Raw genomic sequence first — 72,089 nt, forward strand, 5'->3', positions numbered from 1 at the left:
ATGTCTCCAATATATTGCCAAATGTCCTCTGGGGAACAAAATCATTTCTGTCAGTGTGACACCTTTTTGATTTATCAGCATCTCCCATGTACAATTGAAACAGGAAGTGAAGTGAAAGTAGTTTATGTGGGCGGTGACCTCAGTACAGCAGTTTGAGGGAGTGGGGAAGTATGTTTTTATTTTTCTTGTTCTTGTAATAATAATAATATAAAAAAAACACCAAGAAGAAACTTAAGGAGGGAGAGGTTATTTTGGCTTACAGTTGGTGGGAATACAGTCCATCATGGGGGTGAGGAACCACAGTGACAGGAGGGGGAGGGTGCCGGGCACATTGTATCCATACTCAGGAGGCAGAAAAGAATAAGCAACAGGAGAAGCCAGGCTAACAAACCTCAAGGCAATCCCCAATGTACCCACTTCCTCCTCCAAGCCACCACCCTCAGAAGATTTCACAACCTTCCTTAGAGAGCCTCTGCCTGAAGACCCATTGTTCAAACACAAGGGTCTGTGCTGTACATTTTGCATTTGAATAAAACAGGAAGGGAATCAGAAGGAGAAAGCAAGCTAATAAATAAGCAGGTTGCTGTTGTGCAGTGTACAGCATGAGGGCCACCTCCTTGGGGACTGCTAGCTGGAGGAACACGATGATTTTGTTTTTGTTTTTTTTTTTTTAATTCCTGCAGGCCAGCATAAGATCACAACCACAAATTTTGAGTCAATTTTGAAGCAAGCTTTATTAAATACTGGCCAGGACAATGGACACTGATCAGGTCCATACTCAGGATCCCAGAGTATGCCAGAACTACTTTATTCAGAGGCTCATAGAGGCAAAAACCACAAGGCTATGTACTTCCTGTCTTTGTCCAATCAGGGGCAAGCATGCATCCTGGGGTACCTCCTGCCTACTTGTGATCAAGCACATCCCGTGCAGTTGAAACAACCAAACCTGTTTACAGAAGCAAAGACTTGTGGTTTGTTATCTTACATGACCAACAGCCCCCAGCATTCCAGGCACAAAGAAGGAGAAAGAAATCTGAACATTTCTCAATTTTCATATACCTTAAATAATTTTCTCCTCATACCTTCATAACTTAAGCTTTCATATCCCCAGAAATTACTTTCTTTGACCCTCATAGCTCAACATAAACTTATAAACCCCCCCAACCCCAATTTAATCATTTTTCATAAGACACAAGTGGCTGATTACTGAAAGCAGTCCTTTACTGTTGGGATAATCTCCAGTGCACTGTGTCAACGTTGTCTTTGTATTATTCAAATGTTGATTTCTGTACCAGCTGAGTGCTAAGTACTGTCTGGACTTTGGTATTGTTATTTTTATGAAGCATCATTTGTCTCACTGTTTGCTTTATAAAAGAGTTGACAGCCTATGGCTGGGCAAGAGAGGAAAGGGGGAACATCTGGACAGAGAGGGGGAATGCTGGGAAGAATTGCAGGTGTGTGTGTGTGTGTGTGTGTGTGTGTGTGTGTGTGTGTGTGTGTGTTATTGCCAGCCAGACATGGAGGAAGAAACAAGATAATGGGCCACGTGGCAGAATGTAGATTAGAATAAATGGGTTAATTAGGTTATATGAGCTAGTTGGGAATGAGCCTAAACTATAAGGCTAGCCTTAATGAATAATAAGTTTCTGTGTCATTATTGGAAGCTGGCCGGTTAAGACAGTCTGGCAATAATTCACTATTTCTTTAAATAAAGGAATAGTAAAGAGTTACATCTGAAACCTGTTTATCTTTTAGTATGAAGCCCATTAGAAAGGCAACCCTGTCTACTTTTTCTGAATAAGAGATCTAGTTGCTCTAGAGAAAACAAGGCCTGGTTTTTGTATATGAAATTATAAGGCCCCAACTCAATGTCTTTCTTAGATCCCTAGAAACAAAGCCCAGCATGGAGTTCTTTGTTCTTTTGCCTTAGGCCTGAGAGAACGATGACCACTGGGTGACCCACCCAGGCACCTGACCCATAGTGTAAAGGACCAAGAATGTTTGCCAAAGATAACCTGTAACCTTTCCATGAGAGATGAGCTGTAATTCACCATCCCCATTTTTACGATGTTTACTCAGCTTCCCCATTCTTTGTGGTCTTATCCTCCCCTCACTTTGCAGTTTATTCTTTAAAAACCCTCGACTGCAACTGCTGGGGGTTGATCTCCTCTGCCCCTGTGTGGGTTATGAGCTCGGCCTCAGCATGCTGATTCCCGAATAAACCTCATGAGAATAAACCTCAAGAACGGTTTCTCTCGTGTTATGGGGGCATCGGCTCATTCCAGGACTTGAGTGAGGGTCTCCCCGAAATGGGGGTCTTTCAGTTGGGGGCTCGTCACGGGATTTTGTGGCCACCCCATTTCTTGGAGACCCCTCTTGGAGGTAAGATTCTGTCTTTGTCTGCCAGCTGTGTCTAAATTCGGTACTTTTGGTTTTGATTTGCAGTCGTCTGTGCTTATGAGAGCAATGAACTCCTTGTCCTTGACGGAAGGGAGATGTGTCAGGGGATAACTGGCTGCCACCCTGGGAGATGTCCCAGGAGGTTGGAGGGAGCTCCAGGGACGCCTGGAGATTTTCCATCTGGGTGCCACATTGGAGCCTGAATCCCTCCTAAAGAGGAGAGATTTTGTGCCCACTCCGCCATTTAATTCTGTTTCTTGGTGTTGGAAGTCCCGCAGGAGGCGGGTCCTGGTTTCAGTCTTTGTAATCTTTTTGTGTGTTTTGTTTGTCTCCCTGTACATGACTCAGACAATGGGACAGACCATTAGCACTCCCCTTGGACTGACTCTTGACCATTGGACTGAAATTAAGACTAGGGCTCACAATCTATCTGTAGATATCAAAAAGGAATTCTGCCACTGATGCATTGGCCAAAAATTGCGACCACCCCTCACACCCAAGAACCGACTTGGAGGTATGGGGATGCTCTCTGGAATGTGTGCTTGCCGACTGGAGTCTCTGTTCTGAGTGTCTGTTTTCTGTAACGAACGAGCACTTCTTGTGTAGGTTGGTTTGTCTGTGTCTCATCCTTTGCTTCTGAAGCATGCCACAGCCTGAGTTTGGATCCGTCTGAGTTTATTCTGATCACCTGAGTTTTGGATTCTGATCCACCTGAGTTTATACTGATCAGCCTGAATCCCGTTTAAAAAATGCCCTTGGGGATGCTCTGTCTGTAGGGACCTTCGTCTCATTCGTAGGGACCTTTGTCCCGTCTTTGGGGACCTTTGTCACATCTGTGAGGACCTTTGTCCCATCTGTGGGGACCTCTGTCTCCTCTGTAGGGACCTCTGTTCCATCTGGGGGGACCTCCATTCCATCTGTATGTCGGTAGTGGTACTGTAACCTTTTGTTGAGAACCGGCCGTCTGATTCAGGGACCTTCTGGGTCATTTCTCTGGTTTTGGTCTTTGTGTTTGTTGACAATTTGTGTGCTGTTTGTATTCTTTGTGACTAAGACGATGAGACAGACTATGACGATGACACCACCCCTCCCCCCCCCCCCCCCCCAGTTTGACTCTTAACCATTGGACTGAAGTTAGGACTAGAGCCCATAACCTCTCTGTGGAGATTAAGAAAGGACCTTGGCAGACTTTTTGTGCCTCTGAGTGGCCAACTTTTGACGTTGACTGGCCACCAGAGGGAGCTTTTGACTTGACTAAGCCATTATCTTTCAGGAAGGACCAGGACCTCACCCTCACCAACAGCCATACATTACAGTAATGGCAAGACCTGGTCCAGAATCCTCCACCTTGGGTCAAGCCTCAGGTGTGCCAGCAGAAGCCAGGCTCCCAAGTCCTGGCCTTCTGAAAACCCATGAAAGAGAAAAAGAAAAAATAAATAGGCAGTGTCACTTGGTCTTTGGAGCCCTGCACCTGTAGTTAGGAGTCTAGTGTGGCTGGAGAAGCCCTGCTAGGAGCTGATTGTGAACGCTGCTCTTAAAGGGACCAGCAGCTTCTCAAGTTCTTTGGTAAGGGAACTGATGGCTGTTTTTCCTACAAAAATCTCTGTGCTTGTGATTATTGGATTCATCAGGTAACAAAGAGCTCCTCTCTTGAAACTACAGCTAGAAAAATTAAGAATTTTGTTTGGTTTAAATAAGCAAATGCATGCAGCCATTTCATTTTTGTTTCTGAATAGTTTTAAAGGTATAAATATGTTTTATATGTCTTGGTTATAGATTATTGGCTCATAAGTTATTGGTTATGATTAAAAATTTGTACCATTGGTAACAGAAAGTTGGCTTAAAACTGATAACTCTGGGTTGGAGTAATTTAGAACTACAACATGTGGCATGAGACAACCCTAGGAAACAGGTCTCTAAAGATATGCCTAAATTGGGTAATACTCTATGTAATTCTTATCCTAGAAACCAGACTTATAAAAGATAAGACTTAGGGCAGTGTCTATTTGAAGTATTGGGGGCTGCACCTTCTTGTGGTTGTGTGCAGGAACAGGCAGTCAAGCTTTGTAGCAAGTAATATTTTTGGTGTTGATTTTTACAGAGAATAGATTGTTTACACTGTTAAAACTGGGTTTTGCTTCCCAAAATTGTGGTTGTGCTCTGGTGTTACAAGAGAAATCGAAAGTGAAGGCTTCTCCTGAATCAGAGCCACCAGCTAATCCATTGGCTCCTCCAAAAATCTATGAAGCCTCCTGCGTGGCCTAGTCCACTACCTCCCTCTTATCCACAGCCTCAACACCCACCTCAGGCCTTTGCGATGCTTTGTTTTAACTAAACAGTAGGATTCCCCTGGTCCGCACCAGTTCTAAGTCAGCTGCTAGGTGCCTGCTGAGGCGCTCGGAACCACGGCCCGGAGGGGGGCAGACCCCACGGGGGGGGGGGGACACTGACACAGAGGTCCCGGGATACCTCCCCCCCCACCACACACACACACACACACACACACACACACACACACACACACACACGCACCTCATGGCCGCAGGACAGGCAGAGGGGAGGGGAGAGGACAAGGCCAGGGGGCCCACACAGGCACCCTCCGAGCTCCCCGAGAGTGGCCATGGCAGCAGACTCCCTGCGGGTACACTGAGCTGGAGACTGCAGAGTCTGGATGGACTCCAGTGGACCCGTCCAATCTTCAACCCCTTCAGTACTGGCCATTTTCCTCTGCTGACCTTTATAACTAGAGAACTAACCACCCCCTTTTCTCAGAGGATCCCCAATGCCTCACAATGTTGGTGGAGTCCCTTATGTTCTCTCATCAGCCTACTTGGGATAATTGTCAGCAGGTGTTGCAGTCACTCTTCACAACCAAAGAGCAAGAGAATTCTGTTAGAGGCTAGAAAAATATCCCGGGAGCCGAAGGGCGGCCTACACAGCTACAAAATGAGATCGACATAGGATTCCCTTTGACTCGCCCTGGTTGGGACTACAACATGGTTAAAGGTAGGGAGAGCTTGAAATCTATTGCCAGGCTCTGGTCTCCAAGGTTCCTCAAAACAGCCCACTAATTTGGCTAAGATAAGAGAAGGTATATTACGAGAGAGAGAGAGAGAGAGAGAGAGAGAGAGAGAGAGAGAGAGAGAGAAGAAAGAGAACAAGAGGGATTGTAGACAAGAGAGAAATTTGACTAGAATCTTGGCCACAGTGGTAAGAGGGAAAAAAAGAGACAGGACCTAGACAGATAGGGAACCTGGGCAACAGAAGATCAATGTGCTTAACAGAATTAAGTGAGTTGGGTTCCAAGCCTCAGCTAAAAATGCTCAGCTGTGTCAGATTGAAGTTACTTATTTGGGATACACCCTTTGAAACTGGAAGCGGTGGCTAAAGGAATCCAGAAAAAACAAAGACTGCAACTCAGATCCCCACCCTAACTACACCAAGGCAAGTAAGAGAATTCTTGGACACCGCTGGCTTCTGCAGGCTCTGGATACCTGGGTTTTGTGACCTTAGCTGCCCCATTGTACCCACTAACCAAGGAAGGGGAGATGTTTGTGTGGACTCCAGATCACCAGAAAGCCTTTGAAGAAGTTAGAACCTGTTGCCAGCAGGTGTTTTTTGTTTTTTTTGTTTTGTTTTGTTTTTGTTTTTGTTTTGTTTTGTTTTTTGCCTAAAAGCTATTGCTGTCATAGCTCTACTTGTCAAGGATGCTGTAGTGGCACCCCACGCTCTTGAAAGCATTACCCAATAGTCCCCTGACCGATGGATGACCAACGGTCGTATGACACATTATCAGAGCCTTTTGTTGACCAAATGAGTGACTTTCATTCCCCTGCTGTCCTCAATCCCTTTACCCTACTGTCTGAGACTGATGACTCTTCACCTACTCATCACTGCGCTGACATTCTGGCAGAAGAAGCTGATACTCGAAATGATCTGAAGGATCAGCCTTGGCCTGGGAGTCGGAGCTGGTCCAAGAATGGCAGTAGCTTCATAGTTGAAGGTAAGCGGAAGGCGGGGGCAGCAGTGGTGGACAGAAAGCAAGTGATCTAGGCCAGCAGCCTCCCTGAAGAGACTTCGGCCCAGAAAGCCAAACTTGTGGCTTTGATACAAACTCTACGAATGGCAAACAGGAAGTCTATCAACATTTACACTGACAGCAGGTATACTTTTGCCACGGCACAGAGCAATATACAGACAAAGGGGGCTGTTGACATCCGCAGAGAAAGACCTAAGATGCTATGGCTAAAGGGAATCAGATGACAGACCTAACCACCAAGCAGGCAGCCCAGAGTGTTAACCTTCTGCCTGTAGCAGAAAAGTCCAAAACCCCTGTGGAAGTACACCCTGGAAGACTGGCAAGAAATAAAAAGATAGACCAGTTCTCTAGGATCCCAGAGAGGACTTGCTAAACCTCAGAAGGTAAGGAGATCCTACCCTTCAAAAAGGACTAGAATATGTCCAACAGATACATCACCCAACCCACCTAAGAGCTAAACATCTGCAGAGACTGGTTAGAACATCCCTTTATCATGTTCTGAGATTATCAGGAGTGGCTGACTCGGTCGTCAAACTTTGTGTGTCTTGCCAGCTGGTTAATGCTCATCCTTCCAGAATGCCTCCTGAAAAAAGACTGAGGTGAAGCCAGCCAAGTATGGTAACAAGTACTTATTAGTGTTTCTATCCACCTTTTCAAGCTGGGTAGAAGCTTTTCCTACCAGGACTGAGATGGCCAATGTGATGGCCAAAAAGATCCTAGAAGAAATCTTCCCAAGATTGGAGATACCCAAAGGTAATCGGGTCTGATAATGGACCTGCCTTTGTTGGCCAGGTAAGTCAGGGACTGGCCAAGATACTGGGGATTGATTAGAAGTTACATTGTGCATACAGGCTCCAAAGCTCAGGACAGGTAGAAAGGATGAATAAAACCATTAAAGAGACCCTTACCAAATTGACAGTGGAAACTGGCGCTAATGATTGGATATCCCTCCTACCCCTTGTGCTCTTCAGGGTTAGAAACACCCTTGGACAGTTTGGACTGACCCCCCTATAAATTACTCTAAGGGGGGGGGGCGCTCACTAGTAAAAATAGCCTCTGTACATAGTGCTGACATGCTGTTTTCCCAGCCTTTGTTCTCTAGGCTCAAGGTGCTCAAGTGGGTGAGACAGCGAGCATGGAAGCAGCTCCAGAAGGCCTATTCAAGAGAAGGAGACCTGCAAGCCCCACATCACTTCCAAGTTAGAGATTCAGTCTACATTAGACACCACCGTGCAGAAAACCTTGAGATTCGGTGGAAAGGCCCTTATCTTGTACTCTTGACCACCGTAATTTCTACTTTTATGGGACCCCTTTTGATTCTGATTCTGCTTTTAATTATAGGTCCATCTGTGTTGAAGAGCATGAATTAGTGCAGGACAGCTTTTAGTTTTGAGACAATAGTACCATGCCCTAAAGGATCAACTGAGTCAGGGAGAAGATAGTGTCTAGTTCTAAGATTAGAACTACTAACAAGTAGAAGTGGGGAATGAAAAAAAAATTCTAGGCCTTTAGGCCCAGGCTTGAGAATGTGACCTTTGTGACTCAATGCTCCAAGTTATGCTAATCATAAAACAGATAGCGACATTTCCCTACCTGCCTGCTTCCTGGGTTCAGAGAGTGTTCATTCAAAGAAAGTCACCCTGACCCACCCTGACCATTGCTGGAATCTGCTATGCAAATGTGCTATTGTTAGAGACTCTATGGCCAACATCAGAGAAAGGTTAGAAAAATGAAAATGAGAGCAAGAAGCTAATGAAGGATGGTTTGAAGGTTGGTTCACAAAATCCCCATGTATGACTACTTTACTATCTGCCCTCACGGGCCCCTTATTAGTTTTACTTCTTTTATTTACTAAAGGCCCCTGCATAATTAACAAGATAATGGCTTTTGTCAGACAGCAGGTCAGTGCTGTACAGGTTCTTATACTAAGCCAACAATATCAAAAAGTAGAACAGGCTGATGCGGGCTGTACTGAGTTAGAGGTTTAATTTTTCTAGTTCTATGATTAGAACTATTTACTACAAGGAGTGGGGAATGTAAGACCCCAATTCAATGTGTTTTTAGACCCCTAAAAACAAAGCCCAGCATGGAGTTCTTTGTTCTTTCGCCTTCAGCCTGAGAGAATGATGACCACTGGGTGACCCACCCAGGCACCTGACCCATAGTGTAAGGGACCAAGAATGTTTGCCAAAGATAACCTGTAACCTTTCCATGAGAGATGAGCTGTAATTCACCATCCCCATTTTTACGATGTTTACTCAGCTTCCCCATTCTTTGTGGTCTTATCCTCCCCTCACTTTGCAGTTTATTCTTTAAAAACCCTCGACTGCAACTGCTGGGGGATCGATCTCCTCTGCCCCTGTGTGGGTTATGAGCTCGGCCTCAGCATGCTGATTCCTAAATAAACCTCATGAGAATAAACCTCAATAACGGTTTCTCTCGAGTTGTTGGGGCGTCAGCTCATCCTGTGACTTGAGCAAGGGCCTCCCCGAAATGGCGGCCTTTCAAAATGAACCAAGAAAGTAGCTGCAGGCTTGGGGAAAGAGCTGGTTGTCTGCTGCTGTGAAACTTACAAAGCTACAGATAGCCTAGTCACCAAAGCCATTGGAGATCTGCGAAGGAGAAATTATAGAAAGATATATAGTCCAAATGGTCTACAGATCAAGTAAACAACAAAGCCTAGTCCACTACCTAGATGGTTCCCCTGGGCTTCCATGGTCTCTATGGCTTAGTTAGGGGCAGAGGTAGCATCAGTCTTTGGCCACCAGACACAAAGATCTGAGAGACTTTCCTGTGGAGGAGGAACTTGGAGGACTGGCATGCCTTGTCTAGACAAAGTGCGGCTATCAACTCTCCAGTGTCCTGCTTGTCCACAGTTTGGGCAGGGTCCTGGTGACAGGTGAGACATGGAACAGTTTTGTCCAGTAGCCAGGGTTGTCACAATCCAGGGAGCCTCATCTGCCCCATATTCTTCTTTAGAAACTTTAGAGTCACCACAAGGAGCTGACATTTCTTTCTTCCATGGGAAACTGTTTCCATTAAACATTTTAAATGCCATATTCAGGAGATCTCTGGAGAGTTTGAGAACTGTAATGTTAAGGATATCTGAGCTAAACAAACTTCATCTTTAGTTACTAGCTTTTGGTTTAACCTTGAAAACCTATACAGTAGGCTAAAAAGGCTTTTCATTGAGAATAAGTTACATTTCAACTTACTGTGGCACAAGTTATATTTTATTATGCTGAGGGTCATCACATAATGTTCACACTCTAAATGCTTAACGACAGTCCTAAGCTTATCTCCTCAAGGTCCAGTCTATAGAAAAAGTCCCTGATTCAAGGGTCAGGATCCTGGGGAACACTCTTCAGTCACTGGGCAGATCAAGCTGGCTTCTCTCCAGAGCTTTGCTCTTGGTCTCTGCTGATATACTGTGCAGTGGGTCTCACCGGGTTCTAGGGCTGCATCTGGTTATCTTGAGCGAGTAATATCACTGAAAGCTCATTATCAGGTGCAGCCTTGGGTGTAGTGGGGATCCTGACTAAGCTATTTTTACATGTCTAAAAGGCATTTTTTTCTTTTCCTTTCTTTTCCCTTCTTTCTTTCTTTTTTTTTTTTTTTTACTATGCATGGCCCTTCAGTTCCAGAGTCCCAGAGTGAAGTTTCAGTTTTAGAACTTGAGTGGGTGGTCTGATCTCACTGGACCTTCAGAAAATATTAATTCTACCAGGTGAGAATAAGACCTCTACTACAATTTCAAAGCCAAATTTGAAACTGGTCGGGTTCATACCCAGGATTCAGAGTGTGTCCTAAACTACTTTAGTCATAGGCTAAAGGCGAAAACAAGGCTATGTACTTCCTGTCTTTGTCCAATCAGAGTCAAGCATACATCCTGATATCCTTCCTGCCTATGTGTAATCAAAGGCGTCCTGGGCAGTTGGGGCAACCAAGCTTGTTACTTCACACCAACAGCAGCCCCCAGCATTTCGGAAAGTCATTTGTCCTTGGGCAAGTGCAGCTTTCTGGTTAGAGGCATGTTTGTTTTATTGATCTCTTAAGTACAATAATTTAAACTTAAAAAATAACTTTAGCCATCATAGTTTCTCTTCTGTCTTCCCACGGGACAATGTGTCCAGTCCCATGCTTGTCCCATCTTGAACTCTTCCCTTTAATTTCACGTGTAGCACTGGTAGCAACATTTGTTCTATCTCGCTTTAAAAATCCTGGTTAATATAAACGTTCATTTGAATAGCCCTATCTCTTGGGTGGATGGATTCTCTAGGGTAGGAGATCTCGAAAGTCCTTGCCCAGAACCCACATTCAACTGATCCTTTGTTAGGATCCAAGGACGATTCTGAAGATGCCTCTGAGTAAACAGGAAGATTACAGAGTACAGAGTAGGTGGAAAGGTGCTCAGCTTTTATCTTGCAAATCGAAGACAGAAATAACTGCAAGAATAGGTAAGAGACTTCCCACGTAGTCACTTTGCTTTTTTTTTTTTTTAGGACACTTGTAACTATGACTTCACTGCTGAATTGCCATCACACCGGTTCCTCTGACAGCCTCAAAAAGATATCATCAAATCTTTGTCACATAAAACAGTAGAAAGAGCTGCAGCTGGAGCGCGGTGAGGTAGAGGCACACACCCCTCATTACCTCTGTGCCTGCCTGACCTTCTTGGCTCTACCTCTCATAGCTTACCGCATGCCTGTTGGAGACATGTGGGCCAGTTTGGAGCACAAGGAAGAAATGTTGGGGAAGGTGAACTTTAGCAAAAGAAGCTAGAGTCAGTCACCTCAGTCAATGGCAGACCTGTGAGCCTTCTTTTGTTAATTTATGCAAATGGTGCTTATTCTTATTACATAAAAACCACCTAAGGTAATCTGAGAATCAAAAGATTGTGTTGTTTTCTAGTAGTGAAGGCTTTGATATACAGCTCCGGATTTGGCCACAGCTCTGTTTTTTTTTTTTTTGCCTCCAGAAATTCAAAGACCTTTCATTTAAGAGAGGAAGAGTGATGCACACAAGTCAATTTGACCAGTAGGAGTGCAGAATATTAAAACATTTGTTGAATGTGAAGGTGCTAATGTAATGGCCAATGACTTGCCCAAAGGATACTTACCTAGGGTCCTAGAACTGTGGCAGGGGTCCCCTAAACCCTATGTAGTACACGGTCCATGGAACATAGTCATGCCCACAATAGGGTTATTGCTTAGGGGTCTTGATCTGGTACATTTTCTCTGCCAATTAAAGAACTAAAAGGCAGGAGAAACCTCAGGCTGCAACAGACTTAATTATAAAGAGAGAGACAGACAGACAGAGAGACAGACAGAGAGACAGACAGAGAGACAGACAGAGACAGACAGAGACAGAGAGAGAGAAGAGATAGAGAACAAAACACATTGTACATTGAGAGAAAAGAGTCCCAAAGAGCAGAGAAGAGATTAAAATCCAATCAGAGGGCCTGGGTTTTTAAACGGTTTTTGTGGTATAGGTCAGACTCTCCTCCAATGATTTTGGGTTGGTCAACTTAGTCCAAGAAGAAGAAAGCTGATTGGCCCACAGCTCGGGTAAACATGGTTGGAATGAACCTTGAATACCTCTGAACAGCAGGGACCAGTCAGCCAGAAGAGGATCCCTTCTGGTGGGTGACAAAGCCCACAAGACTGTTGTCTTAAGTCAGGAGGGTGACAGGGGTCTGACTCCTCAGTAGTGTCTAAGGACACAGGAAACCCGAGGGACAGAGATGCAGGCAGGAGTTGTAAGCCAGAACTCTGCCCAGCCGCCGCAGCATGGCGTCTCTAGGTCAGGTTGGAGAGCAGGATCCTTAGCCCGACTAGAACAAAAAGAAAAGATTTCACACTGGCAGAGCTTCTTTCCTTTTTTAATATTTAGAAACAAAATAATCACCTTTGCTGCCAGGCAGTGCAAAGACTAGTCCAGCCCACCTTTCTTGAAAACCCATGATCTGCTTTTCAAGGGGAAGATGAAAGTGCCAGGCACAGACAATGGATCTGAAACACCGCTGACTCTTGAATATTCATGACTATTCTAATGCAAATGAACGCTTCCAATTGAGCTGGGTTTGCCTGCCGAGGTGGCTTGGAAGTGCTTTAAGCTTGCAATATTGCTTCTCTGTTCTTTAGATCCCCCCCCCCCCCCCAGAACAACGTCCTCTGCTTATTTAGAATTCTCCTAGAAGATTTTCCAGGTGTCCTCCTTTGGTTGAAGTTTCTGCCCCTTAAACACATGGGCTGTGGATCAACCTAACCCACAGGACAGCCTGCCCTTGTTTAATTGGAGTCCAGGTCTGAGAGGCCCTCCTTTTTCTGCCCAGGGCCAGAGAGGCTTATCACACACCAGATTGCTTTTCCTTTGAGGTTACCTCAAACCAAAGCTCACTGTTCCCTGAAGGGCAGAGGGCGAAGAGGCTTCTGCCAGCGTTAGGAGCACTTGTTCCAGCCCTCTGGCTCAGGTAGTCAGGAGGGCTGTTTGAACTTCCTTGACTCTTGCACCCCAGGGCTCATACCTATAAGTGGCCTTGGCCTGTAAGCTGGGGCTTTGCCAGGTAGAAAGACTCTGCAAGACAAAACCCTGCGGGCTGATGGTGGTGACCTTTAGAGGAACACAGTGAATCTTCAGTCCAGGAGCACGGTGCATCTTCAGTCCCTGTGTGTGCTAAGGGAGGCTTTCCCTTCATAACGGGATTTGTTGTGAGGATTTCTGGCCAAATCCTAGGAGGAGGAGGGGACAAGGATGAGAAAGGAAAGTCATTGTGCAGCCAAGGACCCTTCTGGAGAAGAATACGGACACTGGCCCCGACCCAGGTCAGTGAAGAAAGTTTCTATAACTTCCACCATCTCCCAGGAGTTGGGTGGTCCTCAGGATCCATTGGAGTGGATGATGACACATCTAGGCTTATATTGGCCCAGGATCCTTATACCATCTAAGGACTCCTCCTGAAGGGTCTTAGGCATGGCTCTGATTCCACTCTTTGATTAGCCCTTGAAATAGATTCGTACCTCCTAGGCTTTCCAGCAGAAGTTTCTACCCTCAAATACTCTATGGAAAAAGACACTCTCTATGCCTGACACACATTTATTCAATGAGCATTTACCTATGTTCTAAGCAGGTGACACAGGTGACAGAGACATAGTCTCTGATCAATGTGTCTTGGTCTATGGATTCAGACTACTCTACACCCATAGTCCCCCTCTGCACCATGGTCACTATCAATGCCATAGCTTTCTCTGGGGTGACCTCACCTTCAGTGCCCTCGTCTGGGTCCTAAAGCTACCCGAGCTATACACACCGCCATCATAGAGTTCTACTTTCCACTCAGCCTCTCACGCGTGCCTGTTGTTTGCTTTCTCCTGGCATTGCTAACACCTTTACCTGTGATGATTTTGTGGCTGTGAACTAGTTTGGACTTCACAAGAAGCACATTGATTCTCGAGGACTGGAACTACGTGGCATGTTCCCTCCATGTTTCATTTCCAGGGGTGCGTAGTGTTGGCCTAGGCCTGGTGATGTCAGTCAGACAGGCTTTAATGAAGATGGTACTCTAGTCGTGGCAGCTACTGAAAGACGTAGGAGGTGGGTGTCTGTAGCCCAAGCTTCTGTTCAAATCGAGTGGCCCTGACCCTGAAATAGACCCTGACTATGAGCACAGAAGCCAGCAGCTCAGCTCTGTAAACATTTATATACAAAGAACGTCCATTTAGTTGCTTTTAAACGAAGGAAGTTTCTCTTCAGTGCCTTTTAGAAGGATACTGTTAAGAGGATGACAAGCAAGGGCGATGCACAAAGGGAGGCAAGGGAAGTGCATTGAGAAATAAAGAAGCATCTCCTGTAGCCAGAGTGGAGACGTGGCAACGTGAGGATGAGTGATCAAGTAGCATGCTGAAACAGTTTTTATATCTCAGGAATGAACCGGATTGGTCCCATATGTAAATTAGGCATCATACTCAGATGAGTCTGATTGGTTGTTTTGAGTGCATGTGGGAAAGTCTGCTTTGTTGAAGGGTCCTGTAAAGAGCAGCACCTTGGAAAGCGAAAGCTGGTAGTCAGCTGACATCTTGGAGGGTCCAGGTCTTTTGGATTTTAACTCTTTAGTTCACCAACTGTGCTGGATGTTTTGATGTCGATGGCATACGTTCCAGGGATTTGTTTTAGAAGAGGGAAACTCAATTGAGAAAATGCCCTCATCATACTGGACTGTATGCAAACTTTTTTTTTTTACTGTATGCAAACTTATGTTACATTTTCTTGATTGATGACTGGTGTGGGAGGGTCCAATTCACTGTGTTCAATGTCACCCCTGGGCTGGTAGTTCTGGGTGCTATAAGAAAGTGGGGGTGGGCAAACCCTAAAGAACAAGCCGGTAAGAAGTATTCCTTCATGACCTCTGCTTCATTTCCTGCCCTGAGGTCCTGCCATGACTTCCTGGATGATGAACTACAAGCTGTAAACTGAAATAAAACTTCATCCCCAAGTTGCTTTTGGTCTTGGGGTTTTATTAGAATAGACACTGAGTGTGTAGAGCCCATTGAAAAACCTCACAGCACTAAGGTTACAGGTTTGGCATGGACATATTGATAGTCTTGTTCTCCTGGAGACTGTAACCCCAACTGTGGATAGAATGGTGCAGCCTTACTTTTGATTTGTATTAATATTCATATCCCATTGGCTGAAGCAAGCAACAGTAACGTAAGATATAGGATGTACACACACACACACACACACACACACACACACACACACACACACAGAGAGAGAGAGAGAGAGAGAGAGAGAGAGAGAGAGAGAGACCCCAGGCTAGTCCTGAACTTGATATATATCCAACGATGACCTTGAGTTTCTGACTCCCTTGCCTCCACAGGCATCTCCATCACTCCTGATTTATATGGTGCTGGAGAGGGATCTGATCAGAATATCCATGCTAGACAAGTGCTTCATTGACTATATCCTCAGCTTTTATTTATTTTAGAGAGGTTTTAGGTTCATGGTCATAATGAGAGAGAAACATGGAGATATCCCATATCTCTCCTGTCCCCACTCATTTCATGACCTCCTCCCATTAGTAACATCTCCCGCCAGCATGGTGCACCTCTTATAATTCATGAGCTGACCCAAATCTACACATCATTATTACTCAAAGGAAAGATTTTACATCAGGGCTCCTTGTTGAGAATTGTGCACTGCATGGGGTTGCAAAAGACTGTAGAGTTGTATGATTGCACATAAGTGGAAGGATACCAATATATATATATATATATGAGTGTGTGTGTGTGTATACATATATGTGTGTATGTGTGTGTGTATTTTTCTCCATGGCTTTCCCTAACTGGATCGTTTTTACAGTAGAGTGGTATCCCATTGTCTGGATACACCTCACAAAGTGCATGTGGGAAATGAAGCAAATAGCTGACAGACATATCACTGTTCAGGGTTTGATGGACATATGTTTTCAGCTCCTGTGGATAAATATCCAAAGGGACAGTTGCCAACTCAAATTTCAGGTTTGAAAGATATTCAAGCTGAAGAAAAAGTAATATTTAAGTAGAGCCACATACAATTTTGTATTTTATAGATTATGTCCAAAAACCGGAGTTCATCTACTAGTTTTAGAGTATATGAGAGATGGTGGTGGTGAGATATAACAGAAGTTTGGGACACATGTTTGATTTACAATGCTGATACTGCTTAATTTACAAGTCACATCTCAGTCAACGCAACATAGACTGAAAAGACATCAAAGCGCACCTACCACCCTAGCCCCGATCTCCCTAGCTTAGCCTACATGAATGCACAGCAGACAGGGAGCCGTGGCTTGCTACAGCTGCCCAGCCTTTTGAGAAAGTTTCCCTTTGCATATCACATGCTTTGAAAAAGATGAACCATCCTAAGTTGGGGACCATCTGTGTTATATTTTCCAGCAACTCTTGTTGCCTCGTGCATCTTTTTTTTTTTATAACTGTGTAGAAGACACTTTTCTGAAAAGTTTGTTTCATTGTTTGAAAGAGAATCAGCACGTACCACATTTCAGGAACCTACTGAATGTATCCACTCATCAGAGCATCCTTCGCCCATGGGACACAAGCTGCTATAGAATGTCTGCAATTCACCCAAAGCTGGTGAAAGAAGTTAGGGAATGAAATCAGATGAGCATTTGTTTATGAGACGTTTGTCTCCGAGAACAGGACTTCAGAATGCCTAACTGTGAAAGCAGCTCTAGACAATTCTTACACTGGGCCTTCGTGTGAATGTGTGTTTGAGACAGGATCTCATGCAGTCTTGAACTCAAGCTAAGGATAACAGTGACCCCTTGATTCTTCTGCCTTCACCTTCCAAGTGTTCAGTTTCTAGGTATCCATACGCACCTAACCCCATCTCTGGTTTCTTAGATGGCTTCTTGTAGTGAGTCTGAACTTGAGCAATTATGAAAGTCTGTGGGACCGTGAAAGGCAGCTTGGTCCCTGGTTGAGCTAAGGCTTGAAACCCCGGAGACCTTGAAGGGATGGTAGGCGTTTCACCTGTTCCTGGGCACCAGGCCCCTGTCACAAGCCACTGCCCTCAAAAGATTTGTGGTCATCAGTCACATACAGGTAATGCCCCAAGCCCCTCCACAGGTAGAGGACGTGACCCTTGGGTAGGCTCAAGACAGACCTCCATTTTAATGAGTTAGCTAAAGGCCTGAAGTGCTTAGCCAATAAGCTTTCCTTCCCAGACACTCCTCCCTATAAAAGACACTCCTCCCTGAGAAGTGGGGTATGGTTTTACTCATCCTCTTTCTGCCATGACAATAAATGCCTTAAAACCATGGACTTTCTCGGACTTCACCTATAAAGCAGCTGTCTAGTCTCCTGTAGAACACCTCTCTGTGCTCCCAGCCATGACTGCCACCAAGCCAAGCCCAAGCCAACTGGCACCAAGCCAAGGACTCTCCCGAGGGACAAGCTGGACAAGCTGGAGCTCCCCCCACCCCCACCCCGCCCCACCCTGGCCAGATCCAGCCCTAGGGGTCCCCACTCTGTTCTGACCTCCTCCTCGGCATCCAGTGGTGCCTAGATGTCCAAGATCCTGATGTCCGAGGGTGTCGAAGACCAAGAGATGCCCCCCAGCCACCTCTGTCTGTTCTGCACCACAGACTGTGCTTACCCACCCCTGGAGTGGTGTCCTGGGGCTTCCCTACAGGATAAGCACGTTCTACTTCCAGCATCCTGCCTCCCCAAGCAGCCAAGCCCTGTGGTGAAACAGACATGGGACCTATAACCCTACAAAAGTTTACTTGTGACACTTTGTAGACTTTATTTTTCATTTAGTCTATACCCTATTACACACACACACACAAACACACACACCATATACACACATACCATACATACATACCACACATACACATAAACACACACATACCACACACACATCACATATAAGCACACCCATACCATACACTCACAAACACACACCACACATATCACACACACACACACACACAAATACACACTCATACCACACACACATAAACACACCTGTACCCCACCCCCACACGCCTGTTCTTGTTTGTTTTTCAGTCTAACAGCCCTGTATAGCGAAGAGAAGAATTGTGATCAAACTTTGTAATGTTGCTATGTAGATTTCCAATATTTCAATGACATTTGAAGGTTTGACATTAATAAAAATTCATCTTTGGGCTCCTTTAATTTTAATTCTCAGAGACATTTGTAAGAGAAATTTTTGGCTCAAACACATCATCCAAAAAAATTTAAATATTTCAACTGGAGTTTGTACTGTGCCTAAAAACAAAAGGCCCCAAACCATTTCCTAGATAGGATTCACTTAAGGAAGCCCTCAAAAGCCCTAAACATAGCCAAGGCGGCTTAAGTCACATGCTTCTCTGAAGCCTCAACAATGTACTTGCTTTGCCTTCTCAGTAGCTTCTGAAATTCTGTTAATGGTGATAGAGGAGGGTCATTATGACATGGATGTATTTTCTTCAGCTAATCAGTGGTGGGAAGGCAGACCTAGAATTATTCACAGGCCTGAATAGTACTGCCAAAGCAAACTCCACTCTCACAGGCTATGTCTGTGACCACCCTGCTGCCCTTCTTCAGACAGACAGGTACGTAGCATCCCCATAAACAACTGTTGGACACACAGAATCATGTCTTACGTCAAACATGGCCATCTGTTTCTCTTGATCCCTGGGCTCTTTCTCTGGGGAGCATCCCTGGAGGGGCTGCCCATCCCTGGCCAATGGCTCTGCCACCCTCTCCAGCAGCATTTCAACATGTCAGCATCATGCTTTGTCATGTGCTTAATGCTCAAGCAAAATGTTGTATTTAAATAACGTTTGTTTTCTTGTTACGTAGATGTCCTAAAATATAAGTGAGTTCATTTAAGAATAATCATTTCAGGAACAGAAATTTTGTTTGGACTCAGCCAATATTGTGTGTGTGTGTGTGTGTGTGTGTGTGTGTGTGTGTGTGTGTGTGTGTGTGTAGCGTGCATACGTGTTCATATGTGTGTGTTCACGTTCGCGTGTGTGTGCCAGAAATGTCTGTTTTTCCTCAGGAGCTGTCTATCTTGTTTTTCAAGCAAGGTTTCAATGAAGCCTAGAGCTTGCTGATTAGGTTGGCTGGCCAGCAAGCCTCTCCATCTATCTGCCTACTTCAGTGCTGGGATGGCAAGTGTGCACCATGACACCCAGTTTTATTTACATGATTTCTGGGGAACCAAACTCAGGTTCTCATGCTTGTTTGGAAAGTGCTTTACCCGTTGAGTGATCTTCCCAGCCTCTGGGTCCAGCAATTCCTGATTCTCTCTTCTATAATTGTTATTGTTGTTGTCAAAACAGATCCTCTTGTCTAGCCCTCCGACTCACTCTCCTCCTGCTTCAGGCTCCTGAGTGTAAAGACTATAGGCATTTGCCACCATAGCCAGCTTAATTTTTCTCATACAACTTATAGACAGATGACAGATTTTTTTTAAATGATTACCTGTCAAAGTGGCCTATGATTTAATAATTTCCTTATTCAGATGTTGTCTAAACATATTTATTTAATAACTAAAGTGATAGTGTGCGGAATAATACTAACACTCCTTAGACATTACATGCATGGCTAGTTTTTCCCCAGGTAGAGCTGAAATTATCTGGCAAACAATGGATTTCCCGTGCTGTCAGGTTAATTGCCAAATCTCAGAAACCCAGCAGAGGAAAACGATACCTGCAGTTTCTAAGCATAAACATACAAGGTTGGGGTGACCTGGAATGCCAAACTTTTAATGAAGAAATATAAATAAGTGGTCACATAATGTTTCACAACTGGCAGTCATTCCATAAGCTTGGGGGGGGGGTTCCCCTTCCCTGAAAGAAGCAGATAAAATGAAAGAGAGTCAAAGATAGGCATGTTGCACTAGAAGTAGTCACACAACATCTATTTTAATGCTTGTAATTTTCTTGTAAGAAAATGTAATTGCTTCTGAAAAAAAAAGTTGCAAAGTTTTCTTTGTTTACTATTTAGAAGTGTGCAAAGCAGGAAGTGAGAGTATGCTATAATTTCTTAGCAGTAACCACTATAGACATTAGTATATATGTATGCATGTGGCTTTAATATACACCTCACATTTATCATGTGACATTCTTTTTCATGTCCTATGCTTGTTTGAAAAGATGAATTATACCTTTCCTTATTAATTTCTAAGAGCTCTTTGTACGTGATATTTAGCTGCATTGGATTTGTAAGTAAGGGTGAGAGTCGATGCTGTGGTCAATAAGCAAGTCTTATCTGCACAGGAATAGGAGTAAGCCCTCTACTGAGCCTTGTCATTTCTGCACACTGCTTCATAGAGAAGCTTGGCATGATGGTGCTATGAGGAAACGGCCCGTTCAAAGGCTGGATATGGAAGCCAGTTCCTTGATTCAGCTCCTTTTGGGGCAGTTGAGTCTACAGCTGAAACCTGTTTCCCAGCTGGCATTGCTTGCACAGTTGTGCTTTCTACAACTGAATGTGATCCATCGAAGAGGAAGGATAAAACCCTATCTTTGGTACCCAGGACTACCTTTCCAAAGGACATGCAGAAGTGGAGGAAAATGTAACCTCCCTATGGAGAGGGCTGGTCTTAACAGTTAGGTCGTTGGTGATGTGTGCTCCCAGCCATGTGAGGAGGATGGTCCCTTTCTTCAGACTTCTTCCTCCCTGAGCTAATGACCATGGTCTAACTGTGAGAAAAACTCTATCAACAAATATATGACTAATGCTCCTCAAAATTGTCACAGCCTGGAAAAGCCTAAAACAGCATGACTACTAAATGCTAATGTGGTGCCCCAGATGAACTCATGGGACACCACAAAGGAGGTAAAAACGAAGGAAGTAAACTAAGTTCATGGTTTAGCATAAAATGTGTCCGTATTGAATTATTAGTTGAGGCAAATACTTCCTGGTAATAAGACGCGAATGGAAGAATCTGGGTGTGGGGTGTTTGAGGGCTATCCACACCTTGCAAGATTTCTTGAAATCATTTGTCATGGCTCCCTTCCTAGAGCTGTGATAAACACCATAACCAAAAAGCAACCTGGGGACAAAAGGGTTTGCTCCATCTTATAACTCACAGTCCATCATGAAGAGAAGTCAGGACAGGAGCTTAAGACAGGAGTCTGGAGGCAGAAACGGAAGCAGAAGCCATAGAGGACTGCTGCTCACTGGTTTCCTCCCTGTGGCTTGCTCAGCTGCTTTCTTATACAACACAAGACTACACTCCCAGGTAGCACCGTACACAGGGAGTTTGATCCTCCCACATCAATCATCAGTCCTCCTCAGAGATGACCCTTATGTGTGTCAAATTGATAAATAACTGACCAGCACACAGTTCTAAAGTAAATTTGTTGGAGGAGGAGGAGGAGGAGGAGGAGGAGGAGGAGGAGGAGGAGGAGGAGGAGGAGAAGAAGAAGAAGAAGAAGAAGAAGAAGAAGAAGAAGAAGAAGAAGAAGAAGAAGAAGAAGAAGAAGAAGAAGAAGAAGAAACTGACTGACTGACAGAAAAAGAGAGAGGGAGGGTGGGAGGGAGGGAGAGAGGGAGAGAAAGAAAGAAAGACAAATATTTGATTGGAGCGTTTCCCCAGGCAGGTTGCATATCTGATTTAGACCAGTTCTGACAATAGTGTCCCCTGCTCTGTCCAGACCTGGAGGTGATTTTCCAAAAAGGTAGAGGCAAGAATAGCGGCCTTGGTGGTCTATGTCTAGTCCAGGAACAGTACTGGGCTGCTTGGGTAGATCCCATTAAACCATTCCATTTTATAGATGCTGAGGCTGAGCTGAGGCCTGGGAACATCCCACTTTTTGCCTCCTAAGCCAGCGCTCATTACCCTCCTTCATGTTTCTCCCCAAACCATTTTGTTTAAAGGAGAAGTCTCATAGTTTGATGTTCTTCCTGTGTTGTCCGGAGAGCTATGGAGGTGACACAGATAGAGGAAGAACACACGCAGTTTGTGCCCATCAGAGTTAGATCTGGAAGCTTCATGGTCTCTGGATCCAGCGGTCTCTGGGTCTCGGTTTGTTTCAGCTACAAAAATGCCTCTAAAGATCTCTATCTCTTGAGCTGAGATTCTGCACTTAAAATCCATGTGCATGGTGGAGATATACCTCTGTTCCCAGGACTTGGAAAGCTGAGGCAGAAGGATCATGGGTTTGAGGCCAGCATGGTTGCACAGTAGGAACCTAGCTCCACCAACAAAAGAACAACAACAGCAAAGCACATCACGAGAACACCATGCAGTTGTGGTCCAACTGGCCCTCAGCGACTGACAGCTTCAGTTCATGAGAACGGATCTTTGGATATTCTAACAGAGCACCAGGATGTTCTGTACCCCTACAGAGAACAATGAATTACACAGTAGCTGTGTTCTTCTCTGCTTTGTCTGACTAGGCTCTCCCCTGGAGCTGGCATTTCTGCAGGCCTTCCTCTTCATCCAAAACTGATCTCCAGGAGAGCCAAAACTAAGGAGGAGGGGAGAGAGTAATCTTACACAGCAAATTAGGTCATGGGAGTCAAGAGCTAGTCCCCCTCCTCTGGGAGCCTGTGAGGTAGAGGCTTGAATGAGAGCCACGGCACCACTGGAATAGTTTACAATCATAGACAGCAATACGACGTGGAGCCTTGGAGAATTCAGCTTGCTCTCAGAATATGACATAGAGATAACTGTATTTTTTTCCTAAAGCTGATAGAAACTGAGGCCTATGCTTAATGGCATTTAATAAGGATAATGTCCGTCTTTTGTTTACATTTTTTAAAACAAAAACAAAGGCAGGGTATGAATGATTGTGTAGCTTACCTTTGATAGCCAGCCCCTGTCCCTCTAGCCTGTTACAGAGGTAAACACGCAAACAAAAAGTGAAGAAATACAAGCCATTATTACAGAGTTGGACAAAATGTAAAAGAGTTCTGAAATGTGATGAATCGGTAGCTTTCATTATGGTATTCCTTAGAGCATTTACATGTTCACAGGAAGTTCTGTTGGGCTGCCCTAGAGAATGGCTTTCTGGAGCCCTCCCATTCTGTAGGCTCAGGTGATTATGAGTCAGGACAGGTTATATTAGTAGTGTCCAACAAAGTTTGACTCTTTGCTTACATAAAATGTTCAGTATAGGAGGCAGACTGAGACGGGACTCTCCAGTTAGAAAAGAACCAACAACCCTGAGAGAGGACCAGAAAACTGTGGCTCTTGTACCCACAGCTAACGCACTAGACCATAAATTATGTCATTTCCACCCATGGCTTATTGGCCAAAACAAGTCATAAAGTTCCAGTAAAAGAACTAAAACATTTCTGGAAACAGAACATCCAAGAGGCTGCTGACACGATAACTTATGTACTTCCTCAAGCATTCATGCAACAGATACTTGAATATATTGCAAGGCATAGCAGCAAACCCTGGGCCTACGAGGATGACCAAGTAGCCAAGGTTCATTGCAAGGCATAGCAGCAAACCCTGGGCCTACGAGGATGACCAAGTAGCCAAGGTTCATTGCAAGGCATAGCAGCAAACCCTGGGCATACGAGGATGACCAAGTAGCCAATGTTCTTAGGGAGCTTTCTGACCATTTGCCAGGACGTTGGAAGAGCAATTAAAGCAAAGGCCGACCGACAAGTTCTCTGATAAGGAGAGAACAAGATGCTCCTCTGTATCAGCCGTGTTTGTGCTCAGTAGAGAGAGCTAGGGCTGTGAGCGTTTGTCCTCATGATGGGGACTGGGACAAGCACTGTGAGGGAGGGTCTGGGACAGGCACAGAGTAGGGAGAGGGTATGGGACAAGCAGGAGGAAGGGTCTGGGACAGGCAATGAGTAGGGAGAGGGTGTGGGACAAACATTCAGTGGGGTGGGTGTGGGACAGGCACTGAGTAGGGGGGTCTGGAACAAGCACTAGGCTGGGGGCTCTCTTCATGCCTCTTGTTCTCCTCACTGCATATATGCTCTATTTCTTAAGACAGCCATAGCAAAATCTGTAGGTAGTTGCCAGGAAGCGGGCATCCTGACTGTGGAGTTATTTGTAGGTCATCGGGGAGTGTATCCATCTTTGTGGACTCACTGGTTCATGCTCCCAGAATTCAGCATAAAACTTGGCACTAGTGTTTCTGATCCAGAGAGCAAGTTGACAGCAGGCTGGAAGCCAGCAGACCTCTGGATTCTATCCTAAAGAGATCACACCAGGGCAGCCAAGAGTCCAGAGCCACCTCCACAGGCCTCTGTGGCACTGAGAGTGGACGCTGCAGGGATCCAGACAGGAAGGTATCACTCAGCTTCCCACTGCTTGCTTCCAGGCCCTCTGTGGGAGCTGCCACTAACCTCTTACCCTCTGACCGGCTCATGCTCAGAGCAGGACATGTGACTGAGTGTCACAGATCAGTTGCTGCCATCTGGCACAAATGTATTAAATTCCCATTCCAGGGATGTGATTATTTTCTTCTCACTAAAATTCATTCGAAATGATACGCTGTGTGGCAGGCCAAGGTTAGGAGCATGCATTGGGAGACAGGCTTCTGTATGTGGACTGTGGAGCTAGGCTTTCTGGGGTTGTTTCCCAGTGCTGCAATTTCCACTCAGGCATCTGGGCCAGTGGCTTGGCCAGCTTTCTCATTGGTGAAGGGGTGATGGTTGTTGTGCCTGATACCACCTCCGAAGTCAGCAGGGTCCCTGCTGTGCTATCATCTGTCATCATTGCCACTTCTGCACCCCTGATGAGGTGTTCAGAGCACACTTCTTTGTGCTAGCTCAAGGGAGAACACAGTCATTCATGCAGATGTATGGCATGACGCTTAAGGCAGGAGTTCAGTGGAATGCCAGACCCTACTTCAGATGTCAGCCTGGTCTTTCCTAAATGTATGGCTTTAGGTGACTTATGAAGCTCCAGGCTTCATCTGCAAGGAGTGAATAGTGGTCCAGGGGTTCGAGTGGAGATTCGGAATGCAAGACACACACACACACACACACACACACACACACACACACACACACACACACACACGGAATTAGAGTGTTTGATATCATTTAGTAGCAACGGCAAATTGGAACTGAGGGCCCAGGAGCCCATGAATCTGGCAGAGTGGCTGTGTTTTGACGGGGCTGGAAAAGTAGGAGCAGAATATTCTGAGGAACTATCTACCATAGAGGATTTCTTTTAGGAGATGCTATGGAACCTACACCCTGAAAAGGGGGCTCACCAATTTACCTCTCTGTCTTGCTTTCTTAATTTAAATAAATAAATAAATAAATAAATAAATAAGGCGCTAACAACCTGCCTCAAAGGGTTCTTGTGTGCAACCTAGCACTGCTAGTATAACTGTTGTTCTTAATTCTCCTGCAATGGCAGAGGTATTTTTTTAAACAACTTTACTGAGTCACAGTTGATGTACAAAGAACTTATATTTCTTATATACAATTTGAGACTGAACATAGGCAGTTATTTATGAAACTATCATTGTGCTCAAAATCGAGATAATAAGTGCATCTAATCCGATTTCTCTCACAGTATTCTTGTGTCTCTGAGTGGTGTTTTGTTGTAGTTGTGTGTTGGGAGTTTGACTCTGGAACCTTATGCACAAACGGAGACCAGCATCCAACTAATAAGCTACAGTCTAGTAGTTTATTTTCTTCATGTGGTAAGAGCACTTCATAGGAGACCTAGCCTACCTGTGATGGTTCGTATATGCTTGGTCCAGGGAGTGGCACTATTAGGAGGTGTGGCCTTGTTGGAGTAGGTGTGGCCTTGTTGGAGTAGGTGTGTCATCGTGGGTGTGGGCTTTAAGACCCTGTCCTAGCTATCTGGAAGCCAGTCTTGTCCTAGTTGCCTTTAGAACAAGAGGTGGATCTCTCAGTTCCTCTAACCCCACATCTGCCTGGACACTTCCATGTTCCTTCCTTGATGATAATCGACTGAACCTCTGAACCTGTAAGCCAACCCCAATTAAATGTTGTCCTTTATAAGAGTTGCCTTGGTCATGATGTCTGTTCATAGCAGTAGAACCCTAGCTAAGACACTAGCCCATTGATAGCTTTGAAGTGCACAAAGCTGTATTGTCAACGACAAACACTCTATTGCAATGCACTTTGAAACTTTACATGTGGTGAGCTTCCTTTCCCCCACCTTGGGACCATATTTTCATTGTGTTCTCTGCTTCTGGGTTGACAGATAGCTCATACAGTCTCAATGACCCAGAATAAAAACCACATTGGCTAGTGGTCTGGACCTTTTTAGGACAGTACTGCAACCTGGTGACTGGAGTCTAGAAGAAGGTGCAATGCTTCAGATGGGCATGTGGGAAAAAGAAATCTACTTTTTGTCCCTTTCTAGTGGCAAATTCCACACAGTTGCTAAGGGTGTCCTGGGACTCAGATTTCTACCATGAGAACAGAAGTATTAGTTGCCCAGAATGCTTGGGAACATACACACCCAGGGAATGCTCAAAGGCTAATGAGAAAGCAGCAGATACACTGCTGTAAATGCCTCTTGAGAGGCTTCGGTTGGCTTAAAAGCCTTTCCTCACAACTTCCCATTTCAGGGCAGATCTTCTATCACTCGGACTCCTTACCTACCCTACCTGCCTGTTACTCATCACCTTACCTCCAGTGATACTAGCATTTCTGATCATCAACAGAGACATTTGGACAGGACACTTGAGATCACAGCTATCACAACAGAGTAAAATCCAAACGCCAGCACACTGAGTTGTATTCACATAGACAGCACCATTAATACCTTTGTAGGAAGTAATTCAGTTCATAATGGCTCCCCATCAGCGGCCTTTAAAATGTAATCTGCCAGCATTTTAGAGGAGATGTTTTCAGAGGGACCATTTTTTGATGCCGGGGAGAACCACACAGGAAGCTCCTGTTTCCCAATCCTGGAGTTTTAAAGGGGGTGGGGCCAGGGGTAGAGTCAAGGGACAGAGCCATGGGTGGAGCCATGGGTGGAGCCAGAGGTGGAGTGGTTACACAGACCTACACAAGCTCATTCCACTATCTGAAGAGATGTGGATTGAAAAATGCCACGTCACCGCATGGTAATTCTTGCCTTTTGCCAACCACCATCCAGCTGAATCCGAGTCTCTAGGGACCACCTACATATCTTAACAACGCAGAGACAAATGTGTGAGAAGACTGCAAGAAGACTAGGAATGTTAATGGAAGCATCTCATCACTTTTGCAAATTTGTTCAGGACCCAGAAACCCTCTGCGAAACTACCGATAGATGACCATTGCGGGGGAGGGTGTCATGAAAACATACTGAGGACAGCATTTTTAGTTTCTTTAAAAACCAATCATTCTGAGAACAGTTGTTTATTACCAAGCTCCTTTCTCGGAGGCTTGTGCCTCCGAGCCATGTGCACTTGAAGTCACCAGAGTGGATGCAAAGAACTCCGGTGTTGGGACACACATGAGATCTGTTGAACCTGATCTCTGGTGATGGGACCCGAGAATTGATAGTACTGAGATACAGAATGCTCTCAAGATGGCTGCAAAGTGCAGCTGACATACACACTGCCCTCCAGGGGCCTTACGGACAGAAACTCACTGGGCCCTTACAATAGTCTCATAAGACAGGTGCTAACATCGTTCCTTGTCACTGAACAGTTGAAGAGGCAGCGGTGGCACAGTGAATTACCGACTTCTATCTGAGATCACTTGCTGACAGGTTTCACGAAGCTACTGTGAACCCCGGCCATTTGGCTCCAGAGCCTACACACTTAGCCAGCAAGCTAATTTCCTCCTGAATCATGGGAAACATGAATTTGTGGCAAAGGCCCAGCCTATAAAGCAGTGGTGGGGGCCTCTACATGGAGACCTGTGATGCTTCCTGGGAAACCAAAGACGCAGCCTTCCCAGGCAAAAGCTTACAAAAAATTTCCCCTGGAAAGTGAAGACTTTCCCATTCCTCCCATGGACTCCCCAAGGGTAAAAATTCCCACCTTTCCTCTCTTTCCCATACCCATCCAAATGAAGCGGAGCCCTTGGCTGTAGCTGAGATGCAGGGTAGCCAGTGGATCTTGGAAGCTGAGCCTTCTATTTGTAGCCGAGGCTCAGGTGTTCCTTACAGCCTGATTGACATGTGTGTTTATCCCATGTCAGAAGCAAGCTGCTGCTGTGTCAAATGTCTGCTATCCAGCTGAGAAAAGAGGGCAAGCTCAAAGGGGAACTGGGTCTTGCCCAAGATATTCTCTTGACCCTGGCCCTGGGACCTATGCAAAGTGATTCTACTACTCTCTGGGCCTTGGCCTAGGTCTCTGTAAAAATCAAGAAAGTTGGATTCCACTCGAGGCCCCGTCTCAGTTCAGCCAAGAGACATGTTGTGTTTGGCTCCCATAATGCTTTCAAAATTTTTTGTACATTAATTGCCAGCATGTAAAAATTGGAAGCATTTGCGTACAGATGTATATGTGGAGGTTTTGGACAGCTTGTTAAGAGTTGCTCTCGTTGTACTGTTCCTGTAATCTACCAGCTGGAGCTGAGAGCAGATGGTCTTCATAGGTGGGGTGGGCTCTCTGGGCCCTCCCCAGGTCTCTCACTTGTCCAAGGTCACCACTTCCATCTTCTGTCAGGCAGACATTGGGAATCGGGTGAGCTCCAAAATCTCTTCCAAAAGTTGAGATTCCTTTCTTTCTCAATCTCTGAATCCAGGAGCAAGTCTTAGAGATTCAGGCTCAGTCTGTGTGTTCATATAAAGAAAGGTAGGCTGTAAGTAAACAGAAAATGGTGATGTTTTCTCTTCACTATTTGCCTAGGTTTTATCTTTAACCTTGAGGCATACAATTTATAGCCTTTGGCATAGACTCTGTGCATTTTTATATTCTGGCTCACATTTTGAAGTCATGAGCAGAGACAAAGTCCATAAAAGAGGATGAAGACCTTGCTTTATCAAGGGGAGAGAGGGAGGGGCCTAGGATAATGTGTTCTCTGCTGTCTAACCCGAAATGACACAAGAACTACCTGTTCATCAAAACAAGATGATTTGAAATAAATTCCAGGAAAGGAAAATGTGTCAGATGATGTCTGAAACAGGCAGTTCATGGGCCATGTTCAATAAAGCGCCCTCTCTGTCTCTTTGTCTCTGGGTCTCTGTCTCTGTCTTTCTCTTTCTGTCTCTCTGGGTGGGATATAATTTTCTGGGATCTGGGTTACTTACTGAGAACCTTTCTAGTGGCATAAGGAAAGCATTATTGACCCCCCAGGGTTCCTTGAATAGGCCATTCATAAACATCCATCTGAGTGCCAATCTACCCAGTTTTAGGCATTTGTTTTACTGTATTGAGCTAGATGCAAAAGCAAACCTTCACTATGTTCAAGCATCAAATAGCACAGGGAGTTAAGGAATGAGAAGTCACTGTCTTTATCTTTTCAGTTAAAACTTTTATTTTAATTTCTAAATTTTTGGAGGGTGGAGGGTATATGCACACATGTGCACATGTATGTATATGTGCACAAGTGTGTGTGTGCCCCGAAGACAGAGGAAGGCATAGAGTGTCTTCCTCCTTTAATGCTTTTTCTCTTATTCCCTAGTGGCAGCATTTCCCATGGAGCCTGAAGCTCACCATTTCTGTGAGGCTGCCTGGCCAGTGCGCACAGGGTCTGCCTGTCTCTGCTTCTGATACTGGTGTTACAGGCACAAGGGGCTCCACCCAGCTTTTCCTTGAGTGCTGGGGATTCAAGCTCTGGTCCTCTTGCTTATAAAGCAAATGATCTGCCTCACTGAACCACCTCCCCAGCTCTGCTTTCACCCTTTCTTCACTGTGGGGAACTACAAGCAGCATAAAATGTCCTGTCTCAATCATTTTGAGCATACGGTGCATGTTGGTATTGAACATGAGTCACATGACGGTTCACATGATTGTTTTTGTCTTGACCCCAGTATTAACCAGAGTTACAGTCCTTTTTGTCCTTTCTCGAGTTATAAGTGCACTATTGGTTATTTTTACAGCTGTAGTTTTCCATGTCCTCCAAAGCTTCTACAGCATCATATACCAGTGGTTCTCAACCTGCGAGTCATGACCCCTTGGCGGACTGAATGACCCTTTTACAGGGGTAAACTAAGACCAGCAAAAAACACAGGTATTTACATTGCTGTCCATAACAACAGAAATTACAGTTATGAAGTAGCAGTGGAAATAACTTTATAGCTGGGAGGTCACTACAACATGAGGAACTGTATTAAAGGGTCACAGCTTTAGGAAGATTGAGAAACGCTGCCATAGATTGATCTTGCTAATTCTTTTCAGTGTCTGGCATACACGCCACCTTCATCTAAAAATCATAATTTATTTAACCAATTTTTTTTATACTGGATACTCGAACAGCTTTAAGATTTTGACATTATGGAAAAGCAAAAAACCCATTTTTGATGGACACATCTGGGACGTATACCTTGGGCCGCGTATGGACATACCAGGTGGATAATCTTTCAACACCTTGTAGCCGGAGACACTGATTGTAACTTTTCTGCCTGATGATGGATACAGCCCCATGACAGAAGTTTTCAGATAGAATAGAATCACAAACTGGAGATGACAGAGAAAATAAAACGAAATGGTAATTCTTAGTCAGATGACCTAAGTCCTGGCTTTGTCAGACTAGTCTTTGTGCAGTCTGCTTATAGCATTGCTTGTCTCAAAATGTCCCCATCTAAAAGGCGGTTGGTAGCCCTGCCTGAGAAACACAGGAAGAGTTAGGGAATAAGGGGCAGGTACTGCGCATGTGCTGAGCACTGCTGTTACTTGTGTCTCTTCGGTGGACCATAAAACTTGAGGCGGATGTTTTGAGTGTAAGAACATTCCAGATAGTTTCAATGAAAGAATATTAATCTCACAGCATCTTTAGTCTGCTGCCAAAGCATGCGCAAAGCAGACAGCCTGTTGCCACTGGGAATTACCCACTAAAGACTTAACTCACTCACCCACTGGGTTCCTGTCCTCCTAGCCTTCTCTGGAAATCCTTGGGCTTCCCTTCCTTTTTCTCCTTATAGATGGCATTGGAGATTCCCCTAACTTCCCAACCTTCCTCTGTGTCAAAGGAAGCCTGAGTCCCAGATAGGTTTCTGAATCTTCTTTACCATACCCTACATCTCTGGAAACCCCTCTTGGACTTTACCAAATAATCTTGACTTTGCTTTGTTGGGTGATTTGAGACTACCTTTTTTATCTTAATAAATGGGAGTAGAGTCAAAGGGGCATCCCTTAATATCTTTTCTTTTTCTTTGTGTGTCCCAGTTGGCTGGATGAGGGAAGGGGATGAGATTTTATGACTAGCTCATTCATTTCCCTGGTGAATAGCCTGTTTGCATTCCCTAGATCTTAATTGTATTGAGGAGCCCAAACCACTCCTTCCTTGTGCCAGACTGGCTTGTCTCTGGTTCTTCTTGCCTGACAGAGGCCCCTCCCCCAATATCTCTTCATTGTCCCAACCATTAATATTTTTACAGTGACAAAAGATGGCCCTGATGAGCAGCAGGGCTGGACAGGGAGAAGTTGTTGACAGAACAGAGGCCAGGTGGAATGTGGCTTTGGGCAGGGGGAATCTATGCAGTGCTTTAGCCATGGCAACTCTAGGTGCTCTCATCCTGGAGATCATTGTCTGTTAAAGCCCCTTAGTGTCTTGTGACCACGAGGTAGGATGCAGTCACCAGGGTTAGAGGGACAGTTCAGGGTCTTGGAGGTTCTCCTAGAGCCTGGGCTGCAGTGGGAGTTGCTGTGGGTAGTTGGAACTCATCAACGAATTTGACAGCAAGTGTTGGAAAGCCTGTGGAGAGAGAGAAAAACCCTTATTTACTATTGGAGGAGTGCAAATTAATATAGCCATTACGGAAGTCAGTTTGGAAATTTCTCCAAAAACTAAAACTACCATGTGACTCAAGGTATTTCATTCCTGGGTGTATACCCAGAGAACCCCGTACCCCACTACAGAGATGTTTGCACATTCATATTTATTGTTGCTTCATTCACTGTAGCAAAGAATTGTAATCTACCTAGTTGTCTATCAACAGATGAATGGATAACAAAAAGTTTGGCGCGTGTGTATGTGTGTGTGTGCGTGCGTGCGTGCGTGCGTGTTTGTGTTTGTGTTTGTGTGTATGGATATATTTCTCAGCTCTAAAGAAAAGTTAAGTTTAAAAACTTACAGAAAATGCAAAGACTTAGAATATATATAATTCTAAGAAAGAAACATTTTTTCTCTCATTTGTGGAATCTAGATAGTAAAATATACATCTAGGCAAACAAATGTACATGTGGGGACAGGGTAGCATGACAAGAAGAGGGCAGGAGATGAGCAAGGACTGAATGCAGGTAATGGACCCACGACGTGAAAGAGGAAATAAAAGCCAAGGGATTTTCTAGTTCTAATTATGTCACAGATTTGGTTTGGTTTTGGTTTGGATGGTGGATAAGTTCATAAAAATATATTTGATTCTGAAAGTTTAACGTTTAATATAACACTTGATTTACAAATGCCAATTCTAACTGTGTGTAAATCCATTAAGTTGTATAGATTTTGATTCTGGTTAATGTTGGCATGTGATGCATTTATTTATTTGTATTTTTAAAAATAAAGTTATTTTTAAAAAAAATTAAAAAGAAACAGAGAAGAGTTTCTTGTTACCTGTATTCATGGTGTCCTGTGCTGACTTCTGAAAAAATCAGCACCCCACCCCCACCCCCAGTGGCTCTGGATGCCAGGTTCTGTGGTCATTCCAGCCAGGTCTAGGTGTCGACAGAATGCTAGAACCAGGACCACGTCCTTTTGAAAGGCTCATCCTAAACATTGACAGAGAGGCTAGAGATTCATGGAACAGTGATGTGTGCCAAGCTTCTTCTAAAACCGGGAAAGACAGTGACCAGAGTGGAAAAGGGACCAGGCTTCAGGGATTATGTGTCAGTGCGGTTAGTTTCACACAGGTTATTTTTAATAGGATTATTATTAGTAGAGCTATAAAGAAAAAGAAAATGTAATTACAAAGGTCAGGAACCAGGAATCATATGCACAAGAAAAGAAAAAAAGGATCAGGTTGGAAAGAAATTGCAGAAATTCCTCAACCCAATACAAGATACTGTATACAGGAAATTCTGAAGAGTCTTTTCAGGCACCACATAAATAAACTGCCCAGCAATGTTGAGGGCAGAAAATCTGCATACAAACCTCAGCTCTGCCTCTGGATACTTGCAATGATAAGTAAGTACAAGGAACTAAAAGATTCCCATCTTCGACATCACCAAATGGAATAAAATACTTGACAGTGAATTTAACAAGACAACCACAAGATATATACTATGAAAATTACAAGGTATTATTTTTAAAACTTACAGAAGATCCAAATAAAATTAAAACTGAGCCCTCTCCCTACTCATGGCTTAGAAAACGTATTGTTCAGACGACCATAGTCCCAAAGCCAGCCTCAACGTAATCTTTGTCAGAATCCCAGAGGATTCCTTTGTCCAAATATGCAAGAATTCACATGGAATTGCAAAGGGACACCAAACAGATAAAAATAATTTTGGCAAAACAAGAAACAAAGCTGGAGGACTCACAGCTGGCTGGCTAGTAGCGCTGTCCAGGGGTAAATTTGTCAACTGGACAGTTAGAGAGCAAATGTGTACTGTCACCGCTCATCTGATGCGAATATTAACTCATAATGAGTCAGAAGTGCAAATGTTTTTAGAAGAGCACACTGAAGTCTTCTTGGCCTAGGCTTTGGAGGGTTCAGACAATGATTAGATGTTATCATATTTTGGTTTTGAAGAACACCGTGGAGGAAGGGCAAGGCTGTGGTGGGAATAGTACAGATTGTAGGTCTGGGGGCTTTACTCAGGATGCAGATGCTGTCTGACTCATGACAGCTCAAACTAAAGGTTTTGGATTTTATGATGCTGCAAAGATGACATGTTCAGTAGAAACCCTGCTTCAGATTTTGAATTTTGATCTCTTCTTGGGGTAGTGGTAGTAAGAGACAGCATCAAGCTGGCCATGCAACCATGGGAACTGAGTTGCTAAGTGACAGTATTTGATGTATAGTAGGGAAGGTCTGTTAATTATCCCTTTAATTTTGATAATTGGGACTGTAATCACAATTAAGAACTCCTATAGCAGATAAGACAAGCACTTTTGGTCAAAAGTTAGCAATGGATCTAAATGAATGTTTCTCTAAAGACAAAAAAACTTAGCCATCAAAGAACCAAACCAAACCACAATGTTATACAATTTCACACTTTCCAGGTATTTAAAATAGAAAATCAAATAATAATAAGTGCTGACAAAGTTATAAAAAATGGCCAATATCATGTTATGAGTGGAAGTATAATATGACACAGCCACACTAGAAGACATTTTCATAGTTTTTCAGATGACTAAACCTACAGTTACTGTTACCCATAGCTCTACCCCCATAAGTACACTTGAGTGAAATGAACATTAATATTCATATCAATATTATTCATAATAACCCAAAGATGGAGGTGTTACAAATGTCCATCAATTGGTAGATGATGTGGTCTATTCAGTACAATGTTATGAAGGCTTAAAAAATGTGCTAATATGCTAAAATGTGAAAGAACTTTGAAGATATTATGCTAGAAATTTTATAGAAAATAACAGAAGCCATGTGTTATATGACTTGCTGCATATGAAATGTGCAGAGTAAGTGCATATGACGGAAATACAAAGTAGACTGGTAAGTTGCTTAGGACTGACAGGAGTAAAGAGAAGGTCCCTTTTTAAGAGAATAAAAATGTTCTGTAATTGATCATGGTGGTGGGTGAATAAAACTATGTTTTCCCAGGCATTGGTTTGTATGTTGTAAAGGGATAGATTGTGTGGTATGGGAATCATATATAAAAACTACTACAAAAAGAAAGGAAGGAAAAGGAGAGAGAACAGACTGAGATGCAGGAGGAAGTGGAGGGAAAGCCACATCTGCAGAAAGTGCGGGCAATTTAAAAGAAATGATGGTAGCAAGGATAGATATGAGGGGGGTTCTTTCAAGGGAGGAGTCATATGTGTGTGTGGGGGGAGTCAGCTTTGTAGAGTGACACCTTTTCAAATGGAACCTTCAGGGGGAGGAACAATAGTGAGAACAGAGATCCTGCAGCAGGGTGGCTTTGGCGCTTGGTGAAGAGCAGCATTGAGGCCCAAGTGGCAGAAACAGCAGAGAAGGAGGCCCAGAGGGTCACAGTCAGCTCCTCTTGTGACACAGAGACCACCCCATAACTGAGCACTTCAGGTTTGCTGAGTGAAGTGCAAGGCTTAGAACAGAACCGAATCGACAGAACATGCTTGATTCTGTTTTATAAAGTACCCTGTGGCTGTCCCATGGATAGACTTGGAAGGGCAGAGTTCTAAGTGTCCAGGTCAGAGAAGCAATGTTTGCTTCTATGGTCAAATGAACTCAGACAAATGAGAAAGGACACTTGGTGGGATCCATTGTATTTGATGATTCGATGATGGTATTCGCTCAAGTGTGGGACAGGATTTGTCATAAAATGTTCTTAGAAAAGACTCCATTGTGTTGGTATATGCCTGTAGTTCCAGTGCTCAGCCTGCTGAGGTGGGAACTTTAATCTGGGCTACAAAGAAGAGGAGAGGAGAGGAGAGGAGAGGAGAGGAGAGGAGAGGAGAGGAGAGGAGAGGAGCGGGGACGGGGACGGGGACAGGGACAGGGGCGAGGACAAGGAAAGATAAGCAAAGAAAAGAAAAGAGGAAAAGAAAAGAAAACCAAGAAACAAAACTGTAAGATTTCATTGAAGAACGAAAACAGTTGAACATCAGATAAACAGTTACCACGGCCATATTGCTCTTGGGGTTCCTGTGGGCAGCAAAGGCAGAGGAGACTCCCAAATACTCACTTTCTTCTGCTTCTAGGTAACTTCCATACAGTTATTTATGGGTCTGTAACTTTGTTGTGTGGTGAGAAGTGAGGAAAGAAGGGGAGAGATGCCTAAGGTAGATGTACCTCCAGCTTTTGTGTTCTTAGGTGCAAAGCTACATGGTAGATTAGGATCTCCTGACCTATGGAAGATTAGAAGGTAAGCTGATCCATCTCAGCAGCCTTGAGTTAAACATTTTTTTGTGGCAGCAAATGTCCACTTTCCTTAGCAGGTCATATTTTCTGCACACTACACATCACAGCCCCAGCCCATTTGGATAAGGGTATCTGGAAATGAACTCGTCCTCTCAGTGGTGATTTTCCTTGTTACTGTTGACTTCCTGGAGAATGAGGTAGCTGGTATGTTCCCATTACAATAGTATCATATTTGAGCAGAGCAGACCAGTCCGTAGCGTCCAGGAAAAGCCAGTGTGGTTGGACTCAGCCTCTTGATATTAGTGGAGGCAACCATCAAATGGTAATAAACTGAGCTGGCCTTCTCCCACATTTCTCCCCATAAATGGAGGCAAAAACATGAAGTCTACATTCAGCTGGAGGGGTTGGCAGCTGTTTGGAGAAATGAGCCTTGGCTAAGCTCCCTTGTGATGTTCCTGGCTGGTTTTTTATTCTCTTTTTATCCTGACGAATCAACTACATTCTAGCTTCCTTGCTGGCCAGAAGCTGTTCTGTGGGATCTAGACATAAAATGAGGGGAGGGGGGATGATGAAGGCTGTGTTGTCTTTTCAGCACTCAGCCAGCAAATCTGATGTTCTCTCTATTATAGCTTGATTAATAGAATACTTCGAGAGCATCAATAAAAAGAGCTGGTGTTAGCAGGATGTTCATCCTGGCAGGGCACAGTGGGCCCCTGGGAGTGATACAAGAACTTCTTACTCATCTCTGCATCTTCTGCCTTAGTACTTCATAATACTTTGGAATAATATGTGTGTTAATATTTTGGCAAAACTATGTGTCAGAGCATCTCACTCCCTCAGTTCCTAAGGGACCAGGGATCACTGGAATTGACTGACCCAGGACCCCATGCTGGTTGACCCCATGAGTTTCCCAAAGGCTCAGGAGTCTTCCTTTCTCATCCCTGTAAGATGTTCTGAGCTGTAGACAGCTCCTGTGGACAGAGTACACTAAGGGTTCAGCTCCAGTCACAGTAAACTTTTTCTGAGGTCTAGAAGCTTGGAGGCTAGCACAGTTGTTTGCTGAGCAAGAGATCACAAGGGAAGAGAACACTTCCTCCCAAGGCCTGTAGACAGCAATCTGGTGTCTAAGCCTCACCAGCCCCAACCTGTACACTCTGGTTGTAGCTGCTGGTTCCCACTTTTCTCATTTTGGCTGGGGTTGGGGTTGGGGTTGGGGCTGCAGAGTTTTGGCAGGGGAGACTGTAAAGGAAGACTGGCTGTCCCTCCTCATAGCTGTTTGCCAAACTTCCCACCAGCTGTAGAGCATCTGACTTCTTCACGTGTATCCTCCCCTTCCATGAGGTCCTTGATGCAAGTTAACTTCCTTTGCTTAGATAAAATTGGTGAGGTATAGTGTGTGTCCCAGACCCAAACCTAGCAATTGCTCACACACTCCCTGGGCTCTGCCTGGGTCCTACTGTCTACAGAGAGATGAGCTCATATCTTGTGCCGTATCCACGATCCTGTTGTGACCTGATTCATGCAGTAAAATTTTTTTGTCCACTTTCTATTTGATACTGTGATTAAATTAGTTGGGACCACTGAGGCCTCTTCAGTATGGAACTATCCCCATAGGGAATCAAGAGAGGTGTCCCAAGCTGTTGATACAGGCATGGAATCCTAACACTCAGGGGGCAGGCAGAAGAATCAAGAGTTCCACATCACTCTCAGCTGTATATTGAATTTGAAACAAGAGACCCTTTCTTAATGAAAATAAGACAAAGCACGTGTTCCTCTGTGGTGGCCAGCTTCATGTGTTACTGTGAGTAAGGAAACAATCACAGATAATTCAATAACCTGCCCAGGTGTGGAAGAGGGGTGAGTTCCCTCAGTGATCTGGGTATCCCTGATCCAAAAGCACCATAGGCAGAGTTAAGGCTTTCCCTGAAGACAAAAGATCCTGCCTACAGCCTGCAGCTTGCAGTTCCTGCCCGTGGAGTCAAGTCTGTCCATCCAGGCTCCACCATCACACAGACAAATGTGGGCGGTAATTATTAGTGTCTGTCCTGCTGCTCCTGAAAACCCAAGTGAAGTGTCCTCTTCAGTGGCATCACCCACATCTGTGTTGATCACACTTTGTCAGCTGGTAGCTGAAGGTCTAGGTTGGTGGGCAACTTGGTGGCCCTCATTGGTCACCCTACATACTATGTTGACTGAGGAAGGGTCCATCATTCTAGGTAACTTTGGGGTGTCTGGGAATGGGTGGGAAATGGAGCTGGAGCCCAGGATGAGGAACTCAGATGACATGCATGCTGGCCCTGGTTGGGTAAGCCACTGGAGGGCCTGGAGTAGTACCATGGAAGTCAGGACTCTATCAACAAAGCAAAACCCAAGCTACCAAGTGTGGAATATGCCCAAATAACTGGCACCTCCCATCTAGATGCCAGGGGTACCTGGACTACACACCAGATATTATTTGAAGGAGAACAACTGTATGGGGTGGGGCCAGCAGACCATCTCCTAGTGTGTAAAAATGTAGGAATGGACTTTCTCCAAGTTTTCTTTTTCCCTCTGAATGTCGTCACTCTTAAGATTTTCTTTGACGCAGTTATCAGCTTCTAATAGTAGTTAGAAAGGTCTTCAAGATAAAGGCTGTTTGACCAAAGCTTCCAGTGGGCCATTCTGAGAATCTGTATTGTGCAAAGTCAGCCTTACAGGAGGCTCACCCCGTTTCCCTATAATTTTCCTACGCTATCTTCTGAGACACATTTGTGCAACTGGAAAATTCTGCCAAGTACTGTTTATCACACTTTCTCCGTTTGCTTTCCAAGTACCAGATTGTGAGAGAATACACCTTCCTTGCTGAGATAATAGTGGTTTTTCTCAGAACCTCTCAGAGAGGAGTGACCTGAGTCATGAGGTCAAAGTCATAGAACCTGCTAGGACTAGACTAGCAGAGGGAGTCGGGGGAGGCTTCTGCAATGGAAGAGCAAGGGACCCTCTAAGCTTGATGGAGGTTAATTTTAAGAATGAAAAGCAACCAAGAGTGCTAAGCCTGGCCTCATTCCTCTAATTTCAACACTTGGAAGGTGGAGACAGGAAGATCAAGGAGTTCAAGGCCAGTCTACCCTATATGAGACCCCATTCTAAAACTAACAGCATCAGCAGCAACAGTAACAACAACAACAAAAACAACACAAAAAATCCCCCAAACAAATAACATGTCCTGCAAAAAAAAAAAAAAAAAATAGAAAAAAGAAAGACAATCAAGAAACTCTAATGAATGTCTCCACACAGGGAGATGTTAATAAATAAACTCATTATTCCTGAAACAAAGGAAAGGCCACCACTGAAGTGCTTCAAATCTCCAGTGTGTCCAATGTGCTAGAGAGTGCCCGCCCGGCTTTGGAGGAAGACCCAGAGTCCCCATCCTGTGCCCTACTTGTCTTGCAGATTTCACAGGACTTACATCTACACAGGTGAGGTGATCAAGGACCAAACAGAAGCCTTACTAAATTCCCCAGTGGCTTTCAGTCTCTCAAGCCTCAAAGTATAACTACTTGCGTACCTTTTAATTTTAGAGACTATTATCTGAGCACCAGTCAGATTCCCCTGGAAGGAAGGAGCTGTGCTGGATGGAAACACACAGACACAGACACACACACACACACACACACACACACACACACAACTCCCTGGAGGCTCACCAAGTCCACAGTGTGGCTGGTTCTGTCCCTACATTCTTGTTCCAGTTGTCGGCAATGAAGGACGTGCCCAGCTGTCTCTGGTGAAAGGAGACTCGTACTGGAGAAGCCCCTGGGAGTGCTTGAGTTTTCGCCTCAACCTCTGAGTGTGTCCTGGGTAAGGACAAGACAGCTAAATCTCTCTGCTGCTTACACTCAGCTCAGCTTGTGGTTTTGTTCTCCTTTATGCTCTTTCCTTTCCTGGTGGCTTCTTTGAATTTTATCCAGAGTGTACGAGTGGACCCAGAGTCTCCTCCAACAGTAGACCACCCATAAACCCAAACTCCTGCTGATGATTATGGGTTTTGGGCCCCAGGACACAAGGAAATATCTTCCTATTTGGGATAACTCGGAGCACATAAAAGAACAAAATAACTCAGGCATAGGGTTTTGCCTCTAATGGGAAATATGGCAAGTGGTTAGTTTACATGAAGCAGAATCATGGGCTGGTGTCAATTTTGGTATGGAAAAGCTTGGCACCATAGTTTGGATTCGCTCTCCTATTTTCTTAAGGAAGCTCTAACAGTTGTTATCTGGCAAGCCAAGAGGACTTTACATGTTGAGAGTTTCAGCCTTCCACACGACTTCATCTTCAGTCCAGAGCTAAGTCGAGAGTACATGAGAACACCCGTCGCTCCTGGCTGCAGATGTCTCCTGCTGGCACGCCCTCCCTCTTCTCAGACTCGGGGTCTTTCCACTCTCAAGCTTCATCCCGATGCTCAAGCTTCTGCTGTGTTCGGCCAGACTTCCCGGATAGCTGGATCGAGTACTTTGTTCTTGTTCATGGCACCAAGCTTCTATTTATAATCAACCGAAGATCAGGAGCCAGAGGCTAGGACAGTTGTTTGGTCAGGCCCAACTGTTGGTTGCTGATTGGTAACCGGCAAGGTGTGGCAGCTGCCACCTGGCATCTTCAGGTCCTGATAGCATTGCTAACATTTGCTTTACCCAGGCAAGAGAAGTCTATTTCAGCCTTCTCTGTGGGACAACCTGCTTGGATGTCCAACTGACTCCTGTTCAGATGGCATTGGGAATGAATGAGCAGTGTTGCCATGGGGTCTGCACACACATGCATACACACACACACACACACACACACACACTTACCTCTTGGCTTCCCTTCCCTGATTAGGATTCAGTAACAGGTATGCACCCCCCCCTCTCTCTGACAATGAACACTGGGTACTTTTACAGAACATAAACAAGAAAACCAATTTAGGAGCTCAGAGGGATGAATATTTTCATAACTCTCCAGATATTTAGAGAGAGAGAAAGAACGCTATATTAAATCAGTCTACAAATTCGTGCGGCATCATGGATCAGTGCCTCCCAGAAGTTAAGTCAGCACTAGAATAAGTTAAATGTTCATTTAAAGAGGAGAGTTCAAGTTAAGAGGTGCATTATGGGTATTGAGCAGCCTCAACTCGTTCATAGCAGTGAAGGCTGATGGAGAGAACACTCAGTCTGATACTTGAAGTTTTACTGGGATGATATTCAGAACTCTTCGCAAGATTTGTGCCAATCTCTCTTTGTGCTTGCAAATTACTTTCACAATAATTTCAGTTGTCGTTAATCATGTGAATGGCAGATGCTGCTCTTTATAAACCATCCAAGGGCCAACCAAGCTTGGTTTGGTTTCCATTTTTCCCATAGAGGTTGGAGTACTTTTTCATCTTTGGTCCTTCCTTGGGGAGTCATAGATGGAGGTAGGGTAATCTTTGACCTCAGAGGGGAAGGATCCCGGCAGGTGCCATGCTCAGGATTCTTTGTCCTTCACAGACGCTCACAGGGAAATAGAGCACCTTTCCTGGAGACAGATATTTTACACTGGAGACAAAGATGAACAAAGCACTGTTCGTCCCTCAATGCTGTGACATCTGTCAGAAGCAACTTAAAGAAAGAATTTATTTTAACTTTCCATTTAAGGGTGATAGCTCAACATGGTGCAGAGGTATAGTCCAGGTAGCTTCACACAGTTATTAGAATCCTATAGCAGGGTGTCCTGGCTGCCTAAGAGTTCAGAGGAACAGAGAGCAGTAGAAGGGAATGTTGGCACAATGACTAGCTCTCTTCTTCCTTTATTCAGTCTAGAGATCCTGATCCTAGATGGAGAGGCCCATGTACAGGGTGGGTCTTCCCTCCTCAGCTGATACTCTGCAAACACCCTCTCAGGTGCAGAGGTGTGTCTCCTCGGTAAGTCTAAATCCAGACCTGTGGATGATTAACTATCACAGGTGCCTTGCCAATCGCTGGTGTCATTTGAAACTTTCAGAACAGAAGCTTTTGGTAGTCTCAAATCACCGCTCCTCTTTCTAAAGGTACTTGTGTACTCTGCAGCCAGTCTGAGGCCTACAAGGTCTGATGTTGAATCCAGGCTCTGTCAGATGCCCTGTGACTGGATGCCTGTAAGAAGGGCTGGGCGCTGTCTCTCGGGTCCTGGTGTGGGCTCAAGAGTCCCAGGGGGCTGTGAGCAGACAGGTTAGTCTGGGGGTTGCATCCCGAGTCTGATCATTGCTGCCATCTGCCCTTCCTTTCCCCACTCACCCAGAACAGAATCTAGGGTTAAGTACCACTGTGTGGGCACTGGCCTGTGCTAAGTATTTATTATTTATGGAATTCAATTTAAAGACATCACTAACAAAATACCAGATAGTGTTATAGTTAGCCTTTCTAGCCATATGTAGGAAGTAGTTCTATTTCTAATGGGCTTTAATATGAGAAATCCCACAGGCAAGAGGAAAATGTGTTTGCATTGACTCTTCCACAGCCATCTCCAGTCATACAGAAAATTCTCTTCCTCTAGGGCTTTGATGTTCTGTGAGAGATTTACCAAAATGTTAAGGATGCTTTCTCTACACGGTGGCATCATGGGTAACGAATGCTTCTTTGTATTTTCTCAGCTTTCTGCATCTAGCATAAAGACCAGTTGCATTTATAAAAAAACAAAACAAAACAAAACAAAACAATAACAAAAAACACTTTCTGAAAAATCTTTTTAAAATTAAAAAAAAAGTATTTGTTGTTCTAATTCTTTTTTATAGGTGTACAGTTTCCTCTTTATGTTTTATAGTCTCTTCAGACCTGACAGCTCAGTCAGGAAAAGGAAAAGACAAAGACCAGTGGTCCCAGAGAAATAAGAGGCGGGACTCCCTTTCCACTGGGGCCCAGGAGTCAGGTGAATCTTGTGGCAGCATCTCTGATCACATACATTACAACTGAAAAAATATTCCAGCAAAAGTTGGCAATACTGAAGGCCTTACTCAACCTAGTGCTGGTGTGGCAGGGCAGGGGAGACTAAACCAACCAGGTGCTGCTCTGATAAGAGACGAGAAGCTATCCAGTCAATCCTCTGGGTGTAGATCCTGAGGACTTAAAGAAGCCTGCGCAGTCTGAGTGCTAAGTCTCTGGGGCTGCTTCCCCGGCAGCACTGAGAGCCAGCACAGGCAGCCAGGGGAAGGTGGTGAGGAGCCTACTGAGGAGACTGAGGCCAGGCACAAGACTGGTCCTCTACAGGAAGCACTCAGCTTTTGTCAAAGTGGTTGTGTAAGCAGCAGAGGCCTGCTCTCGTTTGCTGAGACTCTCCTACGTCGTTCTGTCATGAAGTGGCTAAAAGCAGGAGGCTCAAAACAGCCCAGTCCTTACTTGGATCTGAAGGCTACAGTTTCATGTTCAGAGAAGTTATTTTCCCACCTAGCTGTGTAGCAGCAGCAGCGGTGGGGTAGGGCAAATAGAGAGATAGGGGGTGGGGTACTCTGTAGACTGGAAAACCTATCTTAGTGTTTGAAGAGCTGTGGTAGTTACAGGGCCAACCCTGATGTGGCTCTCTGGGAAGGAGCCTCACCTAGGCTCACGGAGGTGACAGTACTGAGGTATGTCTCGCTGTACAGCTTCTGGCTCCATAGGCCTGCCAATTACCCACCCAGAAAGATCTACTGAATGGCAGGCCTGATTCAGTCTGCGTCGGCTTGAGCCCAGAGGGATGCTAAGGCTGCTGGGCTGAGGCCCACTTTGAGAGTAGTGAAGTTGGCTCTAAGCAATCTAAGAAGGTAGCAAGGGGAAGGTGAGAGAGGAAGGGTGGGTCACAGTGTGACTCTGGGAGGTGAAAGGTTAAATCTTGAGGTGAGGTATGTATGGTTAGCTGGAGCCAATTGCCCTGGATCCCCCCCACCCCCTGATTTCTACCTGTCCCTGCCTGTGCTTTTTCCTTTTCTCTCTTGAAGTAGTCTTTCTATTCGGCCCAGCCTAGCTTCGGCTTCCTGAGTGCTAGGGCTCCTGTCTTGTGCTCTGACACACAGCTTCCCACTTTACTCTGTTAAGGGTATCAGCTACTCACCCATCCCTGGAGACCTAGCCTGTTACTCACCGGAAGTGTCCTCAATGGTTTCTATTTCTTTAGTCAACTTTTCCCATCATGTAGATTATAAGGTCACCAGGGCAAACCTAGTATCTGTCAAGACCCGAAGAAACAGGATAAATGGTTTAACTGTACCTATTAGCTTACCAAAGTGCCTGCTTGGCCTCTAGGCTTCTTCAGTACCCATGGCTCCTCTCAGCTCTTCTCACAATGCCCCTACCTCTACCTTCGCTAGCCCAAGGCCTTGGCTATATAACCCTGCCACTTCAGCCGAGTGTTCACATGGTTCTCTGTCTCTGCGTCTCTCTGTCTCTGTCTTGAATTGCTTGACTCTGTTTCTCTTTTTGGTCTGCTTGCCCTCTTCTCTCATCTCTTTCTCTCTCCCTCTCTCCTACTTCCTCTTCTCTTGTGGTCTAGTTAAAGCCTGGACCATTCAAATGCCTCTGGCTATCCTCTCCCTCATATCTACAATAAAAATCTTCTCCTCAACCGGATTGGTCATATCCTCATTTCCATTCAGAAGCAGCTGTCAATACAAAAACAAAGTTCTCAACTCGAAGGGGATAAGAGAGTTTACTGAGCAAAACTGTGGCCTGGGAACACAGCCTTAAGTTTGACTTTCATCATCGTCTCAGAATATGCCTTAATCTTAATATTATTGTTAAATGTAAACAACAATTTTAGTGAGTTCATGTCAACTGACACAGATACAGGAGACTGTATCTAAAGCAGAAAAAGTGGTTTCTTAGATCTTTATAAAAGTAAGATACATGAATAGTTTTTGTTAGAAAGAAAGGGATTCATTTCCATTTCAGTTTATGAGGCATCCAGAGCAGGATAAAACTGGACATTTATGACTTTCTTTCTTTTGAGTCACCCGTTTATCTTGGTGTAAGGTACGTTAGTCATTTGCTATGTTTCCTTAAACTTTTTAATCTCCCTTTAAAAGACATTTCTTTGTATGTGTCTGAGTGTTTTGCTTGCATGAGTGTCTTGCGCGCCATGTGCAGGGAGCAGCTGGCAAGGCCTGAGGAGGGAACTGGATCCCCCAGAACTGGAATTGCAGGTGTCTGTGAGCCACCGCTCTGTGACGGGAATCCAGACTCTCTGGAAGAACAGCCAGTGCTCTTAGCCGCTGAGCCATCTCTCCAGCCTCCATTTTGTCTTAGGAAAAAAAAATACCCAAAAACTAAAAGTAAAGATGAATTATAGTCCCAGCTATGTCATTATAATGCAGCGCATTGGAAGTCGATGTAAACTTTAAGATGTCTTTGTAAGGTTTTGAAATAGGATTTAAAATGTCAATTTAAAAAAGGTTCGGAGTTGTCTTTTACAAAGTTATAGCTAAGGTATGGAACTTGGAAAATCTGTTTATAATGTGTTTTCGATTTTAAAGAGGTAATAGTGGGAAAAAAATCCTTAAAATCTTTTAAATGTTTATATTTACATGTATCCTCACATATATACAAGCCATAGCAAAGAAACCATTTATCCTCTTAATTCTTGGAATAAATGGTTAAGTACCTCAGAGGGTAATTAATGAATAGGAGCAATCATATCCTGGAATAAGAGTAATCACCCCTTAAAATTCATTTATATCCTTAAGCTATAGGGAGTATGTTGTAGAGCCAGAAATGACGCATAAATCAAAGAGATAACATTTTTGACTAGAACTGTTTGATTGTGTATATTTTATCCTTAAATTTTTATTTAAAAGATTAAATTTAAAAACTCATATTAATTTTCCCAAAGAAGGACCTGGGACCATTTTTCAGGCACCTCCATTCTGTAGACCTCGGTGGTCACGTGACTCGCCGCCTAAGTACACTCTTCTGCCTTTCACCGTTACTTCACCTTCAGTTGCATGTGCTAGTTCAGCTTGTTGGGGCAGCCAGAGTTGGGACTTCTTTTCTTTTTTTAACTGTGCAAATGAACTTATTTATTTTAAACGTGGTATATTTGAAAAACAAGGCAAGGATCTAAGGCACTAAACCCTTTTTAAATGTGCTCTTGAGGCTACTCAGCATCTATCTAGGGGACTCAAGTGCTCCACCCATGCATGGTTGTGAAAGCCATGCAGGCTTAATTGGGCATGTACATTACAAAAATGAACTTAGTGAAAATTAAAGTGGCCACAACTTGTTGATGTTTTCTTTTTTGATCCAAACAACATATGAAAACAGCCAGAAGTATATGAAGACAATTATTATAGGCATACATAACACAATTACATGAAATCTAGGTATACCCCCTTAAAGAAAAAGGTAAATTTTTCTATCTATTTAGGATGTGAGAATGGCTTAGTAATACAAATGTTCAAAGGGTGAAGTCTGTCTTGTAGGCATAGGTAATCTGTACTTCTCTCTCCCTCTCTCTGTCTCTCTCTCTCTGTCTGTGTCTCTCTCTGTCCCCCCTCTCTGTCTCCCTTTCTCTGTCTCTCTGTCTCTGCTCCTCCCTCCTTCCCTCCCTCCATCCTTCCCTTCCTCCCTTCCTCTCTGCCTTACCTAAGTAGTTAGATGGGGGGGGGGGGGTCATTGTGACTCTGACCCCCTTCTTGGAGGTAAGAGATGGGCTTGGGACAGATGTACTCCATGGTGTGGATGGGCAGAGAAAATGTCTATTGTTTTCTATCAGTGTCACTCAAAAGAGACAAGAGTAGGAGTTTAGACTTTATCTTTAGTTTGATATACACTCTAAAGAATTTATTTAAATGTATGTTTTCTAGCTATTATTGGTCATATAATTATCAATTATATTATTTGGGCTATAGATCAATTTTGTACATTTTAATTAAAAGTAGGCTGCTTATTTGTGGGTATTTTTAATATCTTAATTAATACCAGATAGCCTAACATCAATGGGGCCGGGCAGGTTCCTCCCTTCTATCCAGATGACTCCTTCTGTGGAAACTAGATTATTCTTGGAGCCCCACATAACTGTCAACCCAAAAATAGAGCTCTCAAGTCAAAGGGAGTAAGAGTTTGCTCCAGAGCTAAAATGTGAGCAACCTCCCAGGGCCTAGCAACACAGATTTAGGTCTCCCCCCAATACAATGTTCCAACGTGGATGCAGTTTCATGGAGGCTTTGTGGTATGGAACAACATTTTAAATCAAGGCATTTAAAACATACATCGGTGGGAATATCAGAGAAGTCAGTTACAGCAAGACGGGGGAAGTCTCAAATATGGGCCTCACTGCTGTCTGATAGCATTCTTAGCCTTGGTGGAGAATGGGGTTTTGTTAGTCAATATAATCCAACGGGCTCTTTGTTATTGATGATGTTTTTGTTTTTAGCTTGTTTACAGGGTATTAAGACTAATACAGAAGTGAACAAGGAAAGGCTCTTGGGGACTAAAGATAGGTTCAGAAAACTTATAACTAGGTTCTTTGCAACACTCCAAACTCTCCGTGGGTATTGAAGTTTAATCAGTCTTTGTAGACACAGGTGACTTTTTCGAACCCTTGGCAGTGGCTCATGAGGGAGGCTTTTTGTTTTTGTTTTTGTTTTTTTTTTTTTTTTTTTTTTTTTGGTTTCATGGCTATCATGATGGGTCCTGATACGTTTAGCATTAGGGCTTATTGTATATTGACTGTGCAATGATTGAACATGGATATGAAGATCTTAGACTGTCTGCAGAAGTGGCCCATAGAACAGACAGACACCTGATGCTCAATTTGGAGAGCCTGGGCGCAAACCCTGGCTGTAGCTGTGTTAGGCCGGACATTCCCCTCTAACATCTCTCTTTGTGTTTCAACTTCCTCTTCTGTGATATTGCGATGAACAATAAGATACCTGCCCCAATGGATTGTTGTATACGTTTACTCCATAGTACTATCCTCCAAACAAAACAGCCCACCATCACCATCTGAGCAGCTGTGCTGCCTGTATGGGGACGCCATCAGGGGCAGGCCTATGCCTGTTGATAGTTCCCAGAAAGGAAGGGATTCAGGAGGCTCACTGGATGCTTCTCAGACAGTCATTCCATCCACTCCTGTCAACAATTATACTCAATTTTTGCCCAGTTGTCAGTGGCTCCCTGGTCTAGGGGAGGGGCTCAAGTATAGAGGCTGAAAATGACTCAAGGAAGGAAGCTGTGTGCTTTGTGACCATAAGAACGCCATCATCTGTGCTCGGTGCTTTCTAGTGTGGCTGCTTGGGCTCATGTACATTCCTGCCAGTAACCCTTCACCCATACTCTCTGCAAGTAAGCCCAATACGCAAACATTGGACAAAATTGTAGCAAAGCTTTAGTGTCTAAAAGTAACTCAAACTTGCCGGTTATAGCTCCTAGGTTTTGTGTTTAATTCTGTAACATCTCATTGCATAAGTTCTGGATTTTGCTGTCTCTGGGTATTTCTCTAAAAGACCAAGCTTCCACTCTTAAACTAGTGCTGTCTGGTAGAATTGCTCCACAGCTATATCTATGAGGTCCAACTTGGTAGCAGCTAGCTACCCATGGACCATCGTGCATTTGAATTGTGTCCAGAGTTTTAAATTTAACTTAATTTGCATTAACTTGAATGGGAACTCATGAGTTCACAATCATCTGTAACTTCAAGAGATACAACACTCTCCTGGCATTTGAGGGCACCAGGCATACATGGAGGTACATAGTTATACATGCAGGCAAAACACATATACATAAAATAACTTTTTTCTAAAGGTTAAGTTATATTGACACATGTGGCTAGTAGCACTTGTATTTGACAGTACAGGTCTAAACATTAATTGATAAAAACAGAAAAGATGTCCAACATCGGCCTTAGGTTTCTTAACACTTCTGAGAGGCTCTGCCAGTACCTGACTAATACAGAAGTGGATGCTCACAGTCATCCATTAAACAGAACACAGGGTCCCCAATGAAGGAGCTAGAGAAAGTACCCAAGGAGCTGAAGCAGTTTGCAGCCCCCTAGGAGGAACAACAATATGAACTAACCAGTAACCCCAGAGCTCCCTGGATCTAAATCACCAATCAAAGAAAACACACAAAAAGACTCATGTCTCTAGCTGTATATGTAGCAGAGGATGGCCTAGTCAGTCATCAATGGGAGGAGAGGCCCTTGGTCCTGTGAAGGTTATATGCTCCAGTATAAGGGAATGCCTGGGCCAGGAAGTGGGAGTGGGTGGATTGGGGAACAGGTTAGGGGGAGAGGATAGGGGGGTTGGGAGGAGAAACTAGGAAAGAGTATAACATTTGAAATGTAAATAAAGAAAATATCAAAAAACAAAACAAAAACAAAAAACATCAAGGCCAACTACAGAAACCTAAGACAGCTGCTGGTATAATCTTCCTTTAAAGAAAGAAAGAAAGAAAGAAAGAAAGAAAGAAAGAAAGAAAGAAAGAAAGAAAGAAAGAAAGGAAGCAAGGAAGGAAGGAAGGGAGATAGAGAGAGAAAGAAAGAGAAGAAACACTGTAAAATGTGAATAATCTCAACATTATTGAGTGGCTCATGAGTCTACACTTTTCTCACCTCCATCATTAACTTGTGCTTACTAACTGTAGCTGTCTGCTGAACAAACATTTCTATTTTATATCTCCACCTAGAACTTAAGAATCCCAACTCAGGTAATTTCACAAGAAGACAGAGCAAACATTTTTCCTGTCACTGCCACAATAACTAGATGTTTCATGAAATTAGCTCAGATTGAACATACATCCTACCAAGACCTCTATCTCCATCTCTCTGTGTGTATTTTCCTATTTCAGCTTATACAAACATTTAAAGGAAAAGATTCTTGCCATTGTGCATGCTGGAGAACAGATTCGGGAAAGGTGAACATGTTCAATCCTAAGCCCTACCTTTGCCACACAGGCCAGTCCTAACCAAATGGTGCCATGTTGACTTCAGCCCTGCACAGAAAGAAGATTTATTAAGTATCCACAGAATGGGCTTTTAAGAAAACCCGAATGGAGTGTCCTCTGACCAGCATAAGTTTGATGAAGGAGGTGATGCTTGCCTTGCCTTTCACCTGATGGGAGGCACCTGCTGAGTATGGTTAAGGAGGTAGAAATTGATGGAGTATGGGTTAAATAGGAAAGAGGATTTCCCAACAAATTGGTCAATTTGGTTAGATGAGTTAGCCAACTTTATATAGGAATACCATTCCACAAGTGTGAGAAAAGTCCAAGTATTGATCAAGACTTAAGATATGCCAATTAAAGGAGCTGGGTAAAGCAGAGGGACAAAAGACAAAACTGGCCTGTTGGAACTGCTTTGATAGGAATGTAGATAAATAATTAATGTAGATAGAGATAAATGTAGATAAACGCCTATTTAGAATGTTTGAGATTCAAAAATACCTGTTGACTTGGAACTTTGGAGATGGCTGTTCTACATGACACCATTGAGTCCCATCAGGCACCTCTTCACATCACTTCTGATGCCCCTTGGTACATAAGAATCTATTTGGCTCCAGCACAGGAATTATATATAGTCAGTGATGGAGTTGATCAGGCCTTGCATTCTGTCCCAGAGCCTCTAGTTTGGGTCCAGTTAGCTAACCGCTGCTCTACAACTACCAGTAAAGATCAGCTCCAGTCTGAACCTTTGCTTGTTAGGTTTTGAAAACTTGACTTAAGTTAGAGTCACAGGGGAAGAGGGAACTTCTATGAGGGACTGCCTCCATCAGATTGGCCTGAGGCCATGTTTGTGGGGGCATCTTCTTGACTAATGATTGATGTAGAAGGGCCCAGATTACTATGGGTGGTACCATTCCTGGGCAGGTGTTTCTGAGTGATTATAAAAAGGAAATTGAGAATTCAAGATGAGCAAGCCAGTAAGCAATGTGCCTCCATGGCCTCTGCATCAATTCCCTGTCTAGGATCCCCTGCCTAGGGAATGATGCCACCCACAGTGGGCCAGGCCTTCCCACAACAATTAACAATCAAAACACTCCCCTGCAGATAACCTACAGCATAACCTGATCTGGAGTCCCTTACAGAGACTCTCCCAGGTGATTAGAGGTGTTGGTAAGTTGACAAACTAATGATGACAAATGTGATGTGACCAGCTTGCACAAGCATCAGAAAACTATTGCTATTGAATTCAAGTTCAAGAGCTCAGCTACTGTCAGGGAGTATCCCAGGTTGGCCTGTGTGAACTTCAGCTTAGGACCATGGCATCATCCTTTGGTGCCTCTGCCTCATTTTTGTTTCTACTATGAATAGCAAAATATTTGATAAATCATCTTCTGCTTGTCAGAAACTCTGAATGACCACACTGCTTTGTTTCTATGCAGATACTTCCAACATTATGTTGATTTGGCATGGCTTCTTTATTTTCTAAGTGCCTTAGCTCCAATAGGTAAGGTAAGCACTGTTCGCTGTACCCCAAAGTCCCACACTGATTCCCTTCTGTGCTTTGATCACAGTCCGCATCTAGTCCGCACTCCCTTGGCTACAGTCCTGTGTTCTGCTTTCTAAGTTTCAGCTAGTCTTCAAGACAGCAAAGTCCCACTTCTCTAAGAAGTCCTTTGTGATCATCCTGCCCGGTAAGAATATCTCTTGGCACTTCTGTGCTTGTTTACAGTGACAAAAAATTACCACTTTCCAGTTGTCAACTTTACGTTTTCAACCAGACTGGAGTCAGATTTTGTGTCTTGCCCTTCAGATCACGCCAACAAAACTGAAAGTGAAGGCTCTGACATTTCAAAATCTTAACTCCCAAGGTTTTCAGAGAAAAAAAAAAACCTTTATAGACTTAACTACAAGGCAGAGGCTTTTCCTTCCTCCTCTACCTATCCCCAGGCTTGCCTTCTAGAATCAAGTCCTTTCTGAAGATACTTTATATATGTTGAATGCCCATGAAAACTTGTATTTGGAAGAAGACCCCTGACTTAAGTGCTGTTCTATTGCTGTGAAGAAACACCAGGACCAAGGCAACTGTTATTTAAAAAAAAAATTCATTGAGTAGGGGCCTTGCTTACAGCTGAAGAGGGACATCCCAAGAAAACCATGGCAGGAAGCAGACAGATAGCAGACAGGATGCTGGAGCAGTAGCTGAAAGCTTTACATTCTAGCCCTAAGGAGGAGGGGGAAAGAGAGACAGACACAGAAAGAAAGAGAGAAAGAGACAAAGATAGAGAGACAGACAGAAATAGAGACTGGACCTGGTATGAGCTTTCAGAAAGGAACATCAAAATCAACTCTCGGTGACACACCTCCTCCAACAAGGCCACACCTCTTAATCTTCTCCAAACAGTTCTACTCTCTGGAGACAAACTATTCAAATATATGAACCCGTGTGAGACATTTTCATTCAGACCTACACTCCCTTAGTCAAAACTTGATGTCTATAGGTCCCAGCCATTGGAAATGTGACAGTGAGCTGATTACTGTCACATTATCACCCACCATCACTGTATATTTGGAGGAAATAGTAACAGTAGTGTTCAGCCCTTGGGACCCACGCCTGCACCCTATAGAAAGGGCATCCCTTGCTGTAAAGCTGAGAATACAAAGTACAAAGACAGTAAAAGCCTCTGAGCTTACCACCCAGGAAAGAACACCCTTAATGTATCTGTGATTTTCAGTTTCCCCACAGTACACACATTGAGCTTGCTATAGTTGAGAACATTGTATATGTTAAATTTGGTGTCTCTCTTTGATATACAATTATAATATAGTCTGCTCCATGTTGTAGGTAGTAGTGGGAATGTTGCCAGCAGAGCATCTGAGGACAAAACTATAATAATATTATCAACAAATTTCCCCGAGGGAATGATACAGTCTTTGTGAGTGCTTTGTGAATACTGGTTTTAGGCTGTTTCTACAAGAATGCATACATTTTGGTAGAGTCATCTCTAAAAAGGGCTCACAGCTGAGGGTCATCTTGGGTCAACAATCCCTGTAGCTGGGAGAATATTTACTTTGTTCCTGAAGGAGGATCTAGCCAGTAAGTACATGGTAGCCTCCACTACAGAAATTATACTGTATAATATGACCAAGAACGTTGGAAATTGAATGTTTACTCTTTGACGTCACAGAGCTAAGTGACCTTAGGCCCCACAACTATCCAAACAGATGAGTTTGTTTGTTTGCTTGTTTGTTTGAGATAGGGTTTCTCTGTGTAGCCTTGTGTGGTGGTTTGAACATGCTTGGCCTAAGGAGTGACACTATTTGGAGGTGTGGCCTTGTTGGAGGAAGTCTGTCATTGTGGACATGGCCTTTAAGACCCTCGTCCTAGTTGCCTGGAAGTCAGTTTTCTCCTAGTGGTCTTCAGATGAAGATGTAAAACTTTTAGCTCCTCCTGGACCATCTCTACCTGTACACTGCCATGATCCTGCCTGGGTGATAATGGACTGAACCTCTGAACCTGTATGCCAGTCCCAATTTAATGCTTCCCTTATAAGAGTTGCCTTGATCATGGTGTCTTTTTACAACAGTGAAACCCTAAGACACTTTGACTAGCATTCTGTAGACCAGGTTGGCATAGAACTCAGAGATCTACAGGCCTCTGACTCCCAAGTTCTGGGATGAAAGTCATGTGCTGTCTGCAGGCCAAATGAATGTTAATGCTCTTTTCTTTTATCAGTGAGCTAAAAGGTCAGATGTCTAAAGGGGTTCCACAGCTGGATCTAAACCCTAAACAAGCCTTTGTTTCTGTTCTGTTTGCTCTGGTACATACTCAGTATTGTTGGTGGGAATTAAGTTTCATGCAGACATTTTAGCACACATGGAAATGAGAAGAGGTGTTCCTTGTTTTCTTTTCCTCCTCAGGCTAGGCTAGAAGGATGTCTTTTCCGAAGTGATAAACATGCTGTGTCCAGACCCAGAGAAAAGGAACTCTGAACTCATAGAACACATTTCTAAAAGTGTGCCCATGTGACAATCGGGACAGCGGGGAGGTCTTTTCAGCATGCTCAGTTCCTACTGTTGGACTCAAATAGCACTCTGAGGAGAAACCCAGGACAGGCTGCCTTTCCTTTCTTCCTGTGAACCACTATTTCTGCCATGCATGAAGAAGTGATGCCGGGGTTCTGGGTGGTCTTTTATGATCCACATTGACAGTTAGCTCTCATTTTTAAAAGGTCATTCAAAAAAGCAACGATTAAAACTTGACATTTCTTTTTTTTATATACAGTATTTTCATAGATTTTAGGGTTTATTTTGTTAAGTAGAATTCCCATTCTGATCTTCATAAAGCAATCATGGAATCGTGGTATTTTTTAAAATAAGCCTCTCCAGATTCTTTTTACTTTTTAGCATAATGCTCCAGAAAAGAGAAAGTCTTTACCAAAAAAAAAAAAAAAAAAAAAATGTTGTGTTTGCTATCCTATAGTCTACAGTTGTAGCTCAGTTATCAAAATGAATGCTCTTTCAGAGTGGTTGTACTTATTTATTTATTTATTTATTTACTTACTTACTTACTTAGTCTGCTTCAACGTCAACATGAAAATTAAAATTCAGGGTCAGTTATTGCTGGGGAGTGTTCTCCACGATGTAATTTGGTTGCTAGGCAACCTGTGGGCGGATATTAGCGAGAGGAAGAGAGCGCTCCTCAGCCTGCCTTCAATAGCAGTATTGCCTTTCATTTCAAACGTGCTAAATAATAGGGCCCTGCAATTTGCCTCCCTTGCCCCGTGCTGCTTACTTTTCCTCTTGAATGGAAAATTAATCTGGTTTAGTGCGGGTAACATTTGCAACTGTACTTCCTCTCCCAGGCACCGAAGGGGATGGGGGTGGTTCATTCATTTTAGTTGTGGGAAAGGCAAACTGCTGCATTTTCGTGGTTTTTTTTTTTTTTCCTCTTTACTTCTCCATTTTTTCCATTGTGGTTGTTGAGAAAACTGATCATGCACAACCTTTTATATAGGATGAAGAAAGAGGAGATGGGAAGCCAGGACCTTATTTATAGGATGCAGCTTAGAGTCTGGTGAGGTCATGAAGTTCCCTCAAGTCTGAAAAGACTCAAGTCTGAAAAGATAGGACGGAATGGTTAGTAAGCCGTGCTTAGGGAACTGGCATGAAGATCAAAGCCACACTTTTACCTCAGCTGCGGCTCCAGCATCCTCTGCTGCACCTCTTCTCAACCTAACACCTCGCACAGAGTTGGTCTTCAACAACCGACCACACAGAAGCCAACATTCTGAGGTGCCGGGCCTGGAAACAGAAAGTTCTCTCAGAACAGCTGCTTGCTGTAATAGTGTGTTCAGAGCCTCACGTCATTTCCTGTCTCAGCAGCTGAAAAAAAAAAAAATCGTAAAAACCAAGGTTGGCAAGCTGTTCTGGCTGCACGCGAACCAGAGTCTGGTTCACCACCGAAGCCCTCCTGTGCTCTTTCTGCACTGAGGAAACCGGCTTTGATCTGCTCTGAGGTCACAACCGCTAGCGAGCTATGTCAGCGCTTCACTTCATTTAGAAGAGATTTAACAGGAGGCCCATGGCTTTGCAAATCTGTTCACCGTGGTCTTGGTCTAAGCATATGAAGATAGTAACTTGAGATTCTTGTTGAGAAATCCCTCTTCTGGCCTACTTTTTTTTTTCTCTCTCTAGGCAGTCTAAATGCTTTCCCTTTAGGGCTGGCATGGATCCAGCCTATTGACTGGCCTCCTGCTGCTGGTAAACTTCCGGCTCTTCCAGTCTTTTCCCTGTGTTCTTCCATACCACATTGCTCGCATAATCTTCTCCAAATTGTCAAGGTTTTCAAAACCTTTTTAAAACCAGATCATTTCCACTTAGTCTTGTTTCCTAGAATCCTCCAGGAGAAGGAGGAGGAGGAGGAGGAGGAGGAGGAGGAGGAGGAGGAGGAGGAGGAGGAGGAGGAGGAGGAGGAGGAGGAGGAGGAGGAGGAGGAGGAAGAGTTATAGTTAGGTTGGACATACCAGGGAAAGAGGACTGGCATGCAGGAGGGACTTAGAGATCTCAGAGCACAAAAGGCACCTTTAGATAACTAAGAGGTGACAGGCAGCTGAGTACAGGAACCGGAAGTAGGTTCAGGAAGAGGTCCAGAGCCGGAAGGCCAGGGGTGCATGCGGAAGTGCAGGCTCTGAGCTGGCCAAGACATAAGACAGGAACCAGGCTTTCTCTTGTCACTCTCCTTTGTGTGACCCTCCCCACTCTTTTCCTTTTAAGTGTCTCAGATGTTCTTTTTCCTTCCCTGAAGCTACCAGTCTCCTATTTTTCAAGTGTTTTGTAAATACCAGGTCTTGACCTATGAACAGGTGGTGGGATCAATGTTGTGAATACTTACCAGCATTTCCAAAGCATCGAACAACAGTGGAATAACACAGGGCTGAAAACATAACTAAGATGCATTGCACTTGCCTAGTATGTTGATCCCCAACACCAAAAAAACAAAACAGTGTCAAACACAGAAGGGACAGAATGATTTAAAACAGAATATGCAGAATCATATACGACAAAATAGAAAAAACTTGAGTTCGAGTTTGGAAAAGCCATTAGGGTAAGCTTTGATCTCACTTATATGAGTGCATACAGGTGTGTGTGTGTGTGTGTGTGTGTGTGTGTGTGTGTGTGTGTTTGAAATGTGGATTGCTGTGGGAAGCAGGCAGAGGACCAGAAGGGAGTCTCAGCAGTCAGGAGCACTAGCTGCTCTTGCAGAAGAGCTGGGTTCCGTGTTGAGCACCCACATGGCAGCTTGAAACTACCTGTGACTTCAGTTCCAGGGGATCTGACACCCATTTCTGCTCTCCAGGAACATTAAGCACACAGGTGGCACAAATACAGATGTGTAGGCAAAACACCCAGGCACACAGAAAAGAACAAAGTACATGCATTTTTAAATGTATGATTTTTGAAAATCATAAAATCACATATTTAGAAGTGGAAAAACCTACACACTAATATGATTGGGTAATGGTTTTCTCAGAAGAACTTTTAAGAGGACCATGTTGATAAAGTTTTAATACGTCTGTATCTTTATATCTAACCCAAACAAAACTATTCTTGAATTTAAAATTCTTTTTTTTTTCTTGGAATTTTCCCTTTGCAAGTTAGCATCCTCCGTGGGGGAAATATGGTTTGTTTCTATCCTCCAAAAGATGTCATAACAAGAAGTTTCCACAACTATTGATTGGAGTTAAAACTTCAGCCATGTCTGCTTGCAGGATGCACATTGACTGAGGTCAAGGAGCTCTGACTCTGGTGGGAAGAAGGTGAGTTTTCCTGACCGCTCTGAGATGCCACTGTGGCAGGCAGGCAGGCAGGCAAAAAGATGTGACATGTAACTGATGTTTGCAGACAGTGGTCGGTAGGTACAGAGGAGCCCATCTTTACTTGACGAGAGACTACTGAGCTTTCTGTTTGCTTGATCTAACATTGTGCTACTGAATGTTAGAATTCACCATTTTTATATAACCTGCAGGCTATTTCATGATCATTGAAAACACCCTTTTCATTGAATTAAAGTCAAATAACAGGCATGTAAAGGAAAAATCCAAACAGCCTCATATTGGGCACCCACCCTTCCCCACCCCGAGTCCCAAGTCTTATGCATCACTCCGGTGACTTTGGGGCTGGCATCCTCTCAGTTTTGGAAACATCTACTAAAAATTTAACGGACATACAAGTCACTTGGGATGTTGTTAATGGAAGCTGTGATTCTGCAGGTCTGTGCAGCTGCTGTGATTGCCATACTTCTAACAGGCTGTCCAGGGATAGCCAGGCTACTGCTCCAGAGCTCAGAGCTGTGTCCTGCCCAGTGGAGTAACCACGCAAACTCTGAGGAACAAAGATAGGAGTGGGAATAGTTTTATAGTTTCTCTCTGGCCTATCCTTTTAAATCCTATGTCACTTTGTACCTCCTCACAGATGTCATTTCTATCATGTGGTGATAGGTTAATTGGGATCAGGTATAACTTTTTTGGTTTATATCTGACAAAATGCTTCTTTTATAGTGAGAGAAGTGGCTATCTGTTTATTCATTTCTTTCATTTATTTATTTCACACCAGTTTTGAATAAGAATGAAAATGAAGGCAAGCCTCAATGTTAAATTATTTCCAAATATTCCAGTGAGAGCATGAATTTGTAGTTTATCACTGTGTCAGTGAAACTGTTCACCTTTAAGAAATAATTAGCTGAGCTGTGTCTAAGAAACACATATACGTGCATAAAGGGAGACATAGAAAGAGGGTCACAGAGAAAGAGACAGAGAGAGAAAGACAAAGACAGAGAAAGAGAGAGACAGACAGAGACAGACAGAACACAGAGAGAAAGGGACAGAGGGAGACACACACAGAGAGACAGAGACAAAGAGACAGAGAGAGACAGAGTCACAGAGAGAAAGAGAAAAAGGGACAGAGAGGGAGACACACATGTACATACATACACACATACACACACATACACACACACACACACACACACACACACACACACACACACACAGAGAGAGAGAGAGAGAGAGAGAGAGAGATCCTATAGTCTTACAGAGATGGGTCTTATTTAAACATGTATATTAAGTAGGTGAAATCCAACTTTCCCATGTGTACCCAGGGGAAACTCACTTTAATTAACCTGGCACATATAAAATGAATGTTCTTGTCTGTTACTTATAGAATGCTGCAGATATTATCTTTAGAAAGCACATATATTTTAATGTTTTGTTGAACATGTATACCTGTGCATCTGTGGGGTGGTTTCAGCATCCAGTGTGGCATTCTCCCCACTATGGCTCTCAGGGATGCCTTCTACTTCCTCTCCCTACCCTAGGCAACCACTGTTCTGAGTTCTACCATTACAGATGAGTTTTTCAGTTTTAGGACTTTGTAAAAGTGGAACTATAGGGTGCATATGCTTTTGTGTCGCTCTGTATGATGACTGTGAGAGTCACTCATTGTGATGTGATGTGATGTGATGTGTGTGTGTGTATGAGAGAGAGAGAGAGAGAGAGAGAGAGAGAGAGAGAGAGAGAGAGAGAGAGAGAGAGAGAGAGAGATGCATGCCTGGTACCTGCAGAGGCCAGAACTTCTGGAATTGAAGGAGACAATTGTGAATCATCACATCGGTTTTTGAAACCAAACCCAAGTCTCTATAAAAGCATAAAGCACTCTGAATGGCTGAGTCATTTCCCTGGTCCTTATTTTGCTCCTTTTATTGGCTGAGTAGTATTTCCTAGTTGGAAGACATGTTGGTTTGCTTGTCTACTCACCTGTGATGAGCACTTGAGTTGCTTCCTGGCAGGTGCTTTTACGAACAATCATCTCTATGTGTTCAGATACATTTCCTGCCGTGGATGTGTGTTTTCACATCTCTTGGATAAATATCTAGAATAAGAATTGCTGAGTGCTATATTGGTAATTATTTGACTTCATAATAACCTGCCAAGTTATTGTCTACAGTAATTGTCTACTGACAGCCAGTGTACTAAGAGTTCCAGTTTCGTTACATCTTCATCCATGTTTGGTGTTGTTAGTCTTTAATTTTATCAACTCTAGTGAGTATGTCATGATATTATGGATTCAACAGCTTTTCTTTAGTGATCAGTAATGCTGGGTGTCTTATTTGTACTCTAGTTTGTTAGCTTTCTTTGAATTGGCTATTCTAGCCTTTGTTAATTTTCCTTATTACTCAGCTGTAAATGCTGTTTGCAGTTTGAACATAAGGTCCACTTCAGGAACATAGACTGCTAATGTTGTTTTCTCTCAGTTGGTGGATTCCCTTCACCTCCCTCCCTCCCTCTCTTCCTTTCCTTTTTTATTTTATATAGCCCAAGTTGGTGCCAAACTCACTATGTTGCTCAGGCTGGTCTTGAACTCCTTTTTCCTCCTGCCTCCATCTCCCAAGTGCATTGCCACTGTACTGGACTTAAAAAAATAATTATTACATTATATTTATTATATTTAATTATTATTATTATTATTTAACTTTTTAAGATAAGATTTCTTTATGTAGCTCTGGAATGTCCTGGAGCTTACTCTGTAGATCAGGCTGGCCTCAAACTCAGAGATCTGATCTGCCTGCCTCTGCCCCGAGTGCTGGTGTTAGAATTTAAGATGTGTACCAAATGCCTAGCTTCTTAGACAAAAAAAAGTACATTGTTTTAAGTAATGCCCTTTGAGAAGTAATGTTTTTAATTTTGATGGTATGATTTACATGTGTATCCAACTACCAATTTCCTAAAAATTCATAACCTATCCTAGATTATGAAGTTATTTTCCCAAAGCCCTTCTTCTAAATAGTTTATAGTTTGTTGTTAATATTTAGGTCTCTGAAGCATTCTGAATTGACTTTAGAGTATAGTGTAGGTAAAGATAGAGATTTGATTCCTTCTGTACCTACCCAGTTGTTCCAATATCATTTCTTTAAAGATTATACTTATTCTTTCTCCACTAATGACATTTGGCATACTTGTACAAAATCATTTTTACACACACACACACACACACACACATACACACATGTTACATAATAGGAATAGTTGGTCACTGACATGTTTACATATACAAATATATATTTATTTAACACACATACATCTACACATACCAATATTTATAGTTGTATTTATGTATATATATTAAATTAAATTAAATTTTAGTGTAAGTATAGGTCAGAGGGCAGCTTGCTAAGTCAGATCTTTCCTTCCACCTTGTGGGTCCTGAGGATCAAACTGAGGTTGTCAGGCTGGGCAGCAAGGGCCTTTACACAGTGAGCCATCTCACAGGCTATCTCTGTTGGATTTAACCACAGGGGTTGTGTGTGTGTGTGTGTGTGTGTGTGTGTGTGGGTGGGTGTTTAGTTTTAAATTTTAAATTTCTCAAAATATGAAAAAGTAAATGAAGATGTGTTCTTTTACTAGTAAAGGGCAATCAAGCCGGGAATCTTGCAAGTGTGTCATCTCCAGTTTAGCAGACCACGAGTCATGAACATTCGTGGGAAGATTCATTGTGTTGCTGGGAGAGTAATGGTTAAAACCCAGAATGTGGCTCCCATCATGTATTTACATGCAATGAATTGTGAAGTTTTACTTGAATAATATTATCTATCTTTTTGATGACTTTTTAATTTAAACAAATTTTCTCTTAAAATATAAGTCTACTTGGGTCATCAGGAAACACTGGCTGGGATTTTTTGGTGTTTGGGCATTGCTGTATAGCGGTAAACATTTGGTGACAGTGTATATCATAATTAACTTTCTCATTTGCCTTACTTGAATGTGAAGACGTACTTCATTTAAGTAAGATTGGGAAAGAGTCGGAATTTTGAAGCTCAACTCCAAGCCTTGGGTTGGTATCCAGCACTATGCTCTGCAGGGCTCCTGGAATTGACCCAGCTGAAGCAGTGAGGGAGGGAAGTAATGACAGACACATGGACACAGACAAGCTAAGATTGGGTGGGCTGAGCGCTTGGCTGGAGAAGCCGCAGTACCTTGGAAGCTCAGATTATATAAGGTTGAACAGGGAGGAGTGATTATCATATACCTCTGTACAAGGAAACGGGGCTATTAAAAATAAACAAGGAAGTGGGGTTGTTATATACAGCTGAACAAGGAGGCATGTTTAGTTAATCTCAGGAGGGGCAGTTCTATAAGACATGAACATGCTCAGGGGAGAAAGCTATGGCGGACGTTTGCTTCTCACACTGTCAGCACTTACACTTGGACCCGAGGAAGGCTTTGTAATCCCTCTGAGCATCACATTGGAAGTCTTAGCCACTCTCATGGGCCTGGAGCAATGGTGTGCTTGCCTTGTGTCCGTGTCAAATCCACATCCACTCAGGATTCCACCCACTCCCAACAATCTAGTTCCTTCATTTGCCTCATGAACTCAGCATCAAGAGCAGTAGTAGTAAAGTAATTGTTCTTCTAGCCCCCCACCCCCCAAATTACTATAATCAGAGCTGTGCCATCATTTAAATGCACTCTGTGGAAATCTGGCAGGAAATAACTTCTAGTAAGCGGCAGGATCCACCACTTCTAAGTGTCTATCCGCAAATGTATGCCTTTTGAATGGAATCTCTGTAAGCTTAAAATACACTAGAGTCCGTTCTATAAAAAGATGGTTGGGGGAATCAAGGCTATAGTTGATTTATTGCTTACTAAGGGCTAATGCTTTTTTGCTGAGTAAGCATTGAAAAGGGACAAGAAAAATAAAACATGAGAAAAATACTTCCATCTCTAGGAGGTCCCTAAAGGACACAGTGCCTTCCCCAAAGGCTACCTACATACAGACTTTGCTGCAAATGCTATAGAATAGATGCTAGGATTTTCTTTTTCATTTTTGAAAAGATTTCATTTGCTGTTACCTATGTGTCTCCGTGTGGATATTGGCAAGTGTGTGTGTGTGTTCATGAAAGCCACAGTCATTGAATCCCCTGGAGATAGAGTTATAGGTGGTTGTGAGTCACCCAGTATGAACGCTAGGAACAAAACTCAGGTCCTGTGCAGGAGGAACAAGTCTCCCTGATCTCTGAGCTACCTCTCCAGCCCCTACAGGCTTTTCTCTGACACAAGTTAATTTTTGTTGGTAACTGTCTTCCATACTTATTATATGTAATACAAACTCATTATAAGCTTAGCATTCATAGACACATGAAATTGACACTTAAGCTCATCGAATACCTTTTATACCTACAGAGGACTACCACTTAATATTTTGATATTAATTGTATTTCCAGCCATTTGTATTCATATGCATACAGACGTTTAGAAAACTCATGTTATTGAAATAGCTTTGCACACTGCTGTCTGCCACATAATAGCATACCACAAGCCAACTATCCAGTCTGTGAATGCACTCACAAAGATAGTTTTTAGAAGTCACTTCATATTTTAGCATATTTGCAAATCATTTGTGATTCTTTCCAAGTCAGGCTTATAAAAATTAAATTTTTCCATTTAAATTTGTCGATTGAATTTATTGAGAGTTCTGAATTTGGCTTGCAGTGGAGAAAATAATAAATGTATTCACACGTGATATTCAGAGGTCTAACCATACATCTCAATGGGAGTGGTGTAGCAAGCAGATAAAAACTGCTTTGGAATGAAAGATGCAGTTCTTTTCTACATTAAGCCTATATATGCCACACATAGAACATATGTGTGGACCTATACTATATTCATAGGATTTAGTTCTCTTGGGTGAGTTGACGGTTAGGAAAAGATGGTTTCTTGGGAGGTGAAAATGAAAGACAAAGTTGAAAAACAGTGTGTGATCCATTCCTGTGAACTCCCACCAGGCGACTTAACTGCTTGAAAGATCCTCTCTGAGAAATTCGATGAAGAAGTTTCTCCAGGTGCTAGGCAGTCATGTCTGCTCAGTGCAGAGGCAAGAGAACCAGGCAAGCTGGAGACTCCATGAGTCATACTTGTGTCAAGTGAGAGCACTGCATGATCAAACGGTTTGGAAAGGAGATATCCCTCCATTGTGCCAAAACAAACAAACAAACAAACAAAAAACAGAATTCATCATTAAAAATATACTTGAAAGCATCAGTTATTTTCTTTTTGTTTTAATTTAGCTCCAGTATTTTTCCAAAAATATACAAATAATCAAAAATTACATACACAAGTGTAATAGAAAGAATTCATCACAGAAAATGAAACTGCAGCAGCAAGATGCAGACTTCATTAATATTTTTCCAAAACAGATTTATTGAGTCATAATTCATTGTCTACAAAATTTGCCCTTATAAACCATTCAGTGGGTATTAGTTCTTTAACAGCCGTGTGCTCATCAATGCTGAGTTCAAAGCCTTTCATCATTCCCAAAGGAAAGCCCATAGCTCTTAGCAGTCAGGTGGCAGCCCACATCTCTACAGCCCCTGACAGCACCAACCTACTTCCTGTCTTTAAAGACCAGGGATATCTCATGTAAATAGGATCATATACCATGTGACAGTCTGTGATAGCATCTTAGCACAGAGGTTTTTAATGTTCATTCATGGTATAGTTTATACTGATACTTCATTCCTTAATAGCATTCTACTGCATGTATATCACATTTTATCATTCACCAGTTGAAACTTTGGATTGTTTCCCACTGGTTAGCTATTATGAAGGATGATAAGTGAACACTTTCATATGGTGTGTGTGTGTGTGTGTGTGTGTGTGTGTGTGTGTGTGTTTTGATTTGGGGAAATGAATTGCAGGTCAAATTATATATACTTCTTTGTTTGATGTTTTAAAAAAATGGTAAAACCGTTTCCAAAGAAACTTTATATTATCTCTCAGCAATTTATCAGGACTCTAATTTCCCCACATCCTTGTCAATGCCCACTATTGTCTGTGTTTGTATTTTAGCCACCATGGCAGGGATGAAGTCGTATGTCATGGTGACTTTGATTTACATTTCTTCAATAAATACAATGTTGATCATATTTTTATATGGTAGCTCCTATTTTTAAACTGGGTTATCTCTTCATATCAAAGGGTATATAAGTATCCTTTATATATTCTTAATGCAAGTTTCTTACCAGATGTATAATTTAGACATATTTTCCTTCAATTATTTTTATACTTTCTTTATGATGTCCTTTGAAATATAAGATTTTAATCTGATTAAGTTAAATAAGATTTAATCTGGTTAAAACCCATTGTTTTGGCTTTATGTCTGTTCTCTAAAAAAAAAAAAAAAAAAAAAAAAAGACTGGGGAAAGCAGATTAGGGGGAAAAGGGTTTGCTTTAGCTCACAGTTCCTGAAGCAATTCTTAGCTGTATCCAGTAGATTTTATCTGTTGGCTTGGGTAGGCTGTAATACCCAGATATTCGTCTAAGTCTTGCTGTGAGGGTTTTTCCCAAATGTACAAATATCAGGTGACTTAAAAAAAAAAAAAAAAAAGGAAAATCATCTTGGAAATCTGGCTTGTCCTCAGCTAACCTTAAGAGCAAAACCACGCCTTCCTGGAAAAGAAATCAGTCTTCTGGTTTGCCCTACAGCGTCACAGTTGTCAACTCCACAACTGCCGAGATACTGTTTAAGTAACAAGCAGCTCACATATACCGTACCACATCCTAAACTGTGTGAACTTTGGAGAACAGGGTTGCTAAAAGCAGGTAGTTAGAACACCGAAGCCACCTTGTGACTCTTGTAGAGTTTTATTCCAGAAGCATTGGATGGATGAAGGTCAGAGATAAGAAACCCTGCGGCCTTTTCTTAAGCTCAGCCATTCCCAACCTTTTGGATGGTTAAGTATTACCCTGTCCTGGTCAATCTTCAGCAAGAGAGCACTTCAGAAGACGATTATAATGAGGTGGGTATGGGCCTTCGGGTGCTTATGAAACTTGCAACCATCAGTTTACTCAGATGCTATGCATTACTTAGTTCCGTTCACAGTAACGCAGGGGCTATGCATTCAGTTTTTACAGCTGGCACTGCATAAACCATCGGATTGTGTGGATCACAGTGAGCTAAGAGGTTACTGGCTACTTAGCTTAGCCCGAGCACACCACTCCATTTCATCATTCACAGCACTTGTCTTTTGTAGGAATAAAGAAAACAGAATGTACACACTGTGGAAGCTCTTTCGAAAGACTGGCTGGTTGGATGCATTTGGCAAATGTAAATAAATCCTCCTGCTGCTTCGTGTCTTTCAGTTGTGAACATTTCGGTGGAATACATGTGACAACAACCTCAGGGAATTCACTGTATATCATTTCAACAAGACAAAGCAGAAGAAGTGACATAATCTCAATAAATCTTGTGCTTTGAACGTTGACCCCGGATGCTGCTTTCTCTGACCCATGACATGAATTATGCTAGTCTCGTCCAGTACTGGGCAGGGCAAGGGGCACCACCAGGATAGACAACTGGTACTCTGCAGTAGACTATGGTGTAAGCTATGGTGATCTGGACTGACAATTTTGGAATAACACAAGAGTGTTATAAGAATATGTTTCCGTTTTAATCCCAGGTATGAGAAAGTGGGGCTGCTTTGGACTGTCCATGGCAGCTATGATTTGCCTCAAGTTCTAGCAGAGGTAAGGTTTTGCCAGCTGCAGATAGTTTCTACAGCTGTGTAATGTTTGAGATGCTAGGAACTTTTCTGAGGGTATAGAAATGCTAGCGCCTCTTTAGGTGGGGTGGGTGGTTGTTGATCATTTAGGGAGGTTGGTTGTTGGTTTGTTAGTAGCCATGGTCAAAGAAGAAACAAAAGGAAAGAAATTCAGTTCAGAGATTTTCCTAATTCCTCTCTCTCCTCTCTCCTTCTTTCTCTCCTATCTAGTATTAGAGGGTAAAACTGGGGAGATAAAAGGTGGGAAAAAGAAGAACCCTTAAAGAAGGAAAGACGGGCTATACTAGTCAGCATCTAGTGACTAGATGTGCCTTTGACTTACATCTCCAGGCCTTGTTGGATTTATTAGAATATAACCACGTTGAAAAATGTAAGTGCGTTGCTAAATAATATGCAATAAAACTAAGAGATCATTGAAATTAATTTTTAAGATCATTCACAAACATAAGTCAAGATCATAAAGCTTTTGCCAGGAGGGGTTTTAGCCTACATGGTTTTATTGTCACCAATACCATAGGGATTGCTACAGAGTAACCATTAAATGTTGCATGAACATTAGACAATCGATACTTGGGGGTCACCGAGGAATATTCATTATGGCCTAGCATGGCCTTAGTAGGTTTTTACTAAAGAGGTGGTTTATGTGAACTCTAGCCTTCAACTGTGTAATTGGATATGCACTTGGCTCAGGTTAGAATTTTCTTATGGGCCATTTACTATATTTTATTTTACTTTTTATTGGATATTCTATTTATTTACATTTCAAATATTATCTCCTTTCCTTGTTTCCCAACTAGAAACCCCCTATCCCATCCCTGCCCCCCTGCTTCTCTGAGGGTGTTTCCCTACCCACTCACCCACTCCTGCCTCACCACACTGGCATTCACCTACACTGGGACATAGAGCCTTCTCAAGACCAAGGACCTCTCCACTCATTGATGTCCCACAAGGTCATCCTCTGCTACATCTGTGGCTGGAGCCATGGGTTGATCCATGTGTACTCTTTGATTGGTGGTTTAGTTCCTGGGAGCTCTCGGGAGTCTGGTCAGGTGATATTGTTCTTCCTATGGGATGCAAGCCCCTTCAGTTTCAGTCCTTCAGTCCTTTCTCTAACTCCTCCATTGGGGACCCTGTGTTCAGCCCAATGGTTGGCTGCAAACATCTGCCTCTGTATTTGTGGCTCAGGTTAGAATTTAAGATGGGACCTGTTACTAGGCAGTGAGAGGAGGCCACTTAAGCCTACAGGGCTGGCCATCTCTGCATTTCAGGTGACATCTTTAATTAGGCAAATTTATTGTAAAGCACTTGCCTGACCATCAGCCACAGCAGGCCTATAGTTAACAGAGCTGTGTGAGTGTGAAAAGTCTATTTGTGTTGTTGGCCTCCGACAGCAGTGATTCCAGAACAATCAGGAGGACTTCTAGCTCACCACGACTGATCTGCAGTAAAAGTGAATGCAGATCCTGGAAAAGGCAGGTTTTTACTTAGTCTTTTCAGCCAATTAGCACAAACAGTAAAGATGAGTGACTAAGTCATCAAAAAAATACAGTGGAAGGGACCATTCCTACCTTTAAGGAATTAAATAATCTAACTGACAGAAGATAAAGATGCAACGGATGAGGGTTTATCTTGGCAAAGACTGTCAAAAAATGCATGACTTGAATCTGAGAAAGTGATTTCTAGGAGGAAAAAAAAAATGATGACAGCACATGCTGCCAAGATTGACCATCTGAATTCAGTCCCCAGACACCTACACAGTAGGAGAGAATGAACTCTTAAAAGCTGTCCCGGGACTTCTAACACAGGACCTGCGATGTGCACCTGCACAGCAAACAAACAAGCAAATACATGGAAACAAAGTGCAAGGGGAAACCAGGAGTAATTTAAGGATTCACCACCCCCAACCATTGCTTTTTCATTTTTGTGGAAGTCCAATCCAATGCAGCAAGATAAGAAACTATGGGGTTGGAGAGATGGCTCAATCATTGAGAGCGCACATTGCTATTGAAAAGGACTTGATTTCAATTCCCAGCACCCACGTAGGGTGGATCACAAGTGGCTGTAACTGCAGTCCCAGGGAACCTAACACCGTGTTTTGCTTTCTAGGTACCAATGCATGCACGTGTGCACGTGTGAGTGCATGCACACTCACTAGCAAGCATGCACCCTTAAAGTAAATCTTTAAAAGGTAAGAAAACGTGCTTTTAAAATGCAAATAAATTTGTTGAATGTGGATGGAAAACTATTTTTAAAAGACATCGAATGATCCAAAGGGGTTATTTTGAGAAAGCAGATCCTGTGGTGAAGAGAAATTTGACTTTTGTTTTCTTCCTGTGCTTCAGGGCAGCCTGCGATTTGTATTTTACCAAAGGTATGCATTACAGTGTTGCATTTTAACATTTCTCATCAGGATAACCATAAAACAGCATCAGGGCAAACCGGAGATGGAGTGAGGGGGTCAGGGGAGAGGCAAGTTTGGAGAGGGTTGGGGTGGGGTTGCAGTTTGAGGAACAGGAAGTCCTGAGTAAAATGGAAAACCTTGCAAGCTACCTGTGACAGCGCCACCATGGTGACAAGCTGCCGTGTGCTCGCTGAAGCTGGGTGGGTCTCTGAGGGTGCACACAGAAGTTCTGTTTAGCACGTAAGCAGGAAACCATATAAGCTTGTTTACATCTTCCCCTACCGTTTTATTTTTAAAAATTCAAATAAATGAAAAATTGGGAGAAATTAGAACTGAGTGCTATTTATGTTTCATTTCATTTACCAGTTGTTAATTTTGTGATTTTATATATAATTGTCTCTATGAACTATTTAAAAGTAAGATGCTAGGAGTGTAACTCTTGGTACAGTGTTTGCCTGGAATGCCTGGTGCGTACTCAGTACCAGGAAATAAGAAACAGTATCAGGCACCATGCCACTTCATCCCTAAAATGTCCATAAATGCATATTATACATATATATACATATACATACATATACATACATATACATACATATACATACATATACATACATATACATACATATACATACATATACATACATATACATACATATACATACATATACATACATATACATACATATACATACATATACATACATACATATACATATACATATACATACATACATACATACACACACACACACACACACACACACACATATATATATATATATATATATATATATATATATATATATATATATCACAACACACACCACAACTTAAATGTATATAACACAGTTTTAAGACTGTAATGATAACTCTCCAGTTAAGAGGCCACTCCTGTGATAAATGCTTTGGTTCAGTTAGCCCATCAAGCCCTGTAGCAATCATTTGAGGGAAGCTTGGCTAATGACCATTTTACTGCTGAAGACCATGCTGAGATTCTTAGCTCTGCTTGGTCCCAGCTTCCCAAAACAAAAGACAGGTATAGTTGAGGGAGAGGATGCAGGGAGCAACAAGAAGCTGCCATTGAACTTCAAATGGGGAGCAATCATAGTAGACAATGTTCAGACGTGATTCCCAGGAGGCAGCTCAGAGCTAGGCTGACAGACACATGGTTTCCCTTTTAACATTCAAAAGTAAAGCAGTGTTATGAACATTTACTCATATAACTACAGTGGCAGACTCTCCAATAGAGGTGATTACATATTTATTTTTCTCCAATAGCGCTAAGTACTTTCCTGGTAGAAAACAGTAACATAATGAAAACGTTTTTTTTCTATGTGTAGCTGTAGAGAGACTGTTTAAGTCAGAGGAACCCACACGGTGAGTCTATTTATAGCATATCTTTTATGTGTGCAGAGACATCACCCAAAATGAAGATTGTTGAAAATGTGGTTCATAACCCAACAGAACAGGAGTGAAGCTAGGCCACAACAGCCTGCTTTTTGTGTTTTTCAAGGCAACACAAACTGTTGGGAGGTGCTCTCTGAAAGTCTGTGAGTCAGAAGTGTGGAATGAGACGCTACGGTTTGTGCTTTATTGATGCTTTACTGACCAGGGGACACTGGCCAGTTGTTGTTCACTAAGGTGGTTACTCCTGCACCTGCAGACTCCTAACTGCCTTCCTTTGAAGAGAACGAGGACAATCTAGTTGGCAGTGTCTTCTCAGTTAAGCACCGAGCTTCCCTAAACCGTTCTGATTCAGTGAACTATTGTTGATCTCATTTTTCCCTAGGTGGGAATGAAGGCTGGGAACCGAGAGTCACAGTAACCTTAGAACAGGTTAACAGCATCCTCAGCCGGTAGGAAACAAGGTTAGCTTGCCTCACTCCAGGTCAGAATATGCGTGAAAACACACTAGGTAGTTATTTATATTGTACCTTTTCTGGTGGGTTTTAAACTTTTGTCCTGACAAAAAGGTCAATGAAAATATTCCATTGACCATGGAGGGAGAACTTTGTCTTGTAATTTGCACGTTCCAGTGTGATTTAGAAGTCTCTAAATTTTGTTCCTTGTGTATTTCTTATCCCCATTCCCAAATTTCTTGAATTGAATGGAATAATTTTGGTTCTCAGGAATTTTTTAGAGCTGGATGTGTACATATGTGTTACATATGCTTTGTATATGTATATATGCACATATGTGTTACATATCAACTGAATTTGGAGGTTAGGGGATAACTTGGAAGAATTAGTTGGTTTTCTCTTTCCTCTGTGTGGATCCAGGGATTGATGTCAGGGTACCAGACTTGGCTGACAGCCCCGAGACACTCAGCCATCTTGCCAGCTTTGATCAGGGTATTTAAATTCTTCAGTTTGCTGATTACTGGTGAGCCTATGCTCTGATTCCAGCACTCAACTCCTAAGCGTCGCTCACTCATATTTGAGCCCGGCTTTCCTTCTGTAGGTTTACAAATGAAACTTGCCTTGCCAGTCAGCATACTCAGGTATACATAGAGCTATGAAAAGAAGGAGCTTAATCTTGACAGTGGACCCAGTCTTTAAATTGCTGGAAGAGAGCAAGAGCTATAAAAATTATTTTAATGAATATGCATGGTGTGATGTATGCATGCATTCTCCTTCATATGTATATGCACCTATGTGACTAAAGCTCATAGGTCAGGGTCAAGGTCAGGTGTCTTTCTCAACCACTCCCCTCCTTGTTTTCAGACTTATTTATTTGTATGTGGGTTTGTGTGTGGTATGGGGTATGTGTCTGTGTCTGTGTGAATGTGTATTGTGTGTGTGTGTGTGTGTGTGTGTGTGTGTGTGTGAGGGTGGGCAGGTTGTATCTATGCACATGCCAGATCCCTTTGAACTGGACCTACAGGCATTTGTGGGGTGCCCAGCTCATTATATGGGTGCTGGAATCTAACTCCTGTCTTCACAGTGGCTCACCAAGCACTCTTACCTGATGAGCCATCTCTAATCCCTCTCTCGCTCTAATTTTTTTTGAGGAAAGGTCTTTCATTGAACTTAGAGCTCAACTATTTTTCCAAGCTGGATAGTTAACAAGCCCTTGAGTCTTCTTGTCTCTGCTCCCCAGGGCGAAGATTACAGGCACAGACCACCACATTAGCTTTTTGCATGGATCCTGGAGATCAAAACCCTTCATTCTTCTGAGGAGAACACTCTTGATAGAGCCCTAGTGCCCTAGCTTCCAAGGACAAGGCTTTTCTATGTTATCATAAGTGGCTTATCCTAAGTTGTACACAAGAACATGATTTGTCTTATAACTTCACCATGATTTTTGTACCAGGGAAGAACTCTCTAACACAGTGACCTGTCTCTGTAGAGTTATATTAAGAACAGCATGCAGTCCTTCTACATACATAGCATGTGAAAGCTGAAGTGGAATGCAAACTGTCATGTATAACTCATTCTGCTGTCAGCACTGAAGGGTCTGTTCTCTCAGCTGCTGGGAATGTTATCCAATGGCTCTCAGCTCTCCTGAGCTAGAGGGAACCACCTTATGCTTATGTCTTCTGCCAGGCACCTAATAGTTGGACAGTGGGGCCTTTAAGGCTGGGCCCTCCTGCTTGTTCCAGTGTGGGCTAAGTGTTCAGGGTCAGCCCAGCTCCCAAGCCCCACATGGGGCTGCCTGCATACTCCTGTGACTGTGTCAGAGCCAGAGGGCTCTCTGCCCAATCCTCTTCTC

The 72,089-nt window shown here is 43.3% G+C and overlaps 1 long non-coding RNA gene across 1 annotated transcript; it reads left to right on the forward strand.

The window, feature by feature from the left end:
• The first annotated feature begins 8,759 nt into the window (after positions 1-8,759).
• On the forward strand, positions 8,760-15,082 carry Gm31015. Its single transcript, XR_385638.3, has 3 exons — positions 8,760-9,338; positions 10,078-10,166; positions 10,942-15,082. It is a non-coding gene; the product is annotated as a predicted gene, 31015 (long non-coding RNA).
• The last annotated feature ends 57,007 nt before the right edge of the window (positions 15,083-72,089 follow it).

This window comes from Mus musculus, chromosome 17 (assembly GCF_000001635.26).
Source record: "Mus musculus strain C57BL/6J chromosome 17, GRCm38.p6 C57BL/6J".
NCBI lineage: Eukaryota > Metazoa > Chordata > Mammalia > Rodentia > Muridae > Mus > Mus musculus.